The sequence below is a fragment of the Bufo gargarizans genome, chromosome 6 (genome assembly GCF_014858855.1).
Source record: "Bufo gargarizans isolate SCDJY-AF-19 chromosome 6, ASM1485885v1, whole genome shotgun sequence".
Lineage (NCBI taxonomy): Eukaryota > Metazoa > Chordata > Amphibia > Anura > Bufonidae > Bufo > Bufo gargarizans.
In genome coordinates, this window is record NC_058085.1 from 28021976 (window position 1) to 28094064 (window position 72089).

Genomic DNA, 72089 nt, shown 5'->3' on the forward strand with positions numbered 1-72089 from the left:
TCACTTTTCAGTTAAGATGGCCACCACTGCCCTCCCCCTGAGGCTAATCCCGCCTGCCCTCACTAGCCAGTAACAATAGCCCCCCAAAAGTGTCAGTAAAAAGAGCCCTCCCCTCTAAAGGGTTAATCTCCTGCAGCACAAACGGGTCCTCTTACCACATGTTGCTGTCATTTATACACTGAGCAGATGGCAGATCTCCCTTCCCTGGTCTGCGCTGCTTCCACTCTGCATTCTCCAGCTCTGCTGAGTGAGGGAGCGTCTGCCAAGCGCAGGGACAGGGATATGTGCACACAGCCCAGGCACTGTTATCAGCTGCTGGGGAGGACCTGGCTTTAATCATTTACTTACAGTCCCTGGCTGTCAGTAATCTGACCCTGCACGCTGGGTACTCCGTCCTTAAACAGATAGACGGACCATGCCCAGCAACCCTATTTTAAGCACAGGTAAAAGTAGGCAGTAGAGGGAAGAAAACTGTGGAATTAAGGGGTAATTGAATACACAGTGAAAAGTTGAAATAGGGCCACCAAGGAGATATTAATCACCACAATCCAATACTCCCAAAAAGACAGTTATACTTTAACTGATAAGGCTGCAAGAAACTATTTCCTACTCTCTCTCTCACTATTTGTCTGGCAGTTTTCCTGTTCTGCTCCCCGGACTAGTTTGGTATGGTCCCCATGGTCTGTCTCAGTCCAATCCCATGATTTGGGTCTGGCTCACAAGGCACTTTAACACCTCAAATCCTGAATTACATAATTTTCCGTCCGGGCTTCCCCTAGGTCCTCCTCCCTCAGATCATAATCCTTCTGGTACACCTAGTTAAAACGTACCCTAGGTCCTCCTCCCTCAGACAGTCCTTCTGGTTCACCTACTCTAGGTCATCCTCCCTTGGACAGTCCTTCTGGTTCACCTAGTCAGGACTTACGCACAGACCACTTTGGGGACCCACCAGGTCTATAATAACCTCAACACGGGGTGTCTCTTACAAAAGTACCCAGCTCTCCGTCTCCATATGTTTTCTATCTCAGCAGAGTTCCTACGGGTTCTGCAGCAGTAATTCTTGCATGTACATTTAACCCAAACACTCCTCACTCCCTGAGAGCGATGGCATTCACAACCGGACTTAATGAGTCGCAACTTCAAAGAATCAGTACAGGAATTTCCTCTGCTACATTGTACTTTTTTTTATTTTTTTTTGAGGGAAGACACAATCAACAAGTATACACGATAAAAATAAACTTTTCAACTTCTTGTTTACGCACTTGAACATTAACAAGACTAAAACAAGTGGCATCTCCTCTTTAACAACAAGCAGGGCTCACCTCACTGGCAGGCAGGATTTTTCCCCAGCTTCCACGGTTGGCCGACGGTCGGACCACCCCCTCTGCCCCCTCGTCTAGCAATTCCTTCAGACTCTCACAGGCAGAAATCTCTTGTGGTCTCCGTCAGTCCCTGCGCTTAAAGCGCAACCTCTCCTGCCAGGGAAATTCTATTGCCCTGGTTAATTGCTACCTGGGAGGTGCCTGACACACAACACAAACCACAGAAAACATAGAGAAGAATATCCACAGTAGAGTAAAATTTTCCTTCTTATATATATTTATAACCTACAACAACCCAAATGCAATACCTGACTCCTCAACCTACCACAAACTACACAAAAAAAGAGTGAGGATGTATCACGATAAAAAATCTCATTTTATTCAATTCAAATGACATAATTATTACAGATAAGAGCAAAAAGGGACAGGACATGAAGACTGAGCCACTGTGGGGCTCTACAATGTGGAGAATCACATTTGGGGGTGGGCGTAACCATGACCAGCAGGTAACATAACAATTTTGGCAGAGGTTCCAGACGCAGGAGTAGTTGCGGATGCAAAATGCTGTTCCTTAATAATCAACAACTGACATTCTCTCAGTCTAGGCATCTAACATATGGATACTGTAGAGTATTGGAAGGACGGTGGAGTACTAGCATAAAGATGACAATATACAAAATCACTATAGCCACCCATCCCACCCTGCACAGGATACCATGTTACCTACCCATATCGCTGCCACTCACTTCCCCAAACGCTTCAACTTCGACACGTGTTTCACCACGTAGGCTTCGTCAGGAGGCACATACACTTTTTTTTTTGTTAGTTTTTCTTATTTTTATTTTATTTTTATAGCTGTAGGGCAAAGTTTGTGATCACCCGTGCCCACACGCACACTGAATAAAGATATACACGCACGCACACACACACCCCTATGGCCTGCCGGACGTTCTCGGCCAAGGAGGCATACGCCATGCTTGCCTCCAAGTCCGAGAGCCCCAGTGAGGATGACCCCACTTTCCTGTTGTCATCCGCATCCCCCCTCATCTAGCAGCTAGTATGAGCAGCTCTGGGGCTCGTACTAGTTTTCCGGCCCTCCAGATCAGTCCACCTGAACCCCCTGCTGGTGAACTTGTCTGGTGTACCCCAGAGAATTTTGAGCCCGCAATTCCTGATTTTGTTGGCCAACCAGGAATCCAGAATTCCACAGTGGGCTTCACTGAATACGACTACTTTAGTCTTTTTTTCACTGACCACTTTGTAAACCTGTACGCCCAACAGTTCGTTGCTCAACACCCGGGCTCCCTTTTGGCTAGGGCCGGTGGCTGGACTCCCATCAGTGCAGCCCAGATGAGGACGTTTTTGGGCCTCGTGCTGCACATGGACCTTGTCAAAAACCCAGTGTCAGGCAGTACTGGAGTGGGGACGTCCTCTACCAGACCCCACTCTACAGTATGGCCATGACACGTATCCGGTTTGAGGCCATCCGGAAATGCCTGCATTATGCAGATAATGCAGCATGTCCCCCCAATGTGATCCTGCCTATGACAGCCTGTACAAAATCAGGCCGGTCATCGATCACTTTGAGGCCAAATTTGTGGAGGCCTATGTACCTGGAAGGGAGGTCAAGGTTGATGAGTCTCTCATTGCTTTCAAGGGGAGACTCATTTTCCGCCAATATGTTCCCTCTAAGCGGGCGAGGTACGGCGTAAAGCTGTACAAACTTTGTGAGTACCTCAGGGTACACTTACAAGTTTTGTGTGTAAGAGTAGCGAGATTCCCGTATTTAACCCCCAGAATGTCGCCCCACTCTGGGTGTTAGCGGGAAACTTGTGTGGGACCTTATGCACCCACTGCTAGATAAGGGTTACCACCTGTACGTGGATAACTTTTATACTAGTATCCCCTTGTTCCAGTCCCTCGCCGCCAGATCCACGTCCGCTTGTGGTACCGTGCGGAAAAATCAGCGCGGCCTTCCTACCTACCCCCTCCAAGTACCTATCCCCAGGGGTAAGACCAGGGGCGCAACTATAGGGGAAGCGGCTGATCTGGGGCCCTGACCCCGAAGGGGCCCATCCAGGAGGAGGAGGACTAAAAGATTTTGTCAGAGCCCCCTCAACAGTATTACACAATTAAATTATATACAGTGACATTATAGACAGTGTATAAAATGGATGGAAAAGCTGCAGCGGCTGGTTTGAGAGAGAGATCTTTACTAGCCACAGGAATGGGGGCGGCATGAAAGGAAGGGGTTGCACCCGTGCCCTTACCAGTGGAAACCTGCTGCTGGTCAGATATAAGGACAAGAGGAATGTCCTTGTACTGTCCACACTTCACGGTAACGGCATCACCCCTGTCCCTGTACGAGGTAACGCGGCAACGGTCCTCAAGCCCAATTGTATCGTCGACTATAATTGGTATATGGGAGGAGTTGATCTCTCTGATCAAGTCCTCAAGCCATATAACGCCATGCGTAAAACCCGGGCATGGTACAAAAAAAGTTGTGGTCTACTTGGTGTAGGTTGCCTCGTACAAATCTTTTGTACTGTCCTAGTTCTATAAGGCAGTCCTCAAGGTACCTTGGGAACTGGAGGCGCCCGGATCGTCCCTGGCCGACACTTTCCAGGTGTGGTCCCCCATACTGGATAGAAGGGACGGACCCAAAAAAGGTGCAGAGTGTGTCACAGGAGGGGGATACGAAAGGACACCACCACTCCATGTGACACGTGCCCCGATCATCCGGGCCTCTGCATTATTAGTCGCTTCCATGGAGTACTAAATTTATAATCCCCTTCCCCAATTTATCCACTGACTATCGAAAAAAAAACTATGGTTCTCAGACTGACATATTAGGTATCGCCGCGTCCATAAAAATCTCCTCTATAAAAATACCCCATGACCTAACCCCCCAGATTAACATGGTAAAAATAAATTTAAAAAAGGTGCCAAAAAAAGGTATTTTTTTGTCACCTTACATTAAGCACAATACGAAAAGCGTAATGGCAAGCGATCAAAAAGTCATATAGCCCCCAAAATAGTGCAAATAAAACTGTCCCCTCATCCCGCAAAAAATGAGCCCCTACCTAATACAATCTGCTAAAAAAAAAATAATGACTCAGACTATGGAGATACTAAAATGTTTGTTTTTGTTTAAAAAAGGATAATATAGTGTAAAACCTAAGTAAATGTAAAAAAGTAGACATATTAGGTATTGCCGTGTCCGTAAGAATCTCCTCTATAAAAATATCCCATGACCTAACCCCCCAGATTAACACGTCCCAAAAAATATAATTTAAAACAGTGCCAAAACAGCTATTTTGGCACATTTTCCATTTTAATTGTCACGAGGGTGTCAAGAGCCACGTCTGACTCTGTTATACCCGGGGTCAGGAAGTCGCAGCGGGTGGCTGCGCGCTCTATGTCTAAAGATCACGGTGTTTCTTAGTGTTTGTTTTCTGTGTTTGCCTTGCTATCCTTTTTGTCTCACTCAGGGATCCGTAGCTTCTCCTCCTCAGCTGTTTCTTGTCTGCCACTCCCAAACTCCTTATATTCTCCTCTCACACTTCTCTTGTTGCCAGTTATAGAGCTTCCTGCCTGGACATCTATGCTGACCCACTGGAGCTGAGAATCTGGTTGTTGTTCCAGAGTGCTACCCTCCGGATCCCTGTTGGGCTTTTGTTGTCTCCTGTTGTTGCCCACCTGGGATTATATGTTTAGTTTGTATTGTCTGTCCTCCCCTTGGTGTTTTCCTCTAGAGCTAGTGGTGCGGACTAGTGTTCCCACCGCCCTGTTCACTATCTAGGGCTCATCCTAGGGAAAGCCAGGGTTTTAGGCACGTGATCGGCGTACGGGTGAGGAACCCGTCTAGGGACGACAGGGCAGCCAGGTGCCAGACGCAAGGTGAGTCAGGGGTCACCACCTTCCCTCTCACTAGGGCAGGGCCTCCCTCTGTTCCTCCCTCTGTTCCTCCCTCCGTGTCACGTATGTGACAGTTACGCCGATCGTGATATTATAACTGGCCCTTATTTTTTGAGGAGAAAAAAAAAAAAAAATAATAATAAATTTATTTAAATTTTTTTTTCTCTACTTAGAATCCAATATGGATCCTATTGCTGCTTTGGCAAAACAGCTTCAAGGCCTGTCTTTGGAGGTGGCAGGATTGAAGGCGTCTGTCCTCCAACAGCAGCAGCAAATGCAGCAGACCGTAAGCCCAGCGGTTGCTATGGGTAACCAGGTTGTTACAGAACCCAAGGTTGTTCTTCCTGACAGATTCTCTGGGGGAAGGGACAAATTTGTGTTGTTCTGTGAGGCCTGCAAATTATATTTTAAGCTGCGCCCTTACTCCTCAGGTAATGAAGAACAGCGGGTGGGGATTGTTATTTCCCTGCTTCAGGGGGACCCGCAATCCTGGGCGTTCTCGTTACCCCCTGGTTCCCAGGCTCTCCGGTCAGTGGAGGGATTTTTTGGGGCTTTGGGTCTCATATATGATGACCCTGACCGTGTCGCCCTGGCTGAGTCGAAGTTACGGAGACTCCTACAGGGAGATCGGCCAGCAGAGGAATATTGCTCAGAGTTCCGCAGGTGGGCTACGGATACTCAGTGGAACGACCCGGCTCTCAGGAGTCAGTTCTGCTCTGGGTTATCTGAAAGGGTTAAGGATGCGCTGGCGCTGTATGAGACCCCCCTTTCCCTTGATGCTGTTATGTCCCTCTCTATCAGGATAGATAGACGTCTTAGGGAGAGATCGAAAATTCCTGAGCAATCGGTAACCTCTCCCAAGCAGCAGTTAGTCTGTACGGACTTGGATGAGCCTATGCAGCTAGGAGGAACTTCTCGTCAGGTCCGTCCTCCTGAGGTTCGCCGTAGGTGGGGGGCTTGTTTTTTCTGTGGGGGGAAGGGTCATTTCATTAATGTCTGTCCCTCCTTTCCCAAAAACAAAAGACCGTCGGAAAACTACTAACCCCAGGCTGTGCGGAGGATGTCAGCCGGGGGGTATACGTTTCCTCCATACGAACATCTCAATTTGTGTTGCCAGCGGTTATTGTTTTTGGTGTTAAGACGGAGTCTATTTCTTTTTTTCTAGACAGTGGTGCAGGGGTAAATTTGATAGATGCCCATTTTGCCCGCACTATGGGTTTGTCTCTCTGTACGCTGCAGAGACCCATTCCCATATTCGCTATTGACTCTGCTCCTCTGTCTCAGAGAAACCTCACTCACGTTGTCCATAACTTACATCTTCGGGTAGGGGACCACCATAAGGAGCGTCTTTCATGTTACGTTCTGGAGGGCCTTCCCTCTCCTGTGGTATTGGGTCTTCCCTGGTTGGTAGCGCACAATCCAGTGGTGGATTGGCAGGCCAGGGAGATATTGGAGTGGAGTGAGCATTGCAGAGAGAATTGCTTAAATAACAATTGCTTAATCGCCTCCATAGCTTCCCTACCTACATTTATTTCGGACTTTGAGGACGTTTTTTCTGAAAAGGGTTGTCAGAAGCTACCACCTCATCGTCCTTATGATTGCCCGGTTAACCTGATTCCCGGTGCAAAATTACCCAAGTCCAGGTTGTATAATCTTTCGGGTCCAGAGAGACAAGCCATGAAAGATTATATCTCCGAGAGTCTGGCCAAGGGACACATCAGACCCTCTTCTTCACCCGTGGCTGCAGGGTTTTTCTTTGTTAAAAAGAAAGATGGGGGCCTGCGTCCTTGCCTAGATTTCCGTGAGCTAAACCGGATAACCGTCCGAGACCCATACCCTCTTCCTCTCATTCCTGACCTTTTTAATCAGATTGCGGGTGCTAGGTGGTTCTCCAAACTTGATCTTAGGGGGGCCTACAATCTGATTCGTATCAAGGAAGGGGATGAGTGGAAGACAGCTTTTAACACCCCTGAGGGGCATTACGAAAATTTAGTCATGCCTTTCGGTCTGACCAATGCCCCTGCTGTCTTCCAACATTTCGTTAATGATATTTTTAGTCATCTCATCGGCAGGTTTGTAGTCATATACCTAGATGATATCTTAATTTATTCGGCTGATCTGAAAACACATGAAGTACATGTCAGGCAAGTACTGCAGGTCCTACGGACGAATAAATTATATGCGAAAATTGAAAAATGTGTCTTCGCCGTTCAGGAAATACAATTCCTGGGATATCTATTATCTGCTTCAGGTTTCCGTATGGATCCTGGGAAGGTCCAGGCAATTTTAGATTGGGATCTTCCTGAGAACCTTAAAGCTCTACAACGGTTTTTGGGTTTCGCAAATTTCTACAGAAAGTTTATTAAAAATTATTCAGTGATCGTTAAACCCCTTACTGACATGACTAGGAAGGGGACTGATTTTTCTAAATGGTCTGACGCCGCTAAAATTGCATTTTCCTCTCTAAAAGAGAGATTTACCTCGGCACCTGTTCTAATTCAACCTGATGTCTCCCAGCCTTTTATTGTTGAAGTTGATGCGTCGGAGGTGGGAGTGGGGGCTGTATTGTCTCAGGGTCCGTCTCCTGGCAAATGGCGTCCTTGCGCTTTCTTTTCCAAAAAATTATCTGCAGCAGAAAAGAACTATGATATTGGAAATAGGGAACTGTTGGCGATTAAACTGGCGTTTGAAGAGTGGCGTCACTTCTTAGAGGGAGCAATCCACCCCGTCACGGTAATTACGGATCACAAAAACCTTCTGTACCTAGAATCGGCTAAGCGTCTCACCCCTAGACAAGCTAGGTGGTCGCTATTCTTTACCAGATTTAACTTTGTAATCACCTATCGTCCTGGGGCAAAAAATACCAAGGCAGACGCATTGTCTCGTAGTTTCCCTGGAGGGGGTAATGTTAGTGATCCGGTACCTATTTTACAAAGAGGAGTGGTTGTCTCGGCTGTACACTCTGTTCTAGAGGGAAAGGTGTTAGAGGCCCAGGGGGACGCCCCGGCCTCTTGCCCCTCAGAGAAATTGTTTGTACCGTTAAACCTGCGTCTTGAGTTATTGAAGGAACATCATAATTCGGCACTTGCTGGGCACCCAGGTAGTAAAGCAACCTTGGAGCTGTTGTCTCGTCGTTTTTGGTGGCCAAGGTTGCGTCAGGATGTAATAGATTTCGTGTCTACTTGTTCTACTTGTGCACGCGCGAAAGTCTCTCATACACGTCCAGCAGGGTCTTTATTGCCACTTTTCATCCCCAATAGACCATGGACACATCTATCAATGGATTTCATCACTGACTTACCTTTGTCTGCGGGTAAAACAGTTATCTTGGTAGTAGTAGACAGGTTTAGCAAAATGGTACACTTTATTGCGCTACCCGCACTTCCTAATGCTAAGACTCTTGCTCAGGTGTTTATCAGTGAAATCGTGAAGCTTCACGGGGTCCCTTCCGATGTGGTTTCGGATCGGGGAACCCAGTTTATTTCTAAGTTTTGGAAAGCTTTTTGTACCCGTTTAGGGGTACACTTATCCTTTTCCTCAGCTTTCCATCCTCAGTCGAATGGACAGACTGAGCGTACCAACCAAAACCTAGAAACATATTTAAGGTGTTTTGCGTCTGAAAACCAAGAGGTGTGGTCATCATATTTACCGTTAGCCGAGTTTGCCATAAATAATCGCCGTCAGGAATCCACTGGCAAGTCACCATTTCTTGGTGCATACGGTTTTCATCCCCAATTTTGTACTTTCAAAGAGGGGGGGTCTTCTGGGGTTCCCGAAGAGGAACGGTTTTCTTCATCTCTTTCATCGGTATGGCAGAAGGTGCAAGCTAACTTGAAAAATATGAGTGGTAAATACAAATGCATGGCCGATAAGAAACGGTCGCCAGGTCCGGACCTAGGAGTGAATGACTATGTGTGGTTGTCTACTAGGAATATTAAGTTGAAGGTTCCCTCTTGGAAACTGGGTCCTAGGTTCATTGGTCCTTATAAAATTGTAGCCGTCATTAACCCTGTGGCTTTTCGCCTGGAGCTACCTCAGACTTTTAAGATCCATAACGTCTTCCATAAGTCGTTGCTCAAGAAGTATGTTCCACCTCTAGAACCATCACCGCTGCCACCTCCTCCTGTTGTTGTGGATGGTAATCTGGAGTTTCAAATATCCAGAATTGTTGATTCTCGTCGGGTCCGCCGCTCTCTTCAGTATCTGGTGCATTGGAGGGGTTACGGTCCCGAGGAAAGAATGTGGGTTCCAGCATCAGAGGTAAACGCCAACAGGTTGATTCAGGCTTTCCATGTCTCTCATCCGGAGAGACCTGGTCCTGAGTGTCCGGAGGCCCCTCGTGAAAGGGGGGGTACTGTCACGAGGGTGTCAAGAGCCACGTCTGACTCTGTTATACCCGGGGTCAGGAAGTCGCAGCGGGTGGCTGCGCGCTCTATGTCTAAAGATCACGGTGTTTCTTAGTGTTTGTTTTCTGTGTTTGCCTTGCTATCCTTTTTGTCTCACTCAGGGATCCGTAGCTTCTCCTCCTCAGCTGTTTCTTGTCTGCCACTCCCAAACTCCTTATATTCTCCTCTCACACTTCTCTTGTTGCCAGTTATAGAGCTTCCTGCCTGGACATCTATACTGACCCACTGGAGCTGAGAATCTGGTTGTTGTTCCAGAGTGCTACCCTCCGGATCCCTGTTGGGCTTTTGTTGTCTCCTGTTGTTGCCCACCTGGGATTATATGTTTAGTTTGTATTGTCTGTCCTCCCCTTGGTGTTTTCCTCTAGAGCTAGTGGTGCGGACTAGTGTTCCCACCGCCCTGTTCACTATCTAGGGCTCATCCTAGGGAAAGCCAGGGTTTTAGGCACGTGATCGGCGTACGGGTGAGGAACCCGTCTAGGGACGACAGGGCAGCCAGGTGCCAGACGCAAGGTGAGTCAGGGGTCACCACCTTCCCTCTCACTAGGGCAGGGCCTCCCTCTGTTCCTCCCTCCGTGTCACGTATGTGACAGTTACGCCGATCGTGATATTAATCCAGTTTTTCTGGTAACAAAGCAAGGGTTAACAGCCAAACAAAACTTAATATTTATTCTGCAGTTTACAGAAACTCCCCATATGTGGTCGTAAACTGCTGTCAGACCAAACGGCAGGGCGCAAAAGGAAAGGAACGACATATGGTTTCTGGAATGCAGATTTTCTTTTGACTACATGTCCCATTTGAAGAACCCCTGATGCATCCCTAGAATAGAAACTCCATAAAAGTGACCCCATCTAAGAAAATACACTCCTCAAGGTATGCAAAACTGATTTTACAAACTTTATTAACCCTTTAGGTGTTCCTCAACAGTTTATGGCAAATAGGAATAGTATTAATGTGGCACACTGGAGCAACAAGAGACCATGCGAGGTGCTCTCAGTAGAGTAGGCTCACACTATCCTACTCAAAAGGATTGCATTTAAAACAGAAGGAACTGGGCACTCTCAGATAATGAAACCAACAATGAATTTATTAGAACCAATAAATAAAACCTATTCCTGCCCCGTGTATGGGGTAAATTGATAAAACCACAATGTCTCTTTCTCCAATAAATAGATTAATAACTTGCTCCAATACATAGTCCTTCAAAGTGCAGTCATTCAAATATGGGCTAGTTTATAGATACATTCGCTCCAACAGATGTACGTTGGAATACTTGTGCTTATCGCTTCTCCACCGTAAATACCAATAGTAGCGGCGTCCCGCTGAAGCGCAGTTCACTGCGTACTTTTAAAATGTATTTTCTCTTGCCGGCATATATTTTGGAACAATCTTACCATATATTGTAGTCTGTGCCCAAATGTCGGTGTAGACGCTCGTTGTAGATGAGGGGGAAAATTAGCAACGATATGGCATATAGCCTTTGTGTGGTTGTCTATGTCGTAGATAATAGGAGTCCAAGCACTGGCGGATCCAGGGGAAGGGGGGGGCAACGGGGCAATTGCCCCCCCCCCCGAGCTGCTCAGAAGTGGGGGGCGGTGGCAGCGGGGCACAGGAAGATCAGCGCTTCCATTGTGGAACATTGAGTCCAAGATGCATCCAGCTATCCTCTTAATGCTGTTTCCAAACCATTTTGATGGGGTTTCCATCAATTTCTAACCTTTTTTTGTGAACCTGTCACCCTCTTCTCTTCCGAGCAGGGGGTGCCTGGCGTTCTTTCATTGTGCTCGGTAGAGCATACCGATGTGTTCGGCCAGAGCACCCAAGCACTTTGCTGCTCAATCAACACTACTGCTGAGGCATGGCATCCCACTCTTCTTGAAGGGCGGCCCTCAGGTCATTGAGGTTCTGGGGTACAGAGTTACGAGCCTCTACACAGCGAGTCAACTGATCCAATAGGTTTTCAATGGGATTCAGGTCAGGAAAAGTGCAGGCCACTCCATTTGAGGTCCCCCAGTCTCCAGCAGCGGTTTTCTAATGATGCAATCTCGATGAGCTAGTAAATTGTCATCCATGAAGATGAAATTAGGCCTGTGCTGTTCATGCAGAGGCACGATAACTGGGTTAATGATGTTATTCAAGTAGTATATGCTTGTCACTGTACTATTCACAAAGTGTAGGGCAGTTCTGTATTGGTTAAACACACCTGACCTCACTGTAACACCACCACCAAATGCAAAGATTGGCTGATTCATAGTGCTCTCCAACATAGTTGGTGGCCATAATTTCTGCTCAGCGTGCATCGACTTTCATCAGTGAACAGCACTGAGGCCCACTGGTCCCTTGTCCAGCGTAGATGTTCCCTGGCCCAAGCAAGATGATGACTCCTGTTGTCAGGTACCCTTGCAGGTCGTTTACCACGCAGACCGCCCTGATGTAAATGGTTTTGAATGGTCTGACGTGACACTTGAGTGCCTCTCACCTTCCTTGAATGTGCCTGGAGTTGTGTGTCATTCATCATATGGTTCCGCAGGGAATTGCTCACAATGAAGTGGTTATCAGTGTGGGATTTGGCCAAAGGACGTCCACTTCTCTGCCTTTCTCTGACTATTACAGTCTCTCTCTATCTCTGCTGCAACTCAGCGGCCACTTCTGTCTGTTACAGAACAGCAAGTTGTGCAAAAATACTGAAACAATGAACAGTTGGACATATGCATTCAAAAGTTTAGAGAAGGTCACTTTAAGTTCACCTATAAAGGATACAGGGCATTTTAGGTTCATCCTGAAATTTCACCCACAAGCCAAATATCCCTAAGTTTTTGTGAGTTATCTATGTAGACAGACGATTGTGGTTTACTACTAAATGTCACTGTAATACACACAGGTAGATTGCTGCTATACCTTGGGTATTGCTGCAGTAATCACATACAGTATATATGCTGCTTAATTAAATTGAACCCCACCAAAAAAAGAGCTCTTGTCAAAATGGGGGGGGGGGGGGGGTCACGACGACGACAAAATGAAAGTATTTGCTTGCAGGTAGCGGCTTTTGAGGTCTGCACTGCAGCACCTGGACTTCTGATAGCAGGCACAGTCACCCCACAGGTCTTCTCTCTCCCTGTCTGCCAGCTTCCCTGCTTCTCTCTATTCTACACAACACACACATTTCTTTCTCTGTAATGTTAGCCTTTCACTTCACTCTCCCTGGCAATAGAATACAATCTTGATTGATTTCTGATTCTCCCTGACTCCCTAAGATATTACTGGCAGACACAGTACAGCTTAAGTAGCTTATCCACAGCCCAGCACAGAATGGCTTTCTGCTAGGGCACCTATTGAAATTAGTGTGTAGGGGGGAGGGGGAGTAGAGCACCCAGGCTACAGTTAATAAAAAAGTTCCACAGGCTATGCCTGGCAGAGAATCCAGTCTTTGATTCTTAGGCTGGCCAACTTTTGTTGTCACAGGGGAGGACATATAACCAATTTGAATGGCACAGACAAGACAGGTTTACACCCCTAGTTTGGGACATTTCCTAAATTGCAGTGACAGAGGGTTCACTTTCTCTTGCTACCTGTATTGATCTTGAGTTCCAGGAAAGTGCGAAGGAAGAAGGCCATGAGAGAAGACTTCTTCATTTGGCACCTTCTTTTCAGAAACCTCCGATTCCTCCTTCTTCACCAGCACCAGAACTCATGCATGTGGATAAACTCAAATAGCCTGCAATGAAACGTTTCCATAGGCATTCCAATGGCTTACAACTCTATTGCGATGTAAAGGGGTACTATGTACAAACATGTCATAAGTATTTTGATCCAATATTTTTTTACAGGAATTAAAACAGGATCTCTGGGATTTTGATATTGTGTAACAACCAGACAGCTGAGAAGCTCTGACAGAAGCCTTTCAGAACCTCCTCCTTGAGTTTCCTTTGTTTTGAATTTCAGTTCCTCATCTCGTTAGCCTCTCTCAGCTGTCATGTAGTTGGACTGATTGCATCCCTTTAAATTCCTCCCCATAATGCATTAGTGTGCGGCTTATACAACTTCCTGGAGTGTGTGTGCATGCTGATCCTATCTTCCAGCCTTCTACAAGTAAGTGCTGTACATTTATTTGTAATTTTCTGTTTGCTGGATCCCAGGTGACCCTGACTCCCTCCGTGTCTAGTGTAGGGAGCCGGTGGTCGTGTCCCCTCACTATTGTAGGGTGTTCAGGTGGTATATAGTGAAATTACGTGGATATGCGATCATCCACCATTGGGATTTTCGCATAGGCTGAGCAGACAGGGAGAGAGCCAGGTCTGATGCAGGGGTCTCCCTTTTGTTCCTTAGTTTAGGATCCAGTGAGTCATATATTCATTTTGCATGGTCTTGTTTCCTGTACACCTTCCGTGACATTATAAGCCGCCAAAACCGTCTCAAGCATGGATAAGGTTTCACTTTTGACTGAACGTTTCCAGGGTCTTTCATTGGAGGTAGCTGATCTCCGTAAGACTCTTTCTCAGTTTCTAGTGACCGGTTCAGCTTGCGTTCATGGAGTTTGTTCTGAGCCTAAGATCTCGCTCCCGGATACGTTCTCCGGGGGTAGTGAGAATTTTGTGCGTTTCAGAGAGGCTTGCAAACTCCATTTTCGCCTTCTTCCCCATTCCTCTGGTGATGAGGAACGGAGGGTGGGGATCATTATATCGCTGCTCAGGGGTAACGCTCAGTCATGGGCCTTTTCGCTGCCGGTGGGGGCACGGCCCCTCCGTTCAGTGGATCATTTCTTTTTAGCCCTAGGTCAGATATATGATGATCCGGATTGTGTTGCTTTGGCTGAGTCTAGACTACGTCTGTTATGCCAGGGTAAACAATCCGCAGAGATATACTCAGAATTTCGAAGATGGGCAGCTGATACTGGTTGGAATGATGCTGCACTCCAAAGTCAATTTTGCCATGGTCTTTCAGATTGATGTAAAGATGCATTTGCCTTTCATGAGAGGCCTATCTCCTTGGACTGTGCTATGTCTCAGGCCGTTCGTATTGACAGGCGTCTTAGAGAGAGAGGAGAGATCTCTCCTTCCTGTCATACTCAGTCCCAGGACAGTGCAGCGGTCTCATTCTATGCGCAGGGGTCTCAGTCGCTGTCAGCCCCTTCTGAGCAGGAGCCCATGCAGCTGGGGTTGATTGCCTCTGACAATAGAAGATTCAGCCCGCATGGGAAGGTTTGTTTTTGTTGTGGAGGTATAAATCATTTGGCAAATGTTTGTCCCTCTAGGAGATTCAGGCAGTTTTCTGGGGGTAATAAAGAAACAAAAAGGAAAAAATCTTTTAAAAATGTTCCATCTGTTACTATTGGCAGGGTTGAGGCGTAAATTTAAGGTTTTCCGTTTGCTTGTAGTTCCCTTTTTGTTCTGTCTGCCAGGGTGGCGCTAGAGAGCAAGAACATTTTTTTGTGAGATTTTTGTAGATAGTGGAGCAGCTGTCAATCTCATTGATAATCATTTTGCGATAACTCATGGTTTCCAGGTGTGCACTTTGGGAAAGGATATTCCTGTTTTTGCTATTGATTCCGCTCCACTTTCTCAGAAATCATTAAAGGGCATAGTTCACAATATTAGTTTAATTGTGAGTGATGCTCATGTTGAGGATGTGTCATGTTTCGTCCTTAGCGGATTACCTACTCCTCTTGTGTTCGGGCTACCCTGGCTCACTAAACATAACCCCACCATTGATTGGCAAGCGAGGCAAATAAATGGTTGGAGTGACTTTTGCAGAGAGAATTGCCTCACAACATCTGTTTCTGAGGTTTCTACTAAGACTGTACCATCTTTTCTCTCTGAATTTTCGGATGTCTTCTCTGAGAGTGGAGTTCAGGATTTGCCCCCGCACAGGGAGTACGATTGCCCTATTAATCTCATCCCGTTTATACAACCTCTCATTTATACAACCTCTCCCAACCTGAAAGGGTCGTTATGCGTGCTTATATCTCTGAGAGTCTGAGAAAAGGACACCTCATAGTCACCTGTTGCCGCTGTTTTTTCTTTGTTAAGAAAAAAGATGGTTCTTTAAGACCTTGTCTGGATTTCAGGGAGCTGAACAGTATCACTATTCGTGACCCTTATCCGCTTCCTCTGATCCCGGACCTGTTTAACCAGATTGTTGGGGCTAAAGTCTTTTCCCAGTAAGATCTAAGAGGGGCATACAACCTGGTCAGGGTCAGAGAAGGAGACGAATGGAAGACGGCCTTCAATACCCCTGAGGGCCATTTTGAGAATTTGTTTATGCCTTTTGGTTTGATGAATGCCCCAGCCGTTTTTCAGCATTTCGTGAACAGCATTTTTTATCATTTAATGGGAAAATTTGTATTAGTGTATTTGGATGACATTTTGATTTTTTTCTCCTGATTTCAAAACTCATAAGGAACACTTACGTCAGGTCTTGCTCATCCTGCGGGAAAATAAATTATAAGCAAAACTGGAAAAATGTGTGTTTGCGGTTCCAGAAATTCTATTTCTGGGGTTTCTTCTCTCCGCTTCTGGTTTTCGCATGGACCCCGAGAAGGTCCGTGCTGTGCTTGAGTGGGAGCTTCCCGAGAATCAGAAGGCGCTGATGCGTTTTTTGGGCTTTGCCAATTATTGCAGGAAGTTTATTTTGAATTATTCCTCTATTGTTAAACCACTCACTGATATGACCAGAAAGGGGGTAGATTTTTCTTCCTGGTCGGCAGAGGCGCGTAAGGCCTTTTCTAATATCAAGGATAGAGTTTTGCTTCCGCTCCCATCTTGGTACAACCTGATATTTCTCTACCCTTCATAGTTGAGGTTGATGCTTCTGAGGTGGGTGTGGGTGCGGTCTTGTCTCAGGGTTCCTCTCCTGCCAAATGGCGACCGTGTGCCTTTTTCTCGAAGAAACTCTCCTCCGCAGAGAGAAATTACGATGTGGGAGATAGGGAATTGTTGGCCATCAAGTTGGCTTTTGAGGAATGGCGCCATTGGCTAGAGGGAGCCAGACACCCTATTACCGTGTTTACAGACCATAAAAATCTGGCCTACTTGGAGTCAGCCAAGCGTCTGAACCAGAGACAGGCCAGATGGTCTTTGTTCTTTTCAAGGTTTAATTTTGTTGTCACGTTCCGCCCTGGGGTTAAGAATGTGAAGGCAGATGCCCTGTCACGTTGTTTTCCGGGAGGTGGGGATTTTGAAGACCCGGGTCCCATTTTGGCTGAAGGTGTGGTGGTCTCTGCTCTTTTTCCTGAATTGGACGCAGAGCTGCAGGCAGCCCAGTCAGAGGCTCCTGATCTTTGTCCTCCTTTGGGAGGTTGTTTGTGCCTCTCGTTTTAAGACACAAGATTTTTAAGGAACACCACGATACGGTCCTTGTTGGGCACCCAGGGGCAAGAGCCACAGTGGATCTCATCGCTCGGAGATTCTGGTGGCCTGCGCTTCGTAAGTCGGTTGAGGGTTTTGTGGCAGCCTGCGAGACTTGCGCTCGTGCCAACGTCCCTCATTCACAGCCATCAGGTCCTCTCCTTCCCTTACCCATTCCTTCCCGTCCTTGGACACATCTGTCCATGAACTTCATAACGGACCTGCCTCGTTCCTCGGGGAAGACTGTGATTCTGGTGGTGGTGGACCATTTTAGCAAAACGGTGCATTTCATCCCTTTTCCTGGTTTGCCCAATGCTAAGACGCTGGCGCAGGCATTTATTGATCACATTGTCAAATTGCAAGGTATTCCTTCAGACATAGTCTCTGATAGGGGCACGCAGTTTGTTTCCAGATTCTGGAAGGCTTTCTGTTCTCGCTTGGGGGTTCGGTTGTCATTCTCTTCTGCTTTCCACCCGCAGTCGAATGGCCAGACAGAGCGCGTCAATCAGAATCTGGAGACATATCTGCGCTGTTTTGTGGCGGAGAATCAGGATTGGTGTTCTTTTTTGTCCCTCGCTGAGTTTGCTTTAAATAACCGTCGTCAGGAGTCCTCTGATAAGTCACCATTTTTTGGTGCATATGGGTTTCATCCGCAGTTTGGGACTTTCTCGGGAGAGGGGTCTTCTGGTTTACCTGATGAGGACAGATTCTCCTCGCCTTTGTCTTCTATTTGGCAAAAGATTCAGGATAATCTAAAGAGCATGAGTGAGAGATATAAGCGTGTGGCAGATAAGAGACGTGTGCCTGGTCCGGACCTGAATGTTGGTGATCTGGTGTGGTTGTCTACCAAGAATATCAAATTGAAGGTTCCCTCCTGGAAGTTGGGTCCTAGGTTTATTGGGCCTTACAAAATCCTGTCTGTCATCAATCCTGTTGCCTACCGTCTTGATCTTCCTCAGACTTGGAAGATCCATAATGTTTTTCATAAGTCCTTATTGAAACCTTATGTTCAACCCATTGTACCCTCGCCTTTGCCTCCTCCTCCGATTATGGTTGATGGGAATCTTGAATTTCAGGTCTCTAGGATTGTGGATTCTCGTCTTGTCCGCGGTTCTCTCCAGTACCTCATTCATTGGGAGGGTTATGGTCCTGAGGAGAGGATGTGGGTCCCAGTGACGGACATTAAGGCCACTCGTCTCATCAGGGCTTTCCATAGGTCCCATCCTGAGAAGGTGGGCTCTGAGTGTCCGGAGTCCACTCGTAGAGGGAGGGGTACTGTCACAACCAGACAGCTGAGAAGCTCTGACAGAAGCCTTTCAGAACCTCCTCCTTGAGTTTTCTTTGTTTTGAATTTCAGTTCCTCATCTCGTTAGCTTCTCTCAGCTGTCATGTAGTTGGACTGATTGCATCCCTTTAAATTCCTCCCCATAATGCATTAGTGTGCGGCTTATACAATTTCCTGGAGTGTGTGTGCATGCTGATCCTATCTTCCAGCCTTCTACAAGTAAGTGCTGTACATTTATTTGTGATTTTCTGTTTGCTGGATCCCAGGTGACCCTGACTCCCTCCGTGTCTAGTGTAGGGAGCCAGTGGTCGTGTCCCCTCACTATTGTAGGGTGTTCAGGTGGTATATAGTGAAGGTACGTGGATATGCGATCATCCACCATTGGGATTTTCGCATAGGCTGAGCAGACAGGGAGAGAGCCAGGTCTGAGGGGTCTCCCTTTTGTTCCTTAGTTTTGGATCCAGTGAGTCATATATTCATTTTGCATGGTCTTGTTTCCTGTACACCTTCCGTGACATATTGATTGCCTATCCCCAATATAAGTCTAGTACACAGCCTGCTTTCCCTACCTACTTGCAGTACAAGCCCTAGATAGCTAGAGGGCAACTGGTTGACAGTCCCTACGCTATATAAGTGCAGAGACAGACTGACAAATAAAGACAGACAAACACAATACAGGGTAGTACATAAATCGGTCAGTACTAGTCAGTCTATGCAGTATCAAATGAGAAGCAAAGAGTAATCAGAAGATAACCCGAGATCAGAACCAAACAAGTAAAAGAGAGAGGTCAGAAGACAAGCAGGGGCGAGAAGCATGAACAATCCAAATAAGCACAGGAACAAGAACCAGGAACACAGCTAGTGAGTCAAAAACTATCACTGGCACTGATATATGGCCAGGAAGGGATTTAAATAGAGCACCGAGTCCCAGGATCAGAACCTAATAGGTCCATTGACTCAGTGCTCCATTAGTACTCAGTAATAGAGCAGCTGAGCAATCAGCCCATCGTTAATCTCCCATAGCACACGCCTGCTGCGGGAGAAACAGAGCATTGCATCCGCTGGAGACTGGACAAGCAAGTTTCTCACAACAGGTGAAAATTTTATTTATTTCACAAATAATTCATTTTAAAAAGTGTTTACTTTGTACAAAAAGTGCTCCAGATAAAAAATGACCTAGGGGCCATTGGCTTCTAAATGAAGAAATTACTATTGAGCGAAGCGTGTTTCAGATGCTTCAACCAAAGTCGCTTTGTTCAAAACTTTGGAATAATACTGTACATAGATTAATCTCCATACAGTATTAGAATGTATAGGTGGAGGGGCGTGTCTGGACGCCAACTGAAATGGCTGCCTAAGCGCTCGGCTCCTGCCTGCACCTCCGCTACTTGGCTACCAACAACCGCACGAATGGACATATGGGAATAAAACCGCACCTCGCAGGTCTTCTCCTCCAACCCGATCCTCCTCACCGCCCAGGACGCTGCAAGATGCGCTGCGCAACAGGGAGCCTCCCACCATTGCTCCCTCTATCCCAACATAGCGCTCGTGCGGGAGCACAGGAGATCACAGGGGAGGGAAGAAATCAACCACCCACCATCAGTGAGGTGGGCCAGCCGCTCAGGGACCCTGTATACCAGAGAACCGGCTTAGAGCTCTCCTCTGCAGCAAGGGAAGGTACTGTGCCCTCACCCATACCACAGACCCCAGCCTTTTTATGCTCCCCTGGAAGACCACATGTGGACCCTTCTGGAGATCCTAGGCCTGCCCCCCTGGAGGGTATCCCACCTGCCCTTGTCACTAAGTGCAGCAGGCCCACACTCTATACAGATACATGGGCTAGCTCACCCAGCCCTCCCCGCTGGCTGCAATATCCTCCTCTGCGGCTCCTGACCCACCACACCCATGGGAAACATACCTCAGCCAATTCCCTACAAAAGAGAATTTTAGGCTGCTCATATCTGAAGTTAAATTTCCGCTGTCTGCACCGATATTAAGCATATTGTCGACCGTGAAAATGCACGATGACACCAGACAATATATCTCCACCCTACACAGGTCTGTTACAGCCAAAACGGCGGCTCTCAGTGAGATGGGTCGGCACCTGGAGGACCTTGACAATAGGGGTCATAGAAATAATATCAGGGTCCGGGGTCTACCGTAGGCAACTGGAGACGAAGACCTCTGTCACACTGGAGGCTATTTTTAATATGATCCTTGGAGAGCCTCTCTTGCACAAGATTAAATTGGACAGAGCCCAAAGAGCACTCAACCCCAAGGTTACCGCTGCTTGACTATACCCTTAAAGAGTCCATCATTGCGAAGGCCCGGACCCTACACAATTTTAAATTTGATTGTGCCCTCGTACAGCTTTTTCCTGGCCTCTCCTGGCTTACCCTGCAAAAAAGGAGACCACTACATCCTCTCCTTACATTGCTCCGAGACCGTCAGATACCATACTGCTGAGGATTTCCATTTGCCTTGTCAGCGCACTAACAGGGAAAGACAGCAACCCTTCGCTCCTTCCCGGACCTGTAGCCTTTCTGTGAGATGTTGTGACTTCCTGTACCAGAAATGACGGAATGGGAGATTGAACACACCGTTCTTCCACCACCTTGGGTATGGTTGCAGGTGGAAAGGAAGATAAGAGCAGAACCAAACGGGGGCCCATCCTAATCTCCATCAGAACATGGACCAACAGACGGATTGGATACGGCATGATCCCCAATGCAAGTCAGTGGGGACAGATCTGTTTTCAATCTGTCACAATAGAAAAGAGATCCGTCCTCCATTGACTTTCAATGGAGTTCATGACGGATCCGTTTTGGAAATGTTAAAGATAACGCAACCAGATCCGTTCATAACAGATGCAGAAGGTTGTTCTCTGCCGGATCCAGCAAAAACACTAGAGTGAAAGTAGCCTTACGCAATAAAAATCACATTTTTTTTTATGCTGCTTCCCCCAAACTCCTCCTTATCCTTCCTCCTTCACAGCTTCGTAGTCTCTGAACCAACAAGCGCTAGTGGGTATGCTACTCACGCAAAATCATAATCTTGAACATCACATGGAACATATGATAAGGCCCGACCTGGGTTTTGCTCCTGCTTCGTCTGGGGTGTTTCACTTTCACTTTTGGGTATGGGCAATATTTATTACCATGTCACATCCTCTCAAATGCCCTTATAACATTTCTTCATTATTATGGGCCTGTTTTCAGTATTGCTCAATCATTGAAATACTAATATGCGTATACTGTATGTAAAACACTCATAAATAAAATAAAGTAAAACAACGATCAAAACTTTCTCTTCGTTTAGGCTACTTTCACACTTGCGGCAGGACGGATCCGACATGCTGTTCACCCTGTTGGATCCGTCCGTCTGCTATTTTGCCATGCCGCCGCTCCGTCCCCATTGACTATAATGGGGACGGGGCGGAGCTCAGACGCAGTACGGCAGTTCGCGGCTGCCAGACTAAAAAGTCGGAAATGCAGGACTTTTAGTCCGGAGCTCCGCCCTGTCCCCATTATAGTCAATGGGGACGGAGCGGCGGTCCGGCGAAATAGCGGAAGGACGGATCCGACAGGGTGAACAGCCTATCGGATCCGTCCTGCCGCAAGTGTGAAAGTAGCCTTACATGTTCACCTGACTATGAACAAAATTAGCAGTTCTGTGCAAAGCGATACTCCTAAACAGATCAATGATGTGGGTATTGAGGACAGCAATCAGAGCCCCTAGTGTTCTGCAGTTAGGGAAGATGCTGAGACGGGATACTCTGCCAGACTGCATGAGTGACCAGAAAAAGACGCTGAGACGGGATACTCTGCCACAGACCCTGGGACTCCAGCCTTTAGCCAGGGTGCCAGCCTTTTGAGACAGATGGACAGCTAACTCAGGTCTTTCCTTAGCAAACCCTCAAACCCTTCTGTCAGGGAGGAGACTGAAGAAGACAACCCTATGCCTTGCCTGTATTTTTTTGCACCTACTAGTAAAGAAACACTCTGGTTTACTGCAGACCCTGACTCTATGGACTTATTCCCCATTGGGGTGCATCTTACCATCCCTTCTGGAGAGCAGCAACACAAGGCAACACTTTGACAGAGTCTGGGGGATACAGAGTTGCAGCGCTACTGCAGTGCCAGGTATCAGACCCTCAAACTCATCCAATCTGATAGTTATGGCCTATCCTGATAGTAGGCTATCAAGAAAACCCCTTTAATGACATATGCATTTATTTAGAGCATGTGGTGATTTAATGGACCAATCTTAAAGGGGTTGTCTGGGTTCAGAGCTGAACAGACATATCCCCTTCTTCATCCAGGCAGTCCCTCTGAGGGAAGCATCCGACATTTATCGCACAGGACAAGGGCTTTTTCTGCAGATCCGGTGACATTACAGGGTTTCTGCTAGGCGGAGGCTTCTGCCTAGCAGCTTTGCAGGTGACATCACTGGCACTAATGGACAGTGTCACGACCCTTGGTCATGGTCGTGACTCCTTGGGAGCCGCATGCAGTTATCCATGGTCTGGTGTTGTCGCAACCGCAGCTGGGGGCACTTAGTGGTTTGCCTCAGGTGCGGTTGCCACGAAAAACAGGCATGCGTGCGGTTGCCCTTGGCAACGTGTTTTGGTGTGCACGTCCTTCGTCTGTGTTTGTGTGCACTTCCTTGTTTGTTGTGCACGAGGTGATGTTTAGTATGCACCTGGACTCCTCCCTTCACCTGCGGTTGTCCGCAGCAACGTCTGGTGATGTTTGCATGCTGTGGAAGTGTCTCGGCCTGTTGGCTGTTCTGGAGGACACGGTTGCCACGCATGCCGTTGCCGTCGGAGACAGGCGAGTGAGGTTGTGTGCTTTCCCCTTTATGTGAGTTTCCTTTCTGTGGTGCTTGAAGGGTTAATTTCCTTCCCAGTGTGTGTGATGTCACTGGGTGTGGTTGACTGGTGGGTGTGACCTTTTGGCCTATATAGCCTGAGTCTCTTGCAGGCTTCAGTAGGTTGCTCTCAGCCATGCTGGCTGGAGCAGCCTCCTGTCTCCTCCATCTGCCTGGTGAGGACCATCCTTCTGGTCATAAAACCTTTGTCAGTAAATTCTATGTTTCACGGGGTTATTTAGGTGTGAATGGGATTGTGTTATTGCAGCCTATGGTCCAGGGTTCCTGTGTGATGTCTGGTGTGTGCTGTGTCCGTTGTTGTTGTTGTACTTACAGCACCTGCACATGGGTTCCTGGTTGTGTTGTCTGTGGCAGGTGAGTGATGAGTTGTTTCCATTTGCCTGTCACTGCCATAGCTGTTTTTGTATCCCCCTGTGTTGCTTGGCCGTTGAGACTCCTGCTCCTCCGTGTCTAGGAGGAGCAGGTCGTCTTACTCTGTCCACTAGTTCAGGGCCGACTTGAGGGCTTGTAGGGACTTTTAGGTTCCGGCGTATGAGCCCTCCTACCACCAAGGTCGGCTCATACAGACAGGAGACAGGGTCAGCGTTAGGGACGCAATAGGAGGTGACCTGCTCCCTAACTCTGTGGTCTCGGCCAAGGGGTAACCCTTTCATCTCCTGGCACCGCACGGCTGGGGGTTTCCCCCACCGCCAGCCGTGACAGTATGACCAGAAGGATGGTCCTCACCAGGCAGATGGAGGAGACAGGAGGCTGCTCCAGCCAGCATGGCTGAGAGCAACCTACTGAAGCCTGCAAGAGACTCAGGCTATATAAGCCAAAAGGTCACACCCACCAGTCAACCACACCCAGTGACATCACACACACTGGGAAGGAAATTAATCCTTCAAGCACCACAGAAGGGAAACTCACATAAAGGGGAAAGCACACAACCTCACTCACCTGTCTCCGACGGCAACGGCATGCGTGGCAACCGTGTCCTCCAGAACAGCCAACAGGCCGAGACACTTCCACAGCATGCAAACATCACCAGACGTTGCCGCGGACAACCGCAGGTGAAGGGAGGAGTCCAGGTGCATACTAAACATCACCTCGTGCACAACAAACAAGGAAGTGCACACAAACACAGACGAAGGACGTGCACACCAAAACACGTTGCCAAGGGCAACCGCACGCATGCCTGTTATTCGCGGCAACCGCACCTGAGGCAAACCACTAAGTGCCCCCAGCTGCGGTTGCGACAACACCAGACCGCGGATAACTGCATGCGGCTCCCAAGGAGTCACGACCATGACCAAGGGTCGTGACAGACAGGCTTTACATAACACATGTTTTTTTTTATTATTATGTTTTTCAGAGATTTATTTTCTTTTTTAATTCAAACTCAAGCTCTATATTCTTTAAATATGCAGATTGACACCAAAATACAACGGTTAAAATTGGTTCCTGTTTTGGTCATATTGATAGATTTTAGTTTTTTTTTTGTTTCATGCGAAAAGAGAAACTATGCAGACATTTTTTTCTATTTTATTCTCACTTGTATTTTATTATATAGTTTGATATTTTAAAAATATATTTTGGCAGATGGGTCAGTTACACATCACTGTAACTGGGGCACCCAAATGTGACAAGTCACGCTTCTGCACCATAACAGCCCTGCCTGGCAAGGTAGTAACCACTATGTGCACAAAACAAGCAATCACCGACAGAATATATTAAGGGGCAGCATCCAAAACCATCCATAGAAAAAGTAAAGGATCACTACCCCCCTCTCCATCCAAGGTATCGTCAATACTTCTACAAGTATATGTAGAACTGTAACTGCGCCCATGGAGTTCATGAACAGCCTGAATATTAGAGATCCTCAAAGTAAAACATATCATCTCCGTATCACCATACAATAATAGGAATGAAAATAGTCATAGGAAACAAAATGATCAAAAATGCAATATATCCAATAAAAATATTTTATATCAAGTCTTCAGCCAGAATTCTGGAGGACTCGGATCTGTATTTAGGCATCAGAGTTGGCAAGAAGAGGTCAAATTGGCATTATACGCTAATGACCTATTAACATTTATGTCCAATTCTCAACAACATCTGTGCCCCTTGATGGATTACCCCCACATCAGTCAAACAACATATAACTTGGGACTAAAAATAGGAAAACTTCCTAGCTCATTGTACAATTTAAACTATCCGCCACTCATAGGGAAGATAGTGGCGGAACTAAAGCAATGGCACACACTTCCTTTGTCATTTCTAGGACGATGCCATTTGATCAAAATGATGAGTTTCTCCAAATTGCTATATCCTCTTCAAACTCTCCCAATACTGTTAAAACATACAGATGTAAACACACTCAATAAAGCTGTCACTAAATTCATATGGTCGTGGAAGCATCCACGGATATCCCTACAAAAACTGATGCTATGGAAGCCTGAGGGGTGAGTGAAGTTTCCAATCATACAGGGATACATTGCTTGCCTAATGAGACAGATTATGGACTGGCTTCATGACACAGATCACATCTCCAACAAAGATCTGGAACAAAACCTAGTGGCTCCTTGGGGCCTGGTGTTTTGCCCACATTCCAACTTGGCTGCTCTTCCCCTCAGAGGTCAAGTACTGATAAGAGATACAGTGGTAGCATGGAAAGTCATCAGGAAAGCATTCAGACTTCCCCACTCAATCTAAAAAAAAATGCCGCTTTGGAATCATCCTGAGTTTCCTCAAGGGAAACATGCAAGATTATCTGAGGACTGGAAATCCAGAGGGATAGTTAGGGCAGTACATCTGATGCACGTGGAGGAGAAACAAAGGTTGTCTCCGCGGGACTAAAGGAAAAATACCAACTCCAATACCAGACTCTCACTTTCTTCATATAATGCAAGTGCTAGGATTTTGGAGGCACAAAGTTCGTGACTTATCCAAAAAAGCACCCACAAACACCTTTGATAATATAGTGGGAAGCTCTCCGTGAATAGTATCACTTTTGGACCTTTACAGAGCCATGTCCGAAAACTTCACGAAAAGTTTTACCATCCAAGCTTTTCTACAAATCAGTGAAAAAATCCTTGAAGGGTGCGCAAAAGTTTGCTCCTGTGTCATAAATGAGAGATGGTGGGAATCTTACTTCAAAATGATGCATAATGCCATATATGGCTTTAACTTTTCAGCCTCTTCCAGGTTCCCAGATCGCATCATTTATTGTCCCAAATTTCACCTATTATTTTGGCTAAAAGGACCTAGGAATTTTAGTGAACAGCAAACTAAGCTGTAAAAACTAGTGTCAGGCAGCTGCTGCCAAGGCCAATAAGATAATGGGTTGCATCAAAAGGGGCATAAATGCCCGTGATGAGAGAATAGTTCTACCACTTTACAAATCAGACCACACATGGAGTATTGTGTACAGTTCTGGGCTCCTGTGAACAAGGCAGACATATCAGAGCTGGAGAGGATTCAGAGGAGGGCATCTAAAGTAGTAACTGGAATGGGGCAACTACAGTACCCTGAAAGATTATCAAAATTAGGGTTATTCACTTTTGAAAAAAGACAACTGAGGGGAGATCTAATAACTATGTATAAATATATAATCTATTTATCCCCAGGACTGTGACTGTGATGAGGGGACATCCTCTGCGTCTGGAGGAAAGAAGGTTTGTACACAAAGATAGAAGAGGATTCTTTATGATAAGAGTAGTGAGACTATGGAACTGATGATGATGGCGAGTTCACTAAAAGAGTTCAAGAGGGGCCTGGATGTATTTCTGGAGCGTAATAATATTACAGGCTATAGCTACTAGAGATGGGTCAATGATCGGGAGTTATTCTGATTGGAGTCGGGAAGGAATTTTTTTTCCCTCTTAAGTGGGGAAAATTGGCTTCTACCTCACAGGTGTTTTTTTTTTCCTTTCTCTGGATCATCTTGCAGGATAACAGGCCGAACTGGATGGACAATTGTATATTTTCGGCCTTATATACTATGTAACTATGTACCAAGTGGTATACCTATCACTAACACTTCTATTCCACTAGCACCTCAAGTTCTTCTTTTATTTTGGATAAATCATTCCCTAGGATCTGATTTACCCTTGCTCTTTACTCTTTCTCCAAATGTAAAAAGCCAGCTTCAGATTTTTGGCATGGCATATGGTCATGCCGTCAGGTCTCAAAATTTTGGGAAAGTCTGATAGTATGTCAGGACATACTGGTCGATCAACCTCCCCCTCAAACATTGTTGTTTTACTATATTCGCTTTCCAACACACCAAGCTACTCGCCCTCAAAATGTTCCTCTCTTCCTCCACTCAATATTGCTGGTGGCCAAAAGAGTAGTATTACACCACTGGCTCTCCAGCTTAATGCCAGACGTATCAACAGTGATTTCACAACTGAAGATACAGTTCTGTATGATCAGATCGAGGCAAAAAGGCACAAAAAGAGCTCTGCTACTAAATTCTTTCGAAAATGGAAGACTTTTCTGACCACACATTTCATCCTCTCTGAAATAGTCAAACCATTTCAGTATACCTCCTGGTACATTATCTCCTCTTTATAAAAGGTACTTTGAGCGCTCTTCAAACTTAACCTTCCCTTTCCCTCCCCTTTTTATGTTTTTTCTTTTATCATACTATTATTATATTTTATAATATGCTGATTGCTAGAAACCCATTTTTATCAGTTGCTTCATGATATAGATGGACTATTTCAAACAATGTATAATTCCAGAAATCTTGTTATAATTCCCTCCCCTTTTTTATTTCTGTCCCTGTTTTAAAAATGTAAAATGTTTCAATAAAAAGAATAAAAAAACAAAACACATAAGGGAGGTCACTAAAGGGCTAAGCATGGCTTCTCTCTGTGAGTTTTTTTATGTGTAACAAGAGTTGATTTCTGCTTAAAACATTTTCCACATTCTGAGCATGAAAATGGCTTCTCACCAGTGTGATTTCTCTGATGCATAACAAGAGCTGATTTCTGCTTAAAACATTTTCCACATTCTGAGCATGAAAATGGCTTCTCCCCTGTGTGATTTCTGTGATGTATAACAAGATCTGATTTCTGCTTAAAACATTTTCCACATTCTGAGCATGAAAATGGCTTCTCCCCTGTGTGATCTCTCTGATGGAAAACAAGAGCCGATAGCTGCTTAAAACATTCACTGCATTCTGAACATGGATATGGCGTCTCTCCTGTGTGAATTCTCTGATGCCCAACAAGAGCTTGTTTATGCCTAAAACATTTCCCACATTCTGAGCATGAAAATGGCTTCTCTCCTGTGTGAGTTCTCTGATGTACAACAAGACATGAATTATTGTTAAAACATTTCCCACATTCTGAACATGAAAATGGCTTCTCCCCGGTGTGATTTCTCTGATGTACAACAAGAGCCAATTTCTTCTTAAAACATTTCCCACATTCTGAACATGAAAATGGCTTCTCTCCTGTGTGAGTTCTCTGATGTACAACAAGATATGAATTATTGTTAAAACATTTCCCACATTCTGAACATGAAAATGGCTTTTCCCCGGTGTGAACTCTCTGATGTACAACAAGATCCAATTTATGCTTAAAACATTTTCCACATTCTGAACATGAAAATGGCCTCTCTTCTCTGTGAGTTTTTTGATGTGTAACAAGAGCTGATTTCTGCTTAAAACATTTCCCACATTCTGAACATGAAAATGGCTTTTCCCCGGTGTGAACTCTCTGATGTACAACAAGATATGATTTCTGAGAAAAACGCTTACTACATTCTGAGCATGAAAATGGCTTCTCTCCTCTGTGAATTCTCTGGTGTTTAACAAGAGATGAATTATTGATAAAACATTTTCCACATTCTGAACATGAAAACGTCTTCTCTCTTACATAAGCTGTTGGATGTTTAGCACCTCTGCTGTGACTTGTATTCTGTGTTACAGTCTGTGATGAATCAGAAGATCGGACCCGTTTAAAAGAATCAAATGATGCATTGTTGCTGAGATTGGATGAAAATATATCTTGGATATTGGTATGCTCTTCAAATGTATCTCGTGTGATACCACGTTCATCTACTTCAAAATCCGAAGATACCAGATGTTTCTCTAAGTTCCTGGTACAGTCATCTGCCAAGAACAAAAGACATTTTATTATTGATGAATAATATACCAAAATATTCTATTTAAATTTTATTACATTTCAGTATAAAAAATCCACATAAAAGGTATGGCACAAAATACAAGAATTAACTGACTAAAACAGTGGTGGCCAAAAAGATCACAATCTAATAGTAGACCGAGGGGCATAACTAGGCCAGGTTGGCACCCATCATGAGTAGAGTTGAGCGAACACCTGGATGTTCGGGTTCGAGAAGTTCGGCCGAACTTCACGGAAATGTTCGGGTTCGGGATCCGAACCCGATCCGAACTTCGTCCCGAACCCGAACCCCATTGAAGTCAATGGGGACCCGAACTTTTCGGCACTAAAAAGGCTGTAAAACAGCCCAGGAATGGGCTAGAGGGCTGCAAAAGGCAGCAACATGTAGGTAAATCCCCTGCAAACAAATGTGGATAGGGAAATGAATAAAAATAAAAATAAAAATTAACCAATATCAATTGGAGAGAGGTCCCATAACAGAGAATCTGGCTTCACGTCACCCACCACTGGAACAGTCCATTCTCAGATATTTAGGCCCTGGCACCCAGGCAGAGGAGAGAGGTCCCGTAACAGAGAATCAGTCTTCATGTCATAGCAGAGAATCAGGCTTCACGTCACCCACCACTGTAACAGTCCATTGTCATAAGTTTAGGCCCAGGCACCCAGACAGAGGAGAGGTTCATTCAACTTTGGGTAGCCTCGCAATATAATGGTAAAATGAAAATAAAAATAGGATTGAATGAGGAAGTGCCCTGGAGTACAATAATATATGGTTAAGGGGAGGTAGTTAATGTCTAATCTGCACAAGGGATGGACAGGTCCTGTGGGATCCATGCCTGGTTCATTTTTATGAACGTCAGCTTGTCCACATTGGCTGTAGACAGACGGCTGCGTTTGTCTGTAATGACGGCCCCTGCCGTGCTGAATACACGTTCAGACAAAACGCTGGCCGCCAGGCAGGCCAGCACCTCCAAGGCATAAAAGGCTAGCTCTGGCCACGTGGACAATTTAGAGACCCAGAAGTTGAATGGGGCCGAACCATCAGTCAGTACGTGGAGGGGTGTGCACACGTACTGTTCCACCATGTTAGTGAAATGTTGCCTCCTGCTAACACGTTGCGTATCAGGTGGTGGTGCAGTTAGCTGTGGCGTGTTGACAAAACTTTTCCACATCTCTGCCATGCTAACCCTGCCCTCAGAGGAGCTGGCCGTGACACAGCTGCCTTGGCGACCTCTTGCTCCTCCTCTGCCTTGACCTTGGGCTTCCACTTGTTCCCCTGTGACATTTGGGAATGCTCTCAGTAGAGCGTCTACCAACGTGCGCTTGTACTCGCGCATCTTCCTATCACGCTCCAGTGCAGGAAGTAAGGTGGACACATTGTCTTTGTACCGTGGATCCAGCAGGGTGGCAACCCAGTAGTCCGCACACGTTAAAATGTGGGCAACTCTGCTGTCGTTGCCCAGGCACTACAGAAAGTAGTCGCTCATGTGTGCCAGGCTGCCCAGGGGTAAGGACAAGCTGTCCTCTCTGGGAGGCGTATCGTCATCGTCCTGCATTTCCCCCCAGCCACGCACCAGTGATGGGCCCGAGCTGCGTTGGGTGCCACCCCGCTGTGACCATGCTTCATCCTCATCCTTATCCTCCTCCACCTCATCCTCATCCTCATCCTCCTAGTCCTCCAGTAGTGGGCCCTGGCTGGCCACATTTGTACCTGGCCTCTGCTGTTCCAAAAAACCTCCCTCTGAGTCACTTCGAAGAGACTGGCCTGAAAGTGCTAAAAATGACCCCTCTTCCTCCTCCTCCTCCTGGGCCACCTCCTCTTCCATCATCGCCCTAAGTGTTTTCTCAAGGAGACATAGAAGTGGTATTGTAACGCTGATAACGGCGTCATCGCCACTGGCCATGTTGGTGGAGTACTCGAAACAGCGCAACAGGGCACACAGGTCTCGCATGGAGGCCCAGTCATTGGTGGTGAAGTGGTGCTGTTCCACAGTGCGACTGACCCGTGCGTGCTGCAGCTGAAACTCCACTATGGCCTGCTGCTGCTCGCACAGTCTGTCCAGCATGTGCAAGGTGGAGTTCCACCTGGTAGGCACGTCGCATATGAGGCGGTGAGCGGGAAGACCGAAGTTACGCTGTAGAGCAGACAGGCGAGCAGCGGCAGGATGTGAACGCCGGAAGCGTGAACAGACGGCCCGCACTTTATGCAGCAGCTCTGACATGTCGGGGTAGTTGTGAATGAACTTCTGCACCACCAAAGTCAGCACATGCGCCAAGCAAGGGATGTGCGTCAAACTGGCTAGTCCCAGAGCTGCAACGAGATTTCGCCCATTATCGCACACCACCAGGCCGGGCTTGAGGCTCACCGGCAGCAACCACTCGTCGGTCTGTTGTTCTATACCCCGCCACAACTCCTGTGCGGTGTGGGGCCTGTCCCCCAAACATATGAGTTTCAGAATGGCCTGCTGACGTTTACCCCGGGCTGTGCTGAAGTTGGTGGTGAAGGTGTGTGGCTGACTGGATGAGCAGGTGGAAGAAGAGGAGGAGGAAGCTGAGTAGGAGGAGGTGGCAACAGGAGGCAAAGAATGTTGCCCTGCGATCCTTGGTGGCGAAAGGACGTGCGCCAAACAGCTCTCCGCCTGGGGCCCAGCTGCCACTACATTTACCCAGTGTGCAGTTAGGGAGATATAGCGTCCCTGGCCGTGCTTACTGGTCCAGGTATCTGTGGTTAGGTGGACCTTGCCACAGATGGCGTTGCGCAGTGCACACTTGATTTTATCGGATACTTGGTTGTGCAAGGAAGGCACGGCTCTCTTGGAGAAGTAGTGCCGGCTGGGAACAACATACTGTGGGACAGCAAGCGACATAAGAGATATGAGCTGTTTGAAGCTGTCTGTGTCCACCAGCCTAAATGACAGCATTTCATAGGCCAGTAGTTTAGAAATGCTGGCATTCAGGGCCAGGGATCGAGGGTGGCTAGGTGGGAATTTACGCTTTCTCTCAAATGTTTGTGAGATGGAGAGCTGAACGCTGCCGTGTGACATGGTTGAGATGCTTGGTGACGGAGGTGGTGGTGGTGTTGGTGGTACATCCCCTGTTTGCTGGGCAGCAGGTGCCAACGTTCCTCCAGAGGCGGAGGAAGAGGCCGAGGCGGCAGCAGCAGAAGAGGCCGAGGCGGCAGCAGCAGAAGAGGTAGCAGGGGGAGCCTGAGTGACTTCCTTGTTTTTAAGGTGTTTACTCCACTGCAGTTCATGCTTTGCATGCAGGTGCCTGGTCATGCAGGTTGTGCTAAGGTTCAGAGCGTTAATGCCTCGCTTTAGGCAAACCACTCGGGTCTTGTCGTCAGCACATTGTTTGAAGAAGTGCCATGCCAGGGAACTCCTTGAAGCTGCCTTTGGGGTGCTCGGTCCCAGATGGCGGCGGTCAGTAGCAGGCGGAGTCTCTTGGCGGCGGGTGTTCTGCTTTTGCCCACTGCTCCCTCTTTTGCTACGCTGTTGGCTCGGTCTCACCACTGCCTCTTCCTCCAAACTGTGAAAGTCAGTGGCACGACCTTCATTCCATGTGGGGTCTAGGACCTCATCGTCCCCTGCATTGTCTTCCACCCAGTCTTGATCCCTGACCTCCTGTTCAGTCTGCACACTGCAGAAAGACGCAGCAGTTGGCACCTGTGTTTCGTCATCATCAGAGACATGCTGAGATGGTATTCCCATGTCCTCATCATCAGGAAACATAAGTGGTTGTGCGTCAGTGCATTCTATGTCTTCCACCGCTGGGGAAGGGCTAGGTGGATGCCCTTGGGAAACCCTGCCAGCGGAGTCTTCAAACAGCATAAGAGACTGCTGCATAACTTGCGGCTCAGACAGTTTCCCTCGTATGCATGGGGGTGATGTGACAGACTGATGGGCTTGGTTTTCAGGCGCCATCTGTGCGCTTTCTGCAGAAGACTGGGTGGGAGATAATGTGAACGTGCTGGATCCACTGTCGGCAACCCAATTGACTAATGCCTGTACCTGCTCAGGCCTTACCATCCTTAGAACGGCATTGGGCCCCACCAAATATCGCTGTAAATTCTGGCGGCTACTGGGACCTGAGGTAGTTGGTACACTAGGACGTGTGGCTGTGGCAGAACGGCCACGTCCTCTCCCAGCACCAGAGGGTCAACTAACACCACCACGACCATGTCCGCGTCCTTTACTAGATGTTTTCCTCATTGTTATCGTTCACCACAACAAGAAAAATATTATTTGGCCCAATGTATTGAATTCAAATTCAGGCCTTTTTTTAAAGACACCTAACACTATCTGGCTATCTATTTAGGTACCGTATTACACTAATACAGGCACAGCAGTAACCACAGATTTAGCTGACTATAAATTTGAGGCCTATTATTTAGGCGCTGGGTGACAGGTATACGTTTACAGACAGAATTAGACTGGGCTATGCACAGTAGCGTGTGTGAAGTTATTGAGAATGACCCTATCTGCACCTTGAATCTAATATACCCTTTTAGGGATAAATTTAAAGTAGGCCTGATACAGCAGAAACCACTAATTTAGAGAATTGCTAAATTGGGAATTGTATTTCAACCCAGAAAAAAAAAAGTGCTTTGACGACACTAAATAACTTGCCCAGCCACAGCAATAACCACAGATTTAGCTGACTACAAATTTGAGGCCTATTATTTAGGCGCTGGGTGACAGGTATACGTTTACGGACAGAAGTAGACTGGGATATGGCCAAAAAATAACCACACTATTGATGGTTAAATGCACTTGGTGACAGGCTCAGCTTGCCCCTGATGTCGTATATGGCCAAAAAATAACCAGACTATTGATGGTTAAATGCACTTGGTGTGACAGCTTGACCCTGATGTAGGATTTAGCCAAAAAACTTGTTGGCAGCTTGTGCTGGCGCACCACAAGACACAAAATGGCCGCCGATCACCCCAGAAAAAAGTGACTGAAAAACGCTCTGGGCAGCCTAAAAACAGTGAGCAATTCAATAGCAGCAGTTCAATCATCCACAGCTGCAGATCTATCTCTGAATGAAGTCTTTTGGAGGAGTTAATCACTGCCTAATCTCGCCCTAACGTTGCAGCTGCAACCTCTCCCTATACTGATCAGAGCAGAGTGACGTGCGGCGCTACGTGACTCCAGCTTAAATAGAGGTTGGGTCACATGCTGCACTGGCCAATCACAGCCATGCCAATAGTAGGCATGGCTGTGACGGCCTCTTGGGGCAAGTAGTATGACGCTTGTTGATTGGCTGCTTTGCAGTCTTTCAAAAAGCGCCAAGAAAGCGACGAACACCGAACCCGAACCCGGACTTTTACGAAAATGTCCGGGTTCGGGTCCGTGTCACGGACACCCCAAAATTCGGTACGAACCCGAACTATACAGTTCGGGTTCGCTCATCCTTAATCATGAGCAAATTCCCTGCAACCTCCACCCAATCAGTCATTTTAAATACATATAAATAAAACATTTCCTAGCACTGGACAAGAGGCGCTGAATGTCCCCTTAGTTTCCCACACCATAGTTATCTACCCTAAGAGTCCCTTTCACAGTAGAATTCCTGTTTAGTGTACTCAGAAGAATGCCCCCTTGATGTCTCCAAAAGGTACTTATGCCCCCTTAGTGCCCCCACACAATAGTTATGCCCCTTACAATAATACTTCTCCTTAGTGGCCTGACAACTATGCCCCCTTTGGGCACCTCCTGCAGTAGTACTGTCCCTTAGTGCCCCCCTTTATATCAGTGAAGCTCCTATACTATGAATAAAATTAATAAAGTAATACCGAGCACATCATGCTCTTCCCAGCAGCAGACGTAATGTGATGACGTCATCTCTCCTGCTGAGCTGAGGAGAGCGCACAGGCCGGGGGATTATCTCAGGTCTGTGCGCTCTCCCTCTCAGCCCAGCAGGTGCAATGACATCACTGTATCACACCTGCTGCTGGGGAGAGTGCAGGCCGGGGAATGAGACCTGGACTATAATGGATGACAGATACAGCAGCTGGACTCGGAGGGAGGAGAGTAGAATGGACAGTAGGAAGCACAGTCCTGTCACTCTCAAGTAAACAAACTGGAAGGCGCGCTCCATAAAATCATCTTTTTTTTCGTGGATTAATATTAAGGGCCTGCGATTCATATATAAACACCATCCAATGATAATGAAAATTGCATCACTACAGATGAACTATTTCTTGAAATTTATTTCAGGTGTAATTCTGATGAATCAATCAGAAGAGTCAATTAGGGAATGTGAAATAATATGTGATCCAGTATTACTTGGTGTTTAATGTAGAAGATTTATTATACTGCACACGGACACCATTTATACTGATACAAAAGGGCAATGGAAGGTACCAACGGCCATCTGATCAATGATTGCTCATAAAATCTGTCAGATAATCTGTTGGTGTAAATGCACCTTTAGATTTAAACAGCAGATCTTGATGATTTGCTCGCCCAAATGCATTCAGCATGGCAGAACATTCCTCAGACCATCATTAACCCCTTAGTGACCAGCCTGTTTTGGGCCTTACTGCCCAAGGGTTCTTCTTCCTTTTTTAATTGTCGCGTTCCTTATAATTTTTTGTGATTTTTTTTCCAGGGATCGACCGATTAACGGTTTGGCCGATATTATCGGCCGATATTCATGTTTTTGCAAGTTATCGGTATCGGCATCTAAACTACCGATACCACCGATAATGCTTATGGCGCCCGCCGCATGTGCCCGCCCGAAGTCTGAGTCCGGCCATGTCTTTCGGCTGCCATTGCCAACTATCGCGGGAGTACAGGAGAGACTACGCTTGTGGGCGTGCCTGCCTGCAACGTGCCGAACGGAACTCCATAGCAGACGCTGACGTCATTGGAGGAGGTCAGTGTGTAGGGCAGAGGCGAGAACCAGAGTGCCTGCGTCTGCCACCATTACAGTCTAGACTCTATACAGTTGTGCCATGGTAAAATAAATACGTGTGCCGTCATAGTTTGTTACCTACAATCTGAATCACCTTATATACCTCAGGCTTATATACTATTATACAGTGTGTTATATCATGTATTCTATAACTCGACCGTGCTACATCATACACAGTGCCACATTATATAGTATGTAATTGTATTGTAATGTGTGCATGATGTAGTATGAGGTATATATGATACATATACAGGGAGTGCAGAATTATTAGGCAAATGAGTATTTTGACCACATCATCCTCTTTATGCATGTTGTCTTACTCCAAGCTGTATAGGCTCGAAAGCCTACTACCAATTAAGCATATTAGGTGATGTGCATCTCTGTAATGAGAAGGGGTGTGGTCTAATGACATCAACACCCTATATCAGGTGTGCATAATTATTAGGCAACTTCCTTTCCTTTGGCAAAATGGGTCAAAAGAAGGACTTGACAGGCTCAGAAAAGTCAAAAATAGTGAGATATCTTGCAGAGGGATGCAGCACTCTTAAAATTGCAAAGCTTCTGAAGCGTGATCATCGAACAATCAAGCCTTTCATTCAAAATATTCAACAGGGTCGCAAGAAGCGTGTGGAAAAACCAAGGTGCAAAATAACTGCCCATGAACTGAGAAAAGTCAAGCGTGCAGCTGCCAAGATGCCACTTGCCACCAGTTTGGCCATATTTCAGAGCTGCAACATCACTGGAGTGCCCAAAAGCACAAGATGTGCAATACTCAGAGACATGGCCAAGGTAAGAAAGGCTGAAAGACGACCACCACTGAACAAGACACACAAGCTGAAACGTCAAGACTGGGCCAAGAAATATCTCAAGACTGATTTTTCTAAGGTTTTATGGACTGATGAAATGAGAGTGAGTCTTGATGGGCCAGATGGATGGGCCCGTGGCTGGATTGGTAAAGGGCAGAGAGCTCCAGTCCGACTCAGACGCCAGCAAGGTGGAGGTGGAGTACTGGTTTGGGCTGGTATCATCAAAGATGAGCTTGTGGGGCCTTTTCGGCTTGATTATGGAGTCAAGCTCAACTCCCAGTCCTACTGCCAGTTTCTGGAAGACACCTTCAAGCAGTGGTACAGGAAAACAGTACACCTCTCTGAACAGTGTCTGGGAGGCTGTGGTTGCTGCTGCACGCAATGTTGATGGTGAACAGATCAAAACACTGACAGAATCCATGGATGGCAGGCTTTTGAGTGTCCTTGCAAAGAAAGGTGGCTATATTGGTCACTGATTTGTTTTTTTTGTTTTTTTGAATGTCAGAAATGTATATTTGTGAATGTTGAGATGTTATATTGGTTTCACTGGTAAAAATAAATAATTGAAATGGGTATATATTCGTTTTTTTGTTAAGTTGCCTAATAATTATGCACAGTAATAGTCACCTGCACACACAGATATCCCCCTAAAATAGCTAAAACTATAAACAAACTAAAAAGTACTTCCAAAAATATTCAGCTTTGATATTAATGAGTTTTTTGGGTTCATTGAGAACATGGTTGTTTTTCAATAATAAAATTAATCCTCAAAAATACAACTTGCCTAATAATTCTACACTCCCTGTAACACACTGTATATGTGTTATATGAGGTATATAACACAGTATATGATAGTATACTATTATCAGGTATATAAGGACTCTAAGGAGTGCATGATAAAAGTATGACCGAGGTATATGATATATAACACTGTATATGTGTAATATAATGAGGTATATAAGGACTCCTTATATACCTCATTATATTACACACATACAGTGTGTTATATTATATCATATACAGTGGAGGAAATAATTATTTGACCCCTCACTGATTTTGTAAGTTTGTCCAATGACAAAGAAATGAAAAGTCTCAGAACAGTATCATTTCAATGGTAGGTTTATTGTAACAGTGGCAGATAGCACATCAAAAGGAAAATCGAAAAAATAACTTTAAATAAAAGATAGCAACTGATTTGCATTTCATTGAGTGAAATAAGTATTTGAACCCCTACCAACCATTAAGAGTTCTGGCTCCCACAGAGTGGTTAGACACTTCTACTCAATTAGTCACCCTCATTAAGGACACCTGTCTTAACTAGTCACCTGTATAAAAGACACCTGTCCACAGAATCAATCAATCAAGCAGACTCCAAACTCTCCAACATGGGAAAGACCAAAGAGCTGTCCAAGGATGTCAGAGACAAAATTGTAGACCTGCACAAGGCTGGAATGGACTACAAAACCATTAGCAAGAAGCTGGGAGAGAAGGTGACAACTGTTGGTGCGATTGTTCGAAAATGGAAGGAGCACAAAATGACCATCAATCGACCTCGCTCTGGGGCTCCACGCAAGATCTCACCTCGTGGGGGGTCAATGGTTCTGAGAAAGGTGAAAAAGCATCCTACAACTACACGGGAGGAGTTAGTTAATGACCTCAAATTAGCAGGGACCACAGTCACCAAGAAAACCATTGGAAACACATTACACCGCAATGGATTAAAATCCTGCAGGGCTCGCAAGGTCCCCCTGCTCAGGAAGGCACATGTGCAGGCCCGTCTGAAGTTTGCCAATGAACACCTGAATGATTCAGAGAGTGACTGGGAGAAGGTGCTGTGGTCTGATGAGACCAAAATAGAGCTCTTTGGCATTAACTCAACTCGCTGTGTTTGGAGGAAGAAAAATGCTGCCTATGACCCCCAAAACACCGTCCCCACCGTCAAGCATGGGGGTGGAAACATTTTGCTTTGGGGGTGTTTTTCTGCTAAGGGCACAGGACAACTTATTCGCATAAACGGGAAAATGGACGGAGCCATGTATCGTGAAATCCTGAGCGACAACCTCCTTCCCTCTGCCAGGAAACTGAAAATGGGTCGTGGATGGGTGTTCCAGCACGACAATGACCCAAAACATACAGCAAAGGCAACAAAGGAGTGGCTCAAGAAGAAGCACATTAAGGTCATGGAGTGGCCTAGTCAGTCTCCGGACCTTAATCCAATCGAAAACCTATGGAGGGAGCTCAAGCTCAGAGTTGCACAGAGACAGCCTCGAAACCTTAGGGATTTAGAGATGATCTGCAAAGAGGAGTGGACCAACATTCCTCCTAAAATGTGCGCAAACTTGGTCATCAATTACAAGAAACGTTTGACCTCTGTGCTTGCAAACAAGGGTTTTTCCACCAAGTATTAAGTCTTTTTTTGTTAGAGGGTTCAAATACTTATTTCACTCAATGAAATGCAAATCAGTTGCTATCTTTTATTTAAAGTTATTTTTTCGATTTTCCTTTTGATGTGCTATCTGCCACTGTTACAATAAACCTACCATTGAAATGATACTGTTCTGAGACTTTTCATTTCTTTGTCATTGGACAAACTTACAAAATCAGTGAGGGGTCAAATAATTATTTCCTCCACTGTACCTCGCTCATACTTCATCATACACTCCTTAGAGTCCTTATATACCTGATAATAGTATACATATACATAACATATACTGTGTTATATATACCTCATGCTATTATACATATATACAGTGTGTTATATATGTATTATAATATTATATACCTCATACTACATCATACACGCATTACAATTACATACTATAATGTGTGTATGATGTAGTATGAATATGAGGTATATAATACACACGGTATATGTATAATAGTATGAGGTATATATATATAACACACATTATACACTAACCTAAAGAATTATTAGGAACACCATACTAATACGGTGTTGGACCCCCTTTTGCCTTCAGAACTGCCTTAATTCTACGTGGCATTGATTCAATAAGGTGCTGATAGCATTCTTAAGAAATGTTGGCCCATATTGATAGGATAGCATCTTGCAGTTGATGGAGATTTGAGGGATGCACATCCAGGGCACGAAGCTCCTGTTCCACCACATCCCAAAGATGCTCTATTGGGTTGAGATCTGGTGACTGTGGGGGCCATTTTAGTACAGTGAACTCATTGTCATGTTCAAGAAACCAATTTGAAATGATTCGAGCTTTGTGACATGGTGCATTATCCTGCTGGAAGTAGCCATCAGAGGATGGGTACATGGTGGTCATGAAGGGATGGACATGGTCAGAAACAATGATCAGGTAGCCCGTGGCATTTAAACGATGGCCAATTGGCACTAAGGTGCCTAAAGTGTGCCCAGAAAGCATCCCCCACACCATTACACCACCACCACCAGCCTGCACAGTGGTAACAAGGCATGATGGATACATGTTCTCATTCTGTTTACGCCAAATTCAGACTCTACCATTTGAATGTCTCAACAGAAATCGAGACTCATCAGATCAGGCAAAATTTTTTCAGTCTTCAACAGTCCAATTTTGGTGAGCTCATGCAAATTGTAGCCTCTTTTTCCTATTTGTAGTGGAGATGAGTGGTACCCGGTGTGGTCTTCTGCTGTTGTAGCCCATCCGCCCCAAGGTTGTGCGTGTTGTGGCTTCACAAATGCTTTGCTGCATACCTCGGTTGTAACGAGTGGTTATTTCAGTCAACGTTGCTCTTCTATCAGCTTGAATCAGTCGGCCCATTCTCCTCTGAGCTCTAGCATCAACAAGGCATTTTCGTCCACAGGACTACCGCATACTGGATGTTTTTCCCTTTTCACACCATTCTTTGTAAACCCTAGAAATGGTTGTGCGTGAAAATCCCAGTAACTGAGCAGATTGTGAAATACTCAGACCGGCCCGTCTGGCACCAACAACCATGCCACGCTCAAAATTTCTTAAATCACCTTTCTTTCCCATTCTGACATTCAGTTTGGAGTTCAGGAGATTGTCTTGACCGGGGCCAAAACCCTACATGCATTGAAGCAACTGCCATGTGATTGGTTGACTAGATAATCGCATTAATGAGAAATAGAACAGGTGTTCCTAATAATTCTTTAGGTGAGTGTATATTATGTATACTATTATCAGGTATATAAGGACTCTAAGGAGCGTATGATGTAGTTATGAGCGAGGTATTATACACTGTATATGTGTAATATGAGGTATGTATAAGGCCTCATGTACATGACCTTGGTGTGTTTTGCGGTCCACAAATCGCGGATCCGCAAAACACGGATGGCGTCCATGCACGTTCTGCAATTTGCGGAATGGCACGGACACTCAGCCTTTAATATAACTGCCTATTCTTGTCCACAAAGCGCAGAAAATAGGACAGGTTTTATATATATATATATATATATATATATATATATATATATATATATATATATATATATTTGTGGTCGAGGCTAAATACGAGACTAGGGCAGAGTGCCTGCCTGGAACCTAACCGGCTGGGGTGTGCCTGGAGCCGGGTATGAGAGTAGCCTAAAAGGGGGCTACCCCAAGGAAGACCCTTGAATGAAGGGAATGGGTGGGTGGGACAAAGAACCGGAACGCCCACTGTGATGAGGTAAGTGGGGGTTTAAGAAGGCTCAAGCCCCTCCCACAAATGCAGGCTGACCTTCAGCCTTTCCAACTTGTGGTCGAGGCTAAATACGAGACTAGGGCAGAGTGCCTGCCTGGAACCTAACCGGCTGGGGTGTGCCTGGAGCCGGGTATGAGAGTAGCCTAAAAGGGGGCAAAAATGACAACAATAGTTAAGGTGTAAGACTTTATTACCTTATAACACCAAAGACCGAAAAGCCAGCGAAATCTCCACCTGCGGGTTAGGTATGTACCTGGCGAAGCAAGACGAACGCCATCTCCCCATCTTCCGGATGACATGGGCGGGGACCCCCCGCCGAGAAGCCGCGGAGGCGGCACCAATGCGGAAGGAATGACCGGATATCGTTCCTGAGTCCAATCCCAAGCCAGCCGCCACCGTGCGGATGTGGCCGATGAATTGCGCCGTGGTGAGAGCTCCCTTCAGATGGGGTAGCAGAGGGCTGTGAGGTGGCTCCATCCGGAGGGCGAGGATGAGCCGGTCAAATACCTGTATCGGACACCATTCATTGCTAGTGGGAAAGAACTGGACCTCCACCGGGGGCCAGTTTGACTGGTTTTGGTGGTAATTATCTTCCGCGCGTAATGGTCAATCCCCCTCACCAGCTGCTCTCTGTGCAGGCTGCACTGTCCCGCCGAACCGCACGTGAACTCGCCCGGCCTAAGGAAGCCATAAAATGCTAAGTACATGGCAGCTTTGATGACCAAGCTGGGAAAGGGCCCAAAAGGAGCACCATCCAGGGCTGAAGATAATTTCCGGAACATTTCCCCCGTGATGCCCTGTCTGCGGGACGGGGCATTGGGCCCGCCCTTCTGGACCCCTCGCAAGGTGGCCTTGACCGCATGTGCAGAAAGAATGGACCCGCCCCCCGGATTGCGGAGCATGGTGTGGTGCTGCACGCCCGCTAGGTACAACTTAATGGTGTTGTAGGAGAGGTGTAACTGGTGGTGACAATGGGCGATGAAGGCCATGATGTAGGGAATGTCTTCCAGGCCAGCCTGCGGGTGCAGGCGTGAGAACTCCTGGAAGGTTCTTAGGCCTGAAAGGTAGTTCCTGGCCATGTTGGGGGCAAGGGACTGCTGCGCCAGGTCCCTTGCTGACGCGATGAGTACGCCTAGTCCATTGTCAGGGAACTGAAGGGCGGGGTGGGAAATCTGCGTGGCTCGGCCTCAGGCATTACCTGGAAGAAAAGTTCGAAATTAAACCTTGACAGCGCGTCGGCTGCTATATTTTTCTCCCCCGGGATGTGGCTACAATGCACGTGGAAGTTATGTGACAGGGCCAGCCAAACCAGCTGGCGCAACAGCGCCATGATTTTGGGGGACTTGGCCCTGCCCTTGGCCAATATGTCGACCAAGGCCTGGTTATCTGTCACAAACATCACCGGCAAGTTGGCCCAGAGGTTGCCCCAAAGCCTGAGCTGCTGCCACAATGGGGTATAACTCCAACAAAGAGGAGGTGCGGATGGATTCAGCCTCCTCTAAGATGGCGCTGGGCCAACGATCTGCTAACCACTGGGAACCCCAAATGGCAGCGTAGCTGCAAGATGCCGCTGCGTCTGAAAAAATAGTCGGGCAGGAGGAAGACCAAGGTGACACAAAAAAGGAGACACCGTTCCACCGGAACAGGAACAGCTCCCACATAGCCAGGTCCGCCATGGCCTGGCCGTCCAAACGGATGACGCTGTCCTGTTCGGGTGCCGAGGGAAGAAGCTGGAGTAGCCTTGACACGAAGGTTCTCCCCTGGGGCATAATCCTGGAGGCAAAGTTGAGCCGCCCCAGAAGAGACTGCAACTCGACTCTAGTGAGGCATCCCGTGGCTGCCGCATGGGAAATGACCTCCCGACACTGATCGAGTTTCTCCTCTGGTAGGCTGGCTTGCAACAGAACCGAATCCAGGATGATGCCCAAGAATGATACCCCCGTGGCCGGACCCTCAGTCTTAGCATCCGCGACCGGAACAGCCAGACTGGCAAACAATTCGAGGAGGATGGAAAGTATGCCGGACCCGCTCTGTGGATCCTCGACAACAAGAAAATCGTCAAGGTAGTGAATGACCGACCGGAGGCCCCCGTGATGGATCAGGATCCAATGTAGCGCCTTGGCCAGCTGGTCGAATAACCACGGGCTACTCTTGGATCCAAACGTGAGCCTGTTGGCAAAAAAATACTGGCCGTCCCACTCAATACCGTAGAACTGCCATAACTGCGGCAGGATGGGAAGGAGTTTAAATGCATCTGCAATGTCAACTTTTGCCAGCCAAGCGCCCCTACCATGCGACAGGATTGCCTGGATGGCGTCGTCCACCGAGGAATAACGCATGGAAAATTCTTCTGAGGGGATCAGAGAATTGAGGCTTGGAACACCGGACACATGGGGGGCGGACAGATCATAAATTAATCTTTTTTTATTGGTGTTTTTCTTTGCTACCAGGCCGATGGGGTTAATGCGCCATGAGGAAAATAGAATGCGTGGGAATGGGCCTATGAGGAATCCCTTGGATACCTCCGACTGGAGCAATTCGCTGGTTGCCGGTGGGTCCAGGGTGGCGGACAGCAGATTCTTGCCCTCCCAGGGCACCTGTGGCAGAGCGATGAGCCCTGTGTGGAACCCCTTGCGGAAGCCTGCCAACAAGAACGCCACGAAGTTCTGATCGTGGTGGTCGCGAAGGAGTGCCGCCAAGAGGTCCACGTTGATGTCCGCTAGTCAGGAACCCTTGGAAGACTTCTTCGGGCAGGCGGACCGTGGGTGGGCCCTGAAGCACAGGGAGCAGACATGGAGCGATCGGCAGCTGGCATAAGAGCACCCCCCTGAATTAAAGTTATTGCAGACCTGGCTCTTCCCCAGGTAGACAATGGGTCTGCCGAGCTTGTCTGTGGAGGGGTTGGAAGGAAATGATCCAGAGGTCCCCGGGATGGGCCTGTCCGAGACGGGTGCGCGGTATTGGGGCACCATTCAGAGGAGTGGAAAATCGACTGACATGTCGCACAGTTGGGAGCCCTGAGGCCAGCGAAGTGACGGCAGAAAAGCTCAGTATCAATCAAGGACCAGCTGGTGACATACTGGAACTGGGCCAGGGCTGCCGCCGCCTTAGCTGCAAAGGAACGGTGGTAGTCATAGAAGGCCGACCCACCGTATTTGTGCCCCAAGTCAGTGACTAGGTACAAATAGCTGTCCAGCTCCTCTCTTCTCTCTGGCTGCGCGGTGCAAACGACGTCCCTGAAGAGGCTGAAGGCCAGGACAAATTCCGGGATGGACAACTTGCGGTTGAGCCGTGAGTCCTTGGCCCGAAGGACCACCGACACATCACCACAGTTGATGACCCGGTTTTCGGGCACATCTTGAGCGGCAATGAGGATTGATGCCAAATTGACATCTTTCCCCGCCAGGATGTCTCTTTTAAGGTTGTCAGGGATGAAGTGAGAGGGGGACACCTGTGGAATGGGTCTTGGCGTACCTGTAGCCAGCCAGCCTGATGTAGATGGGGTCATCAGCGGAAGGGGAGCCGGGGGTACCACGGGTGGCCAGGCTTCAAGCTCCGAAACTCTAGCCCGAACGTCCGCTACCGAGTCCACCAGGGAATTCAGGGTTGCCTGCAGCTGCACCAGGGACAACTGGATGGCCGACGCCTCCGGTTGCACGGCCGTGGTGCTAGGGCTGGTCATAAGCAGTTTATACAACTCTGCCTTTCTAGCGGTGGCCGGGTGTGGAATGCCCCTCCGGTTTAACTCGGCCAATAGCTTCGGGATGGTCCAGCTCCGAAGGGACGAGGGACCCGCTTGGCTTGATGCGATCGAGCCGGAGATGGAAAGGCCGTCCTCCATATCCGAGGCTCGAGACATGGCAGAGCAGCTAAAAATATATAAGGTATGACAAATAAAAGGAGAAAGGGAAGGGAGAGAGAGAAAAAAAAAACGAAGGTGATGACGTACTTGGAGGTTAAATTGGTGCACGACAGAGAGACACGTACCGGTAACGGAATTCGGAAGATGGTTCCGACGAACCTGGCCTATCCGAACAGATGAAGGTAATTAACGCATGGCTATGACTGGATTGGGACCGAGGTGGTGCCAGCACGAACTTACCTGCACAGGACCGAAAAAAGGAACGGAGAACTGGGAACAAAACTCCTGTAAATAGAGCAACAGGCGAAACATTTGAAAGTGCAGAGGCCATGGGTGTCCCCCAACCTGCGAAACCAGGCGAACTGGCCAGGCTGGGGCCCACCCTAAGGCCAAGTGACCATCCGAGCACATCGGATCGGACACCTGACTGAAGAGAGCCGTCTGGGCGAACCAGGCGGTTTGACAGGAGAGAAGGCGCGTAGCCCTGAAAATGAAGGCTGCGCGAAGCAGCGGCCCGCGAAGGGCAGTGGTAAGCCATGAACTTCGGATTTACGGACAGCAAGGAAGCCCAGGGGAGAAGCCGAAGATGGCCGCCTAAGGAGACCTTGAGCCGAAGGACAGGTGCGTGAACCCGTGTGTGAGACAAGACACGTGAAGACCTGGGCGTACCAGGAGTGAGCCGAGCCCCGAGCGTACCAGGGGAGGCGGGGGGGCCACCAACCGTGAGCGGCCACCTGACTGTAACCGGCATATAATGACCTGGTGACCTGACAAAACATGATAGCCTGGGCGAACCAGGGAAACTAGACCCCTCAGATGTGACCAGCTGGCCGAAGTGGGAAGGAGCCAGACTGGTCCCAGGAGGACCCCTGAATTAAATTATGAATAAATTTTTTTTTTTTTTACTATATGGCGGGTTTCCAGTACCTAATTTCCCCTTTTTTTTTTTTTTTGTTACTATATGGCGGGTTTGTCTGTGAATCCATCTTCTTCCTTTTTTTTTTTTTTTTTTTTTTTAACTATATGGCGGGTTTCCAGTACCTAATTTCCCCTTTTTTTTTTTTTTTTTTTTTTGGCAGTTGATTAGCTATTGAATTCTATGGTGGTTTAATTCTAACCTATTTATTCCTATAGCGGTTCGTATCATTACAGTTTATATATATATATATATATATAGGGCTTGGTTGAAACGTTTGTTTTACATTTTATTTATTGTTTATATTTTTTTCCCTGCACTGATAGCAGGTTTAGAACAATCAAGGCCGATCTGCCCAGGGCCCTGCCCTGTGGGCCAGGACCGTACAGACCCCAGGAGAACTGTCCCCTCTCTCTCTCTCTCTCTCTCCACATGCAAAATCAATGTGAGCATGGGATCTGCAACTGCAAAAACAAAGAGTACATCAAATCTTTGGACCCATCTAAGAATTAATCATGTTGAATTATTTAATGATGCAGAAAAAGAAAGGGAATCATCTCAAACACCAACTTTACTCTAGCTAAAAATAAAAGACCTATTTCAGAAACGCACAAAGTGGCAAAAGTCCGATGAAAGATCCCAACTTCTGGACAGAGCAATCACAGAGATGATGGTTACGGATAACCAGCCATTTACAATGGTGTCTAACTCTGGCTTTAGGCGCTTAATGTCCATAGTTGAGCCAAGGTACACACTGAAAAATGAAAAGTTTTACAGAACAGAAATGCTGCCAAAGATTCATCACAAGGTGGTTCAGAAAGTGAAAACAATGTTACAACCAGAGGACGCTGGCAATTCACTCTCATTCACTACTGACTGCTGGTCTGGATCAACAGAATCACTAATGAGTCTTACGTGTCACTTCATTGATAATGGATGGACAAAAAGGCAGTTGGTGTTGAACACAAAGGCGATGCAAGGATCCCACACTGGCGAGTACATTAGAGAAATGTTTCTAGGCATGCTTGATGACTGGGGGATAACCAAAGATCGAGTGCTGCTTGTGCTTTGAGACAGTGGAGCAAACATGGTGAAAGGAATGAAGCTTGCTGAAGTGTCAGATCTCAGCTGCATGGCACACACCCTGCAACTTGTAGTAAATGATGGTCTGTCAAGCCAGAGAGCTGTGATCGACATAATTGCCATGCTAAAGAAGTGCACAAGTCATTTCCACCATTCATTCATTGCCAAGCACCGAATGAGGTGCATTCAGTCAGACCTTGGCCTGCGCCAAAACAGCCTGATTCAGGCTGTTCCAACACGGTGGAACTCCACACTCCATATGCTACAAAGAATGCTGGAACAAAAGCGAGCTCTTAGCATCTACGCTGGTGAACATGGAGGATATTCTTGCCCTAATGCTGATCAGTGGGAGATTGTAGCAAATCTGATTCAGACCCTCCTCCCAATAGAGGAAGTGACCAAAGAGGTTAGCCATAACGACTCAAGTGTGTCATCCGTCATTCCATGTGTGAGAGTGCTGAAGATGCTTCTTCAAGAGAATGAAGGGCTCACTACACGAGGCATTAAAACGCTTAGGGAGGTCATGAAGGAAAGCCTCAACAAACATTTTTTGAAGTATGAAGAGAATATAAACGTAGTGTTGGCATGTCTTTTAGATCCTCGATTCAAACATCATGCTTTCTCTTCTGATAATGTATTGAGCAAGGCAAAAGAATGGCTGACAGAAGATATGCGAAAGGAGTTGCAGGTTCCAGAAAGGTCACATCTGGAAGAGCCTGAAGTTACTAGTCTGGAAGAGCAGGATGAAGATGCAACAGAAACCTATAAATTCCCAAAAAGGAAACACATGGAAAAAAGGCTTAAACATGGCCAAATTGATGCCATGTTCAGCCTTCTATTGGGGCCTCATGTAGAGAATTCTCTAACTATACCAAAAGTCTGCCTTGATGATGAGCTTCATCTTTATTTGAAAGAACCAGTGATCAATAGAAAGGACAATCCACTTGAGTGGTGGAAAGAAAATGAGGCACGCTTTAAAACCCTTGCTTCTTATGCCAGAAGATACCTTTGCTCTCCACCCTCCTCTGTACCTAGTGAGCGTGTATTTAGTGAAGTGTCAGCAATCTACGAAAGAAACCGAAGCCGTTTAACAGGAGAACATGCAGAAATGTTGTGCTTCTGCACTACAATGTACTCCTTCTCAACTGGAAGTATTAAAGAAATTCTAAATATTCTCTCATTGTGTACCAAGGCGGATGAAAGGATAAATTCCAGCACTGGATAAATTTACCGTTGCACTTGCATTGTATTTATTTTTAATTTTATATCACAGGTTTCATCTTGTGAACATCACCTTCCACCATAACAGGTTGACATGTTTCGAATGTCCAGGAGGTTACAACTTGGGGTACTTTCACACTTTTGTTTTTCTTTTCCAGCATAGAGTTCCATCACAGGGGCTCTATACCAGAAAAGAACTGATCAGTTTTATCCTAATGCATTCTGAATTGAGAGCAAGCCGTTCATGATGCATCAGGATGTCTTCAGTTCAGTCTTTTTGACTGATCAGGACGTAGCAGCATGCTACGGTTTTATCTCTGGCCAAAAAAACTGGCGACGGAACTGCCTACCGGATTTCTCTGCCGCAAGTGTGAAAGTAGCCTAAGAATGCTACAGTTTGAAACATGTCAACCTGTGGTGGTGGGAGGTGAATCAGGTGATGTCCACATTTGAACATTGTTGTTCTTTCTTGTTAGTTGTTACCTTTGACTGATATTTAAAAAAAAAAGAAAAAGAAGTGGTACAATTTGTTGTATTTGACTCATATCACCAATGAAAAAGAAAGATTTACAAAAAAATCTAAATGTTAACAATAAACATGTTAATCTAACAGCAGATTTGTGTAGGATTTTTTTATTTAAAAATAAAATAAAAAATGCACAGAATATCGGTATCAATTATCGGCTATAGGCCTGAAAGCTCCAGATTATCGGTATCGGTCCTAAAAAATCTATATCGGTCGATCCCTATTTCTTTCTATGGAGTTGTGTGTGGGTTTGATTTTTGCGGGACGACTTCTATTTTTAATTGGTATTATTTTGGAGCAAATGGCGTTTTTTGATCGCTTGTTATTACGTTTTTTTCCGTGGCAACTAAGAATAATTAGCAATTATGGTTTTTTTTTGGTTTTTTTACGGTGTTCACCGTAGGGGATAATTTATGTAATATTTGTGAAATATGCGTCATTATGGACATGGAAATACCAAACATATGGAGGAGATTTTTATTTTTGCTATTTTTATTTACTGAAAAGCGTATTTTCAATGGAAATAAAAGCATAATTTTTTAATGGGATTTTTTTTACTTTTTTAATTAATTTAATAGTCCCAAAAGGGGACTATAACAGACAGCTTTTTGATAGATTTTAAAATGCAATGCATTATCCCTATAGTGAATTGCATTTTAATGTCAGTGCTATTCTGACATTGACCAGCAGCGCGCCAGAGAGGAGCAGCCTCCTGGTAATTACTCTAGCCTAGTCTGGGGCCTACACGAGACCACAGCCAGCCTTCACACACATCGGCATTTACGGGGTGCCGATGGGAGACAGAGGGAGTCCCCTCCCTCTGTCAGCACTTTACATGCGGCAGGCCCACGGCATATAAAGTGTTAAACAGCCTGGATTGGCACTGCTTCCAGTCTGGGCTGTTAGAGCAGGGCCGGGGCTCTCTTGTGAGAGCAGAGATCCCACTCCCCTCTGAACGGGGGAACCGTGCAGCAATTAGACTGGGCAGCCGTAAAAAAAATGGCGGCTTAGCCTAAGGCCCTTTAGTGACCGCTGTAAAAAGGCATATGGGTGGACACTAAGGGGTCAATAACCCCATTGATCGCATGTCAAGGCGTGTAGGTGAATTTATTCATGCACATGTAAGAAATAAAGATTTTTAAGAATTTTTGGGAAAATGATGTAAGCCATATATTGTATTGGTATCCTGTTCTCAGCAACTTCCTGGTAATTAGTGCCTATACTTGTCCTCTCAAAGCCAGTGTGAGCGAGTACTGTCTGTCTGGACAACCGGCCATTAGCATCAAAGGTACTGTACTGTACTGTAAATTATCTAAAGAATGTCTGACAATTGTCCAGCAGGAGGTACATGGCTAGTGGGGCAGGAAATTGCTAGAAAACCATGAGGAACAACCAAAAAGATGTGTCCAAGCCATATTCTAGACAATGCTAGGACTGGCTGTTAGGAAGGAAGGAAGAAGCGAAGAGGCAGAAGAGAGAAGGAGAAGAGAAAAGAAAAGTGCAACAGAAGAGGAAACCTGGAGGGGCCAGAGCAAAGATCGGGACTGGAGAGACACGAGAAGACCTCTGTATAGTAACTACACTGTACTGTAGAGGGATAGGAATTTGTGCTTTAGTTATCAAATGGTCTTGGGAGTAACTTTATTATTAGTAGTAATTATTAGTAATTGTTATTGTGTACAAGTCTCTCCGTATGTGAGATTTATGTTTGTTCCTTTATACTCTCATATATACTCATCAATAATAATAATAATTGTAATATCATTATTCCCACATTGCACAATATATCTATTTTTTGTATTTGTATAAGCAGAATCTGTGAGTCTTCTCTGCTTTACTTAGTGGTCACTACTCACCTGGGCGGTTATCTGTAGGAATGTCCTCTGTACTCTGCTCATTGCCCCTCACATCTGTCTCTGTAGGATTAATATTGTTCAGATCTTCACCCGGATTCACAATCTGTGAAAGAAATATTGTAGAAGTCATCAGACAGTTGGAGAAGTCGTGTGGAAGGTTTTATATGACCTGAAAAGATCAGTAATTAGAATGAGGACCAAAAATGACCGGACAGCAGGAGTCATCTGACCCAAATATCTGCAGGTCTCCTGTATAAATCCAATCTGATTGCTTCGTTATTCCAACCAGTTTACAATGCAGGGAGAGCAGCCCTTATATTCCATCCCTAACATTACATTGTGTATATAACATTACATTGTTTGTGCACCTGTTGCCCTTGATGGCCGCCCCAAGGCTGTGAAGCCGGTAAGCCAAAGTTCTTTCGATCCGTGGCTTGTTTACCTCCTCGGAATGGGCATAATTATCTGCTCTGCTGCAGCCAATGACTGGATTCAGGGGTAAGATGTCCACAAGAGACACATCACCACTAAAGCCAGTCATTGGCTGCAGTAAAGCAGGTGACCATGCCTGTGCCAGCGAGGGAGCAAACAACATTTACTGGAAGATGGGCACACAGGAGCTGGCACACATAACCAGAGCTAAGGGTAGCAGGTACGTATGACTCTTTCCATAGTAGAGGCTGCGGACACATGTGAAGAGTTACTTATTCCTGAACAAACCCTTTAATGCTGTCTTCCTGTTCTGTCTAGAAGTTTTGGTATGTAAAGGAATCCCAGCGGACCAGAGTTTCTTCAATCAATATTCTTTATATTTATTCCATAAGTAGGTACAATAAAGGACGCGTTTCGGCCCGTCCAGCCTTCATCAGCAAGCACAGGAGAAATGATACAAATCACGTTTTAATGTTTAAATGATACAAATCATGTTTTTTTTTTGTTTTTTTATAACATTTTATTGATATTTTATCAAAGCATGTTGTTCCAATAATTTCTCAACCATCGTTCTTGTACAAATGCAATCATAGATGTACAAAATCCAGATACATTTCCACTGTTATACAAGTGTGGCATATATGCAAGTGTAAAATGCATGCTTCTAACATTTATTATCCCATCCACCCCCCCACCCTCAACTTCTCTCTGGTTGTGTCTCATTGCACCTTCCCTTCTACTGTTCGTGTCTTTACTCAATCACTTTCAAATTCCCCAATGTCCCTCGTAGATCCTTATTCAGGTACCACTCTGTATATCTAAAATTCTTCATAATCTTCTGGATATCCTCTTCTGATAGATTTTTACTAATAAATTGTTTCCACTTGTTTAAGAAGTGAGTCGACGTGCTATTTTTATGCGATTCTGCCTCTAGTTGGTCCATCAACAAGAAATGTTTCATCTGACCTACAAATTCAGTCATAGACGGAGTTTCCTGATCTAGCCACTTATTGAGCAAGCACCTCAGCGCTACCAACAGCGTCCCGTCTACCAGTCTTGGTACCCTTAAATGCTCTTCATACACATGAAAGAGCACCACTTGTGGTTCACAAACTAGGTCAATATTCCATGTTCGTTTAATCCACGTGAGCACCTCCTTCCAATATGTTTATGTGTTTTTTGACATTTCCACACACAGTGGTCTAAAGTAGCCTTTGGCTCTTTACACTTAGGGCACATCACCAATCTATTAGGATAGGCACTATTCTGAGGTATATTAAAGGCGTATATGGCCCTATGGAGTAGCTTAAACTGGGTTTCCCTCCACCTTTCACACGACACCGCCTTGCGCACTCTCAACCATCCATCTACCATCTTGTCCTTCCATTCCGATGCACCTAGGAGTGGCTCCCATTGCTGGAACAACTTGACCTCCGTTCTCTTGTCCTCCCTTTCTCTAATCTCCCTATACACCTCAGCTAGGGACATTTTGCGTTCCTTGTTCTTCAACAAGTTGTCAAATTGGTTCAAGGCCCCCTCATTTTTCAAATCTTTCAGCCTATTTTTGCAAAAGTGCATTACCTGCAAATAGGGTAGGACCTGGCCTCCAGGGAGAGCATATTTTTCTTGCATCTCGCTGAAGGTCAAATATCTAGCCTCTTTGTCATGTATTATCTGTCGCATGGATGTTATCCCCTTGTGCCTCCATATTTTAAACAATTTATTGGATCGCCCTGGTTCAAACTCAGGGTGTCCAAGTAACAACATATGCTTAGACGCTAAAAAGGACAGCCCGTAAATCTTTCTCATCTCCTTCCAGGTTACTATTGTGTCCCTTATCACCACTGAGTTTTTCAAATCTGGATGTAATAATGCCAATCTGGAGTGTAAGAGGCCTCCCAATTCACAGCCTCCAGCTAACTCCTTTTCCAATACCACATTCGAATAGTGTGCCGTTTGATTGATCCAGTCCCTGCAGTGACGAAATATCCCCGCAAGATTATACCGCCTTATGTCTGGGAATTGTACTCCCCCCGCCTTCTGTGCCCGCCATAACGTTTTCATACCAATACGTGCCCTTTTCCCAGACCAAACAAAATCTACGAATGCCCTGTTAAGTGCCATTATATCTTTATGACGCAAAAGAATCGGTATTGTTTGCATCGGGTACAGCAGTTTTGGAAAACTTATCATCTTTATTAGGTGGCATTTCCCCAACATTGATAGGGGTAAACTTCTCCATCTACCTAATTCCTGCTGGATTTTACGGATTAATGGTGTGTAGTTAAGAGCATATAGGGAGTGGGGGGACCTGCCTATTTTTATTCCAAGGTATGTAATATAATCCCTTGCCACTTTGACTGGAACCTGGCGTAAGTCATCTGACTTCCTCTCTACTTGTCCCTTTAGGTATAATAGTTCACATTTAGCAATATTAACTTTAAAACCCGAATACCCCCCAAACTCATCTAGTGCTCTAAAGATTTTTACTAAATCTTTTTGAGGATTAGCTAGGTACATTATTATATCATCCGCGAATAGGGACGTAAAGACTACTTTTGTTCCTACTGTGATCCCTTCAAAGACCTCTTTCGATTCTAGATATCTCGCCAATGGCTCCAGTGCGATTCAAATAACTCTGAGCAAACGTTAGAAAACTCTCGCCTCTTCTTCTGCACCTCTGCTGAATAGTCCCCAAAAATTAGTACTTTCTGGTTTCTGATTTCCAGCGCCGCTTTTTGGCGCTTGTACATGCGCAAGATCGCCGTCTTATCTGTAAAGTCTAAATATTTGACTATGACTGGTCGCGGCCTACTCATGAGTGCAGACGGTGCCTTCTGATTGCGCTCCACACCACCACGCAGGTCTGGGCCTATGCGATGTGCTCTCTCTACTTTGCATGTGCCCTCCAGCCCCAAAGCTTTAGGGATGTCATGCTCACAAATGCGCATCAGATCTTGAGCCGGGATTGATTCCTGCAGGCCCAGAATGCGCAGGTTGTTCCTGCGCGACCGGTTTTCCAGGTCATCTACTTTTACTTTAAGGGCTTTGGTGTCACTTACAGTTTTCTCCAGGAGCGCCTGTAGGTCAGAGCATGATTCCTCCAGCGCATGTATTCTGGCCTCTGCGCCGTCGAGCCTGTTGCCATGTTCAGCTGTGGTCGCCTGCAGGGATTGAAGCGTCTGCCCGACCGTGCTCGCCAATGACTCCTGCAAGTCCGGTAATATTCGGTTCGCAACCTCGATTGCTAACCTGACATAATCCACCTGCGGGTCTCCTCCCTGAGTCTCAGGCTCTCCATGTGTGAGCCGATCGCACTGCTCACTCAGCTGCTCGGGCGGGAAAGATTCGTCCTCCTCTGCCTCATGTTCCCGCGCTGCAGGCTTTCCCAGCTTCTGGGCTTTTGTCTTATTCCTCGTCCCCATGTTCATAATGTAGCGGTCCATATGCCCTCGCTGCACCAGCAGGCACGATGGTCCCGGAGTTTATCCGGTTTGTACGGGGGATTTAGCTTAAATTTTTCACCGACTGGCACGGAGCTGAGATTAGCTGCGTCCCTCCATGTCGGCGCCGGAACCGGAAGTTCACAAATCATGTTTTAATGTTTAAATGGTGATTTCTGTCCTGTTGTCTCCACATGTGTATTGGTGATTTCCCTTTGTCCTGAGAGATAATTGAATTGCTCCTCGGGTGTCTCCAGGGCAGAGAGGAGGAAACCATGATGCATTGTGGGGATGTATTGTGTCTGTGTATCCTGCTGCATATCTGTGCTGTGTCACAGTCTTCCTTCTGGTCCCCTAGGGGCGTGTCCACCAGATGGGGACCTGCATAAATACGGGCGGGTAGCCCTCAATAAAGGGTTCCTGTTTTATACCTTCATGACGTTTTGGCTCATGTTTGGGGAATGCGATAACTACACTCTTGGGGATTGCTATATCACAATACTCCCCTAAGTATAAGCTCTTGTAAGAGCGTGTTCATGGTTCCTGCTGTCTGGATGTAGAAGAGGTTCACCCACTGGAAGCTGAAGCCTGGTCTTGGGTCCAGCGTGGGTGGAGGACGGTGAGACCCCAACCAAGCTGCGGCGGTTCGTGGGGTCTGCAGTGCGTACGGTGTCAAGTGGAGTGCTTGGAGTCCTCGGAAAGCACTAGGAGCATCGATCGACGGAGATACCCGGTCGGGGTGCTAGGAGATCCGTTACAGATGCCCTGTATCTTAAAGGATTTCCCCGTATATGGATGATGGAAGGAATCGCCCCTAATGATGTGGGAACACTGGTCACAATGTAGACAAGGTAAGTTCCATTTCTCTGGGTCGTCAGTATAGTTTGTCACATACTTTTTTTAAAGGGGCCAATATCCGCCCTTGCCAGGTGGTCACGATAATTCTTCAAGCGCCTATTACATATTAACGGTGGACTGTTAAACTCCAATATTTGGGGGTACGATCTACCTAACAATGACCAATGCTTACGAACAATATAATAAATATTCTTATTAAAAGGATGGAACCTATGTACAAAAGCCACTCTAGGACCTCTCTCAGTTTTTTTATCTTTCACCAGTGTAAGGGCAGCCTCTGTTAAGATCTTCTCAGGATACCCTCGTTCTCTGAATCTGTCCATCATTTTGTTAACTCTCATGTCTTGGATATCCGGATCAGAAATGATCCGTGTTACCCGTTCTATTTGGGATGGAGTTTTTCAAAGAAAGAGGGTGGGCACTAGAATAATCTAATACACTATTTCTATCTGTTTCTTTTCTAAACAGATCTGTATGTAGATAGCCATCACTAACCTTAATTAGCATCGTATCAAGGAAGCTGACCTGCGTCTGACTATATGTGATAGTGAAATTCAAGCCAGGTATCAAATTATTGATATATTCGTGGAAGACCAGGAAGGCCTCAAGTGGCCCCGCCCACACGCAAACGATATCGTCAATAAACCTTTTCCACAATAAAAAGTTTTTTTGATAATTCTAATTTGCTCTTGTCCCGTGCAGTATATTAATCGAGTGTCGATCTTTCCGATCCTTCTTATAGAAGTTTTGGTATGACTGCAGGCATGAAGATACTGTACCTCGTATAAGGACAGGGGAGAACACAGGAGAGGTGAGAACTGATTATCTATCACCACTAGAACACCCTGCTTATCACTGTATATAGTATAAGGACAGGAGAGAACACAGGAGAGGTGAGGACTGATTATCTATCACCACTAGAACACCCTGCTTATCACTGCTTATAGTAAAAGGACAGGAGAGGTGAGAACTGATTACGATTATATTATATGATTATTATTACTATTATTAGTACCTTCCAAAACACACTGTACTTTTTTTTTAACAAAACGCTACACGACTAGATTTATCGCATGCATCATTCAGGGAGCATGTGTTATTTCTCCCAAACACAAAGCAGCCACAATGTTCCTGCAATTGTCTCTGACCACCTTGCCCAGTTGGAGTTAGGTGAGGAGACAGCCAGCGCGGTTGTTTGCTGCTTGATGCACTTTAGAAAGTATTTGGCTATGTGGCTACTATCACCCAGGGAGATCAGCTCTAAAACGGCATGGCAACACTTCACATGACAGGAAGGAGGGGGGAGTGGGAGCGATGTTCTGCCTTGCTTCTGTTTGGGACAGGAGGATAGCCATGGAGGAGGCCGATAAGTAACTGGTGTCGGAACAAACGTGGAGGTGTCAATAGGACCTGGCCTTCTTGTTACAGTGCTAATGTAATGATCTAACGGGCTGTGAAAGGCATGAACTGTTCCAGTTCGTAACCGTTGCTCCAGGTGTCCATTGTGTGCACCTTGCTGCACAACTAGAATTGCAAGGAGTGGCCTTCATTCTCCGCCACTTGAGAGTACAAAGCAGGGATGTTTTTTTTTAGTTTTGTTTTTAAATGCTAGCTATATAATTTCTAGTGAGGCTGAGCACATGCCATTAGCCCCCTAATAGCAACAGAATCCACAAAGTGATACCACAGACACTGCACCACCAGCAACTTGTGCAAGCAAAGTGGTTTTTTGGCCACACATTCTTTTATTGATGGCTGATGGTGGGACAGAATAGGAAGAGGCATAGTCTGAGCAGGAGGAGCAGTAATTGATGATGACTTGGACACAGTACTGCACATGGATGCCACCTGGCTGCCACAAAGGAGAATGGGAGAAGGAGGAATCTCTTGTTGTGGTAGCTGGTGGATACCTCTGTCACTCCCATGGCTTATTGTAATCTGGCAGATCTTGCACAGGGCATTGCTTTTGTTTTCCAACACAGTGGAGAAGAACTGCCAGACAGGAGACACTTGCACACTCCACACAGAGCTAGCTGCAGCCGGGCTTGTTTTAGGTCTGGCACGTTTTCAGCCTGCGACCACAGTATCATCAGCATCACCAGTTCCCAAGCTGACAATACTAGAAGCAGATCTGGCCCTGGCAGGTTTTGGGAGGTTCTAACTGTATGTTGCCTTCACTCTGTATTGCTGACACTGCCACCATCCTCTTCCTCTGATGTTACCTTCTTCTCAGCACCCTGATCCTGTCCAACACACAATCATTGTAAGGCCTCTTGCACACAAACATTTTTTTCTGTTTACGTTCCGTTTCTTACAAAACGTATACGGAACCATTCATTTCAATGGATCCGCAAAAAAAAAAACAACTAAGGTACTCTGTATGCCTTCCGTTTCCGTATTTTCGTTCAAAGATAGAACATGTCCTAATATTGTCCGCATAACAGACAAGGATAGTACTGTTCTATCAGGGGCCAGCTGTTCCTTTCCACAAAAAACTGAATGCACACAAACGTCATCCGTATTTTTTGCGGACCGCAAAATACTGAAAAAGCCATATGGTCTCAACCTCTCTGCCATAAAATCTGCGATATGTCATCATAGGCTTCCTAGCCCCCTTCAGATTACCTGCTTTATACTTGCCTTGAGTTCCACTGCTGCTACCTGTCAGGGTGGGGAGTGGGGGAAACTGACCACCGTACAATGGGGAGCAGACAGGATAGCAACTAGGCCTGGATGCCAGGATCAGGGAACAGGTCACCTCCTATAGGGTCCCTAATCTTCGCCCTAACTCCTAACCGTATGAGAAGACCTGCATGGTAGGACGGCTCATACCCAGGAAACCTAGTAACCTGAGCCGCCCTGATAATCCCTCAAATAGCGTTTATAGACAACAAAAAGAGAAGGCGCTCATAGGGTAGGTATGTAAAATATTAGGTGGAATTAATTGGTGGAAATAAAATAAATTAAAATAAAAATGATGATAAAAAATAGAAATAGATAATATGTCTGAGAAGTCGTAGCATGGGTATATACATGTATAAAAGAATAAATATGTAAATATAATCATGTAATAAATTATAGGGAGAATGTAAAAAGTATAACTATATACATACATACATATATTCTGAGGAAACTAAATGTTCATAATAGATACATAGTAAAAGGTAAATTGATAAAAGTATAACAGTCTCCCAAAAAATTCATTAAGAACATCTTTGGCGTTGGCATTGCTATATGCGCCTATCACTAGCTTTATACTAGTTTCGCTATAATTGGGTGTCGCAACAACGTGGCAATAATTGCGTGATTTGACCATGTATAAGGGTGATTAGTTCATGGAAATAAACAAGAAAAAATGGGGAAAAAAAGAGGGGGGAAGATCATGAAAATAAAAATAGATATAAATATAGGGAATGAAGATAAAAATTATGAATAAATGTGACCATGAATAAAAAATATATATGTGTAATCATGACGATAGGAATTACTTGAGTCGGGAGATTACATAATGATGAATGAACACATGATGAACCTATATGCGCCTGGGTCCCAATACTAGAGGACCAACTTATATGTGTGGCCGAGATAAAAGTGTGGGTGATAGCAGGTGATATGTTTCATATGCTGGCGTTGGGAGAAGAGGTGCTGGCCTGGATAGATGTACCAGGGGGAGAAAACCTACCTGGTGGATCACAGTGGAGGCCGCTCGTTTCCCAGCACGTGGGACGTCTGGTGCGCTGTGTGTTCACAAAAGCGCGCGCACTGCCGGGATTTAAATAAGCCAGCATTTTGAGCGCTGGTCGGGTATCGCAGTGTGGGCGGGGCTACAATGGTGATGCTCGTCGGGCGGGGAAGAGCCAAGGCACTGCCGGGGTTTAGATGAGCCGGCATTTGAGCGCTGGTCAGGCATCGCAGGGTGGGCGGGGCTACAATCAAAGTGCTGGCTCCATTGCAAAAAAAATCCTTCAAACTTGCTAGAGATAGACATGATTTTCTCAATGGTGACATAAAATTTTGGCTTAAAGATAAGCCCAAAGTTGATCCTACCGCCAAACATCGACTCACCCCGCTCATGGCTACTGAGATCTACCCGGCCTCTCACCCCACTCATGCCACACCACACGGCCGTCACCCCCACAGTTATCGGTCCACCCGAGGGCCGGGACCACATTCCCCTGCGCCTGCTAATAAACCACGCCCCCCACCCATACGAAATATTCCAAGACAAACTAAGCCCCCTCCCATCATTATCACCAACATACCTGCCCCCGATATCAGTTCCCTTCGTACCTTATTTCCCCCGGATACAGATGCTGTGACACCTCTTGCCCATGCTCCCAGTACTGCTACCCCCACTCGACTGACCATTACCACTACTCCCATGCAGTCTCCGGCATCTACCAAATCCCCCCATCCCCCATTCCGGTCTCCCCCCTTCTCCCCCTCCAGCCTCCCCCAAGGCTGCCCACTTAACCTTCCCCCCACCTCTTTCCCATCAGTGCCCTCAACCTCACCCCCCGCCGAGACCCACTCTATCATTTTTGAGGACTCACTGTCACGAGGGTGTCGAGAGCCACGCCTGACTCCGTTGTACCCGGAGTCAGGAGGTCGCAGCGGTTGGCTGCACGCTCTATGTCAGATAGGGAAGTTTCCTTATTGTAGCTTTCTGGGTTTGCTTTACAAACCCTTTTGGCTCACTCAGGGATCCGTAGCTCCTTCTCTCAGCTGTTCCTTGTCCAGCACTCCCAATCCTCCTTATATTCCCCTCTCACACTTCTCTGGTTGCCAGATATAGAGCTTCCTGCCTGGACATCTATTCTGACCCACTGGAGCTGTGTTGCTGCGTTCTCTGAGTGTTGCCTTAGAACGCTACCCTCCGGATCCCTGTTGGACCTTTGTGGACATTGTTGCCGTCCACCTGGGTGTTTGTGTTTGTCTGCGTTTGTCTGTCCTCTCCCTGGTGTTTTCCTCTTAGTGCAGTGGTGAGGACTAGCGATCCCACCGGCCCGTTCATTATCTAGGGCTCATTTCAGGGAAAGCCAGGGTTTAGGCACGTGATCGCCGCACGGGTGAGGAACCCGTCTAGGGACGTCAGGGCAGGCAGGTGCCAGCTGCAAGGAGAGTTAGGGGTCACCACCTTTCCCTCTCCCTTGGGCAGGGCTTTCCCTGTTTTCCTCCCTGTGTGTGTTGCCGGTCATTACACTCACTATTCACTACCCATGACGAAAGTCTCTCAGAATCCTCCTCCACACTCCTTAATCTAAAAGCGAATCACTCGGTGTCTTTTTTACCGCTGCCTGGGGCCCTAACCCCGGAAGCGACATACACCCTAAGACAACCTGCAGGCAATACCACAATAATCACGGACTTCTTCAAACCAGCTCCCAAAAAACAGAAGGGTCAAAAAAGAAAAAAATGCCACAGAGGACGGAGAGGAGGAGCCTCAAACAGAAGTAAAAACGGAGGGAAGAAACAAGAAAGCGAACATACAGAACCACCAAGGTCTAAAAATCTTCAATCTCTCCAAATTTAGCCTTAGTGCCGCACAAATTTCCGTACTGCAAAAAGGCCTATCATTTTGCCCAGCAGAGAAATTCAACGAATTCAAATTGTTTGTGGACCTGAACACCTTCATTAGGAATGTCACCCTGCAGAGACATTTCGCCCTCGAAGCTAAACATTGCAAAAACAATAAAATATCAAATAGTCCATTAGATTCAGTTCCTCCACCCACTACTCATACAAGTTTAAAACCAAGATCGACGTTTAACCCCATCCATCGTAGGGGGAATCATATTAACACTTTCTTCTCACTAGTGTCTGACGATATGAGAAAAATTAATGTTAACACTAAAACAAAGAAAAACCTAACAAAAGAAGAAAAACAGGCAGTGAAGGAACTCAACAGTAACGACTCTCTGGTCATCCGAAACGCGGACAAAGGCGGAGGAATCGTATTGCTAAACAAAGAAGACTACATCAAAGAAGCTAATAGGATCCTGGGAGGTGCACTTTATTACGAACCCCTCCCCTATAACCCATCATCCGACGATAAAAAGAATCTTGATAATTTGCTGAAACAAGCTGAAGAAAAACAGATTCTAACAAAAAAAGAGAAAGAATATATAACAATAGACCACCCCAATACAGCACTGTTTTATTATCTACCGAAAATCCACAAAGACGTAAAGAACCCACCAGGGAGACCCATCATCTCTGGGATAAATTCACTTACAAGTAATTTGTCCCACTATGTAGATATATTTCTACAAAAATATGTATTGAATCTCCCTTCCTTCCTACAGGACTCCTCTCAGCTAATTACACTACTCAAAGATATCACCTGGGAACCCTCGTATAGCTGGCTTACCCTGGATGTGGTAGCCCTATACTCCAACATCCCCCACGAAGCAGGAATCAAAACGACGGGCTTTTATTTGGAGACAGACAGCCTCCTCTCCAAGACACATAAGACCTTCATCTTGGACGCAATCAATATCATTTTAAAACACAATGTATTTTCTTTTGAGGGCAAGATATACAAACAGCTGAATGGTACCGCGATGGGGACGCGTTTTGCACCGAGCTTTGCGAATTTATATATGGGCCGTTTTAAGGAGGAATTCATCTACAGCGAGCACCCGTGGAAAGAAAACATAATCTTTTATAAAAGATACATCGACGACCTGATCCTTATCTGGAAGGGAAACACAGAAGAGGCTAGCACTTTTATTTCTCATCTAAATGTCAAAAACTTTCTTCAAAAAAGTAGACAGCAACAGCTACCTGGACTACAAAAGCGCTCACCACAAAAAATGGAAAGACAATATTCCCTTCAGTCAGTGCAAAAGACTAAGAAGAAACTGTACCTCCACGGAGGATTTTATCTCACAAAGCCAAATCTTACGCTCAAGATTCACCAGTAAAAAATACCCTAGAGGGATTATCGAAGGTGCTTACAAGCGAGCCAGTAAGCAAAGTCAGGAGGAGTGCCTGACAAAGAAGGATAAAACCAAAGAACCAGAGGTAACAACCAAATTCAAATCCTCCTTCATCACTACGTTCAATTCAAATCACGATGCCCTGAGGAACATTCTCACAAAACATTGGAATATTTTAAAAAATGACCCCTTCCTCAAAGAAACCATTCCGACCAAACCCCAGATTATCTTCAGAAGGGCGAGGACATTGAAAAATATACTAGCTCCGAGCAAATTGAAAAAGAAAAAGCCCACAGTGACAACTACTCCAGCCCTTTTTCCAGACCTGATAGGAAGCTACAAATGCAATCATGCCCAATGCAAATGCTGCATGAGTATTGCCAATCGAACTAAAAAATTCTAAAGCAATGCCACAGGAGAAGAATTTCAAATAAAGAGTTTTATGAACTGCTCCTCTTTATTCATAGTGTACCTGGCCGAATGTGAATGCGGCCTACAATATGTAGGTCGCACCATACAGTCACTTAGGGAACGTTTAAACAAACATCGGTGGAATATTGTACACGGATTCCAGAAACATAGCGTTTCAAGACATTTTTTATTACGTCATGACAAAGACCCTGCCAAACTCCACATCATACCAATCGAATCCATCAATGAAACTTGTCCGGATAGATTTAGAACACTACAAAAAAGGGAGATGTTTTGGATTTTTAAATTGCAGACGCTAGAACCATATGGTCTAAACCAGTGTTTCCCAACCAGTGTGCCTCCAGCTGTTGCAAAACTACAACTCCCAGCATGCCCGCACAGCCAAAGGCTGTCCAGGCATGCTGGGAGTTGTAGTTTTGCAACAGCTGGAGGCACACTGGTTGGGAGACACTGGTCTAAACGAGAGTCTAGAGAACAGGTGCTTCTGACTCTAAAAACCTGTTTCCCTTTTTCTTTTCCTTCTCCCCCCCCCCCCCCCCCTCCCCTGGCACTATCCCATAATATTTTACCCCCTTCATCCAACAACCATTTAATTCTTCCCCTGATCCCATAATCCATAATATAATATTTTATCCCCCTTTTTTACACAACAATCATTTAATCCCACACCTAACTATCACACATATGACAATTTGATCTTTTTCTCTACGACATTGCATGCAATTTTATATATATTATTTTTTTGCCGTCATATTTTTTTGCTGTCATATATTTCTCCATACACTTTTGCAGCATTTGCATCACCTTGATTCTTTCCCATCATCAGCCCCTGCCAAAGGTCATTTAGTCCTTACTATACCGGTATGATCACACCATATCACTATCGGTAATCTCGCCAGTGGTCCCTCCCATTTCCAACCATTCCTTCCTTTCCCTCAGCCCCTTCCCCGCCCTCCGCCCGCCCCCCCGGCCAGCACTTTGATTGTAGCCCCGCCCACCCTACGACGCCTGACCAGCGCTCAAATGCCGGCTCATCTAAACCCCGGCAGTGCCTTGGCTCTTCCCCGCCCTCCAGCCAGCATCACCATTGTAGCCCCGCCCACCCTGCGATACCCGACCAGCGCTCAAAATGCTGGCTTATTTAAATCCCAGCAGTGCGCGCGCTTTTGTGAACACACAGCGCACCAGACGTCCCACGTGCTGGGAAACGAGCGGCCTCCACTGTGATCCACCAGGTAGGTTTTCTCCCCCTGGTACATCTATCCAGGCCAGCACCTCTTCTCCCAACGCCAGCATATGAAACATATCACCTGCTATCACCCACACTTTTATCTCGGCCACACATATAAGTTGGTCCTCTAGTATTGGGACCCAGGCGCATATAGGTTTATCATGTGTTCATTCATCATTATGTAATCTCCCGACTCAAGTAATTCCTATCGTCATGATTACACATATATATTTTTTTATTCATAGTCACATTTAGGCTACTTTCACACTAGCGTTCTGCTGTCCGCTCGTGAGCTCCGTTTGAAGGGGCTCACGAGCGGAGCAGAACGCCTCCGTCCAGCCCTGATGCAGTCTGAATGGAGCGGATCCGCTCAGACTAGCATCAGTCTGGCAGCGTTCAGCCTCCGCTCCGCTCGCCTCCGCACGGCCAGGCGGACAGCTGAACGCTGCTTGCAGCGTTCAGCTGTCCGCCTGGCCGTGCGGAGGCGTGCGGATCCGTCCAGACTTACAATGTAAGTCAATGGGAACGGATCCGCTTGAAGATGACACCATATGGCTCAATCTTCAAGAGGATCTGTCCCCCATTGACTTTACATTGAAAGTCTGAACGGATCCGCTCAGGCTACTTTCGCACTTAGAAATTTTTCTAAGTTATTAATGCAGACAGATCCGTTCTGAACGGAGCCTCCGTCTGCATTAATATGATCGGATCCGTTCAGAACGGATCCGATCAAGCGCAAGTGTGAAAGTAGCCTTATTCATATTTTTATCTTAATTCCCTACATTTATATCTATTTTTATTTTCATGATCTTCCCCCTCTTTTTTCACAATTTTTTCTTGTTTATTTCCTTGAACTAATCACCCTTATACATGGTCAAATCACGCAATTATTGCCACATTGTTGCGACACCCAATTATAGCAAATCTAGTATAAAGCTAGTGATAGGCGCATATAGCAATGCCAACGCCAAAGATGTTCTTAATGAATTTTGGGGGGAATTTTCGGGAGACTGTTATACTTTTATCAATTTACCTTTTACTATGCATCTATTATGAACATTTAGTCTCCTCAGAATATATGTATGTATAGTAGATCCTGCACACGGTCACCGTGAACACTGAGGCCAGGCCCCGGCCACCAATGCACTGATCCCTGAGCCTGCTGTCTTCAAAAACTGTAAGTACTTAAATGAAAGTAATTCACAAAAAATCTATTACTTAGTTGTTTTATGGGGTAAGGGGGTTGGGACCTGTTGAGTGGTTAGAGGGGGGAGAAGAAGTGGGTCAAATTTATATTAGGGGGTGCCCGAGTTTAGTCTCGCCTAGGGCAGCACAAAACCAAGATACACCACTGTGTATATATTTATACTTTTAAAATTCTCCCTATAATTTATTACATGATATACCCATGCTACAACTTCTCAGACATATTATCTATTTCTATTGTTTATCATCATTTTTATTTTTATTTATTTTATTTATTTTATTTCCACCAATGTATATACTCGATATATTTATTTCTGTAGAGTTGATAAAGGGGTCATGTACCCCGAAACGCGTTGTCCTGATTAAACCGAATTGATTTCTACCATTGGTTGTGGATTTGCGCCCTTCACTTTGTCCGCTCTTCTTGGACTTTCTTGGTCCACCAAACCCACAAATCCCTCAAATAGAGAAAGGGGCTGAGACAACCTGTTCATCCCAGACACGGATGAACAGGAGTCTCACTGGCCTAGCTGCCAGAGAAGGGACAGACAGTGCACCGCTAATAAATCGTTAGGCAAGAGCCAACAGACAACACGCACTTACCTGCCGCGACAACAACGGCAACCGGACCCCCATGTATACAGGATGCATGGTGGCCCCCGGCAGAGCTGCACACTGAATTGTGCCTCTCCCTCTGGGGAACCCTGAGACCCCCTTCTGGAGGTATACAACACAGGGGACATGTCTAGCAAACATGCTGGGCTACAAACACCAACAGACCAGACATATAACAAGAACAACTAGACAAGACAACAACCACCCATACATAAACATCACCAAACATATACAATGGTAGTGAGAGGAAGGAAGACAATGGGATGACATCAGAAAAACTTCGGGGATACATTGATGTCCCACTAGGTGGCCCTCAAGGACTGGGCAGATAAAACACCCAGGACAGGAGCAAGCTCTAGCACCAACTAAGGCTGGATTACAACTGACTCTAGCCTGGAAGCCGAAGTTAACCCCTCCAGCACCAGACAGGGGAGGAACCAGGAGAAGTGGAGCAAAGCACATACATGCTGCGACAATGAGTTGCCTGTGGCAACCAGCATGCACGGGAATGTGTTACAGCGCACAACACCGAGGCCGTGACACTACCACTGCCCCTACCACCACCAGTACAGCTACAGGTGCCACTACTCCTACTACCACAAACACAGCTATGCATGTGGGGCCCCTTCTCCCCCGAATCACCTCCTTATGGTAGTCTAAACCAGTGTTTCCCAACCAGTGTGCCTCCAGCTGTTGCAAAACTACAACTCCCAGCATGCCCGCACAGCCAAAGGCTGTCCAGGCATGCTGGGAGTTGTAGTTTTGCAACAGCTGGAGGCACACTGGTTGGGAAACACTGGTCTAAACGCTGAGCCATCCAGTCCACAATTCCATCCTTTGTGTCCTCAATAATATTAGGAGCCAAGTAGAATTGTGGCCAACAACTACGACTCCTGGCAGGTACTGATACTGCTGGTACTACATACATTCTGACTCTGGGAGGAAGAGACATGGGTCTTTTGTTTTGCACTCTTCCATTTCTCAGACATTTTATTATGAGACCTATGAATGAAAAGTCAGGGGTTTGGTACAGACACATTATTTAACCCTTTAGGGACACATGACGTACCGGTACAACATGTTTCCCGAGTCCATAAGGACACATGACGTACCGGTGCGTCATGTGTTGTTCCGATTACCGACGCCCGGCGGACAGTGATTGGAACAAGGTGCCTGCTCAAATCATTGAGCAGGCACCTCAGCTAAATGCGCGGGGGAATCCCGTGACATGTGGTTTGCAGCTTTTACCTGGTGCGGCGGCGGTGCCATCGGGTCCCCATGGGGCTGTGGGGGGGACCCAATGGCATGGAAGGCAGTGCGATGCCATCCTGATGCATCTGCGCTGCCTTCCGGTAAAGAGCCTGTGAGATCCTGCCCCCTGGATCTCACAGGCCCCCCGGAAGCTGTATGAGTAATACACACAGTATTACTCATACAACCAATGCATTCCAATACAGAAGTATTGGAATGCATTGTAAAGGAATATACACCCAAAAGTTCAAGTCCCAAAGTGGGACAAAAAATTAAGTGAAAAAAAAGTTGAAAAAATAAAGTTTTCCCCCCAAAAAATAAAAGTTTCAAGTAAAAATAAACAAAAACGTAATTTTCCCCAAATAAAGTTAAAAAACTTTATTTAAAAAAACTATATAAAAACTTACATTAATAAAAAAATGCATACATATTTGGTATCGCCGCGTTCGTATCGACCGGCTGTATAAAAATATCACATGACCTAACCTCTCAGATGGACACCGTAAAAAATAAAAACTGAGCTAAATAAACAATTTTTTGTCACCTTACGTCACAAAAAGTGTAATAGCAAGCGATCAAAAAGTCATATGCACCCCATAATAGTGCCAATAAAACAGTAATTTCATCCCCCAAAAAATGAGACCCTACCTAAGATAATCGCCCAAAAACTGAAAAAAACTATGGCTCTCAGAATATGGAGACACTAAAACTTGATTTGTTTTTTGTTTCAAAAATTATATTATTGTGTAAAACGTACATCAATAAGAAAAAAGTATACATATTAGGTATCGCCGCATCCGTATCGACCGGCTCTATAAAAATATCACATGACCTAACCCCTCAGATCAACACCGTAAACAATTTAAAATAAAAACTGTGCTAAATAAACAATTTTTTTCACCTTACATCACAAAAAGTGTAATAGCAAGCGATCAAAAAGTCACAAGCACCCCAAAATAGTGCCAATAAAACAGTCATTTCATCCCGCAAAAATAATACCCTACCCAAGGTAATCGCCCAAAAACTGAAAAAATTATGGCTCTCAGACTATGGAAACACTAAAACATGATGAATTTTTTTTGCTTCAAAAATGAAATCATTGTGTAAAACTTACATAAATAAAAAAAAAAAAATTACGTACCGGTAATTCCCTTTTCATGAATCCTCCATGACGGCATACCATGAGAGATGACCCGCCTCCAACCAGGTAGGGACAGGAAGTATAAGTTTGACTCTCCTCTGGCTCCTCCTCAGTGTCTTTCTGGATCGACAGCCTAGAGAGTGTTCTTTCGAATCTTTTTTTTTTTTGCACACCATCACACACACCATCACCTATGTGTAGGCCTATCATAATCTTATGAACGTCTATATTTACATATATCTTTTTTTTTTTTTTTAGGGTGGGAAACCCCTATGCCGTCATGGAGGATTCATGAAAAGGGAATTACCGGTACGTAATTTGGTTTTTCCCTTTCATCCTCCATGACGGCATACCATGAGATATAACATATTAACAATTTTAGGGGGGGATTATAGCTTGAAGGACTTTCCTCCCAAAGGCTAGATCCTGACCTGCCTTAACATTGATTCTATAATGTTTAATAAAAGTATTAGGGCTAGACCAGGTGGCTGCCCTACAAATTTGCTCTAAAGAAGCGTTTGCCCTCTCTGCCCAAGAGGCCGAAACCGATCTCGTAGAATGAGCTGTAAAGGCTTCAGGAGGTGATTTCCCTAGCGCTTTATACGAATCTGAGATCGCCGTCTTAATCCATCTTGAAATGGTATTTTTTGTCGCTCTCTGCCCTTTGTTTAAGCCAAGAAACTGAACAAACAAGGAATCCGTCTTTCTGAAAACCTTCGTGGCCTCTAAATATATAAGCACTGCTCTCCGCACGTCCAATTTATGAAACCTCTCCTCCCCTTCTGTTTTCGGGTCGTCGCAAAACGAGGGAACCAATATCTCTTCTTGCCTGTGAAAATTAGACACAACTTTGGGAAGGAAGGAGTTGTCTAACTTAAACGTAATTCTATCTGCAGAGATAACACAGAAAGGTTCATTAATTTTCAGGGCCTGGATTTCACTAACCCTGCGGGCTGATGTAATTGCTACTAAGAACAGGGTTTTTAGTGTTATATATTTTATAGAGACAGATGATAAAGGTTCAAAGGGGCTTTCTGTTAAACCTGATAGAACTAAATTAAGATCCCATGGTGGAGTCATAGCTTTCAATGAAGGTCTCAGTCTATCTGCCCCTTTAAGGAATCTGACAACCCAAGAATGATTTGTAATTTTTTCATCAAAAACTGCACTAAGGGCTGATACGTGAACCCTCAAAGTATTGGGACGAAGACCTTTCTCCAGCCCAGACTGTAAGAAACCTAGAATTGAAAGGACCGAAAATTTTTCAGGGGATACTTTTTCTTTTACACACCATGTATTAAAGGTTCTCCAAACCTTATTATAGATCTTAGAGGTTGTCTCCTTTCTACTGGCCGACATAGTATTGATGACGGGATCTGTCAAGCCTTTAGCTTTTAAGATCAACCTTTCAGGTTCCAAGCTGCCAAATGTAGCTTTTCCACCTCGGGATGGAGAAGGGGACCCTGCGACAACAAATCCTGATCCCAAGGAAGGATCCATGGACTTTGGATTGACATGACCTTCAAAAGAGGAAACCATGATTTTTTGGGCCATAAGGGAGCTATCAAAATAACATGGGCTTTGTCTTGCCTTATCTTCTTTATCACCCGAGACATTAGTTGTAGGGGGGGGGAAGGCATAAGCTAGATGGAACCTCCATTTTATTGAAAAGGCATCTATGCCTTCGCTTTTGTCTCTTGGATTGAGGGAGAAGAAACGGTCTACTTTTGCGTTTGTGGCTGAAGCAAAGAGGTCTATTTGGGGAACTCCCCACTTTTGGGTTATTTGGAGAAAAACTTCTTCCTTCAGACTCCACTCTGTTTGATATATCTTGACCCTGCTTAGGAAGTCTGCTTTCACATTTAAGCTTCCTTTTAAATGGACCGCTGAAAGGGATCTTATATTTCCTTCTGCCCAGGAAAAAATCTTTTCTGTTATTTGACTCAGACATAGGCTTCTTGTTCCGCCTTGATGGTTTAAATACGCTACCACTGTGGTGTTGTCTGATCTTATTTGGACATCCTTTCCCTCTATGTCTTGACTCGCCACTTTTATGGCCTCCCAAACTGCCATCAATTCTTTTTGGTTTGAGGACCAAGTTTTCTGGTGGTTTACCCAGGCCCCCTGGAAATAATGATGAGAGTAATGCGCTCCCCACCCCCAAGGACTTGCATCTGTAGTGATGAAAACCTGCTCCTCCGTATTCCACGGAATTCCCTGGCGTAGGTGGCTTACTTGCTTCCACCACTGAAGACTCTGATTCACCGAAACAGGAACCAGAACTGTCTGTTCCAGAGAGCTCTGGCTTCTGTCCCAGCAGGCCAGCGTCCACTGCTGTAGAATTCGAGAGTGGAACTGAGCCCACTTTACTGCAGGGATGCAAGAAGTCAGGGTCCCTTGTAGTCTCATGGCTTCTCGTATCGAACAGGATGGATGACTCTGAAACCGTGAGACCTTTTCTACCACTCCAGAGACTTTTTGTTCTGTAAGAGACGTTTTTTGACGAGTGGTGTCCAGGGAGAGACCCAGGAAAACTATTTCCTGGGACGGGATTGGCTTTGATTTTTCCCAATTTATTAGCCATCCCGCCAGATACAGCGTCTGGCAGGTCACAAAGAGATTGTTCTCTAGTGACTGTTTTGACTCGCCTACTATCAGTAGGTCGTCTAAATACGGAATAATCAAGATATTCCTCCTTCTCAGGTGGGCCACTAGTTCCAGCATCACCTTTGTGAAGACCCTGGGGGCCGATGTTATCCCAAAAGGTAATACCTGGAATTGAAAATGGAACAGAACTTTCCCCAAATAAACCGCTATCCGCAGGAACTTTTGGGACTGTTTGCATACCGGAATGTGGTAGTATGCGTCTCTTAAGTCTAGGGAGGCTAAAAAGTCCCCCTTTTTCAGCAGATTCACGGTTGATCTTATTGTCTCCATTTTGAATTTGTTGTACTGTATGAATCTGTTTAAGTTTTTTAGGTTTATTATTAACCGAAATTTCCCGTCTGGTTTTTTTACTAGAAAAACGGTTGAATAATATCCCTGACCTTTTTGAGAATAGGGAACCGGAATTATGGCCCGTTGTCTTTTGAATAGGAGTTACCCTGAAAATATTTGAGGGAGGAGGAAGACGGAAAACTATTTTGTAGCCTTCCGAGATCGTATTTAAGACCCAAGGGTTTGTTGTAATTTTTTCCCAGTAGTCTAAAAAACAACTGTCTCCCTCCTACCTGAGCACTGGCGTCATTGCTTTGACGGTTCCGTATTCTTTGAAGAAAACAGGTACCCTCTACTCTTCTGGTTTCTTCCCCTTGACCAGCCTGAGTCCCTGTTAGTTTTCTTTGCTTGAAAGGGGGTCCCTTTTTTAACTCTCCGAAAGGGAAATTTCCTCTTCCC

At 45.8% G+C, this 72089-nt stretch overlaps 1 protein-coding gene across 1 annotated transcript; it reads right to left on the bottom strand.

Moving 5' to 3' along the window:
• Nucleotides 1-27052: 27052 nt before the first annotated feature.
• On the bottom strand, nucleotides 27053-55000 carry LOC122941909 (oocyte zinc finger protein XlCOF22-like). Its single transcript, XM_044299407.1, has 3 exons — nucleotides 54391-55000; nucleotides 51144-51182; nucleotides 27053-29265 (listed from the first exon to the last, which is right to left on the bottom strand). The coding sequence occupies exons 1-3, from the start codon at nucleotides 54998-55000 to the stop codon at nucleotides 27995-27997; spliced, it is 1920 nt and encodes a 639-aa protein (XP_044155342.1). The 3' UTR covers nucleotides 27053-27994.
• Nucleotides 55001-72089: the final 17089 nt, after the last annotated feature.

Coding starts and splice junctions, on each gene's coding strand:
- LOC122941909 (XM_044299407.1), bottom strand. CDS start 55,000: ATGGGGACGAGGAATAAGACAAAAGCCCAGAAGCTGGGAAAGCCTGCA. Junction 51,183..54,390: donor GGCACCGTCTGCACTCATGA/GTAGGCCGCGAC, acceptor TGAGGGGCAATG/AGCAGAGTACAGAGGACATT. Junction 29,266..51,143: donor TCCTACAGATAACCGCCCAG/GTGAGTAGTGAC, acceptor TGTTCTTGGCAG/ATGACTGTACCAGGAACTTA.